Raw genomic sequence first — 71,518 nt, 5'->3', positions numbered from 1 at the left:
TCTTTATTTATTTTGTATTGAATTGTTTATAGAATGTATTATTTTGATTAAATGATCAACTTTACAATGAAAATCGCAATGTTATTTAAAAATGAAACAATCCTCTGCTACTCCTGATCTGTGTGAGAAATGGATAGTGTTATACAGTAGCAGTTTTTTTTTATATTTAAATGCTTACCATAGTTCATAATTGATGATGTATGCAGTTTAAATTGCTTTATAACGCTTGATTATATAAGAACAGCTCTGAGATTCCGATCTTTGTAATTATTTTATAAATCATGCTTAAAAAAAAAAAAAATAGGCGACTTTTCCACATTCCTGGATGATTTACTCACAATTGGGATGTAATTACCATCTACTTCACTATGACCCGTGACAAACTCTTAAAAACTAAACTGTCTCTGTCTATAAACCTACAGAATTTACTATATAAACAAGTGGCTACTACTCCTGCTATAAATTGTGAAGACCTGCTCTGCTCAGAAACAACATCCTGGATGCATATTTCTGATACCCGTAACTACAGAAGCTCTGAACTGATCCACACCTCTGTTTTTATCCTTACTATACACAGTGTAGTGTCTGTTAGGGCACACTGTTTAAAGTATTTACAATAGTACTGTATAGTAGTTTTGTGCACAGGGTAAGTCTCCAAACCACCTACGTACGATCTGACGTTCAAATAACTTACAAAGGTTTTTTGTTTTTGTTTGTTTTTTTAGTCTGTGGTTACATTTATGATTATTCCAAACCTGAACTCTTATGCTGTGTTCACATTACAAGCTTCTTCATAAGCAGATCCTTGTGTTTAGACAGGCTTAAAAAAACTGGTCCGGGTCACATTAGGGTAAAAACTGTCACGTCAATCTGATCAATTTAAATGTAGCTGAATAAACGTCCTGACAAAGACCATTTCAATATTTTACAATCTCACAATCACATCAGGATCGAATTCAGGAATGTGGGAAAGGGCCCTAATTCACATGGAGAATGATAAAAATGCAAACGTATTAACATGCTAATGCTAATCCATGCTCGTTTACCGCTTTTGCAACTTCCCAACATGCAATTCGATGCATATAAAAAAAAAAAGGAAATTTTTTTATTTTGTTTGTTTTAGCCAACTAACTTCACGAATCCAGTCTACTCCTCGCTGTACATGGGAGCCCAAACCAGCCGTAATTCTCTGGCGAGTACAGACGAAAAGAAGGAGCTGCTATCACGAGGAGACGAGGAACCGCTAGTGGAAGTGTTAACATAGACTCGTTAATGATTTTTATTGTCTGCATCATCCTAAAACTCACCCATTCTGCCTTTTATGAAAAGAGAATAGAAAAAGAAAAGCCCCCAGGAGGAGTCAGCTGATCGGCGTGAACACTATAAAATATACAAGATGAAGGACTACTTTTGTATGTGATGCAGTATTATATTTTGTTACTATACGATTTTTTTTTAGATCAGAACGAATGGAGAGAAAAAAACCAATTTTCTACATTTTGTTTTTATTCTCATTCCCACCTTTTACCTTAATAGCCACTACCTCTGTGCAAAAAAAAAAATAATATTACAAAAGAAGACACAGTATGAAATAAATTGGAACATTTTTTATTTTTATTTTTGTATGAAATGTACAGAGAAAGAATATTGTTGAATCTCGGTATTGCTGAGTTTCTATATCAGTAGTGTGTGTGTTCAAGGTCCGAGGCAAGCGTCACATTAAAGAAATGTTGATTGTTCATACAAACGGAATATAACGCGTGCTACATCAGTTACATATTTTTACTGGTTCTCTATTTTATTCTGTGCATCTAAACATTAAGAACCTTGGGAATGGTGTGTATGTTGCGTAAATGTTGCAGAAGCTTTTATGCTACCTACGTTATGGAAATATATATTTGCAGGACACTGAGTATTTTTGTTCCAGCCAATTGCTTACATTTTAAAGGTAAATTTATAAAACAACAGGCTTGAAAATGGAAAGTTTGTGACATGTCTATATCGATTTATTACAGCAAGAACTCAGAATTCTTTGAAGTGCTTTTGAAGTGTGCCTTTCTCTTTTTTCCTTTTTTGTTTGCTTTTGTTCAGAATCATGTTACATGACCAGAAAAAATAATCAGCTTCTCCCGATTTTAAGCCCAGAACATAATCACGTCACTCTCAGAAGTGTTGCTAACTGTAATTCTTGTATTTTTTATTTTTAATGTGTTTTATTTAAAAAAAAATAATAATAAAAATGACTGCTTTTATAGTGCAGAATGCTTGAAGGCCCAAACATAGTTCTGAAATAAAGTCATGTATTTGCTGGAGTTCTTTACAAACTAAATAACATTTGATACAAATAAAACATCTTAAACCCTATTGTTCCAGCATTTTATTTTTTTATTTTTTTCATCAATATTTTTATTGATTTTAAACAGGGATATAACAGGGTAAGCATGTAAGGTTTCAATACACATTTTATAACTCTCTTATGAACGAACCCCTATACCTTTAAAGCTAAAATAAGTAAAATGATGGAGCTGAAGTCATTCGACAAGGAACAACTGTGACACGATCACAAGTATGACATCATAGTCACAGGTACTAACTCAACAGACAAGCACCATGTGTGACAGAGAATCAACACCTTACAGTCTCTACTATAATGTAACAGTATAGGGTCTGTGTATAAAAACTGCAAAAAACTCTAAAAAGACTAAAAAAAAAAAGACTGCAGTCAGCAACGTGACTGTCGGAAGCGCATCATCGGCTGCTGGTCATCTCAGGGTCACTGATGGTATGATAACACCGCTATTTACTCATACGAAGGACTGATCACTTGAATCTGAGTTACTTGATATTTGATTTAATTGCTTATATTTAAAAAGATTTAAAAGCTGTCAGATACAAGAATTAAAAAGTGATTCCAGAGTTGATCCTCATGTCCCCTGTAGTTGGCTAATGGCCTTTTTTGAGTTTGAAGCAGAAACTGATGTGCAAATTCGTAGATGACTCGACAGTCGATAACCAGGTGTAGCAGTGTGGACAGAGATCAACAGATCAGTAAAGTCCAGAGACAAAGTGCTGCTGACACAGGTTAAGAGGATAATATCCAAGCGGAATGGCAGAAGAAACCTTTGGAAAAACAGTTGAGCAACTGAAAAGGAAGAGAACTTCTGCAAAAAGTAGCTTCACCAAGCAAGCTACAGTAAGTTTCTCAGCAGAGAAGCACGTAATTTTAAAAGCTCTCCACTGGAGCAAGGAAACTTTTTGAAACCAATGATGATTACAAGGCTGGGTTACTGGCAGAGATTAAAGCTCACAGAGAAGACGGTGGAGAGGTAACGCTTTCAGCACAGCAAGAAGTTGATTTTGAAGAAACAGAGGAAGAATGTAATGCAAGGCTCAAGGAAATTGACGTGCTAGTACAAACTAACCTCTGGAAAAGATATGAACAAGCCGAGATGTCAGATCTCCGCCGCTGAGACAGCTTGTAAATGTGCTATCACCAGGCCTGTAGATACCGTCGACTATAGTATGTAACTGGAACTCTTAATGAGATCGGTAAAAGAGGCAACCAAGGCTCTGGTAAACTGGGAAAGGTGGACCCCAACAACCATAGGAGCAGAGTTAGAGGGTTGGATATGCAAGCTGAAAGAGTTTAGCAATGAGTGTGAAGCAAGAAAAAATTAATTTGCATGTTAAGTGAAACCACGGATTGTGAGTAAGGCGGTTTGCGAGTGTACTGCAAGACAAGCGAGGAATTTTAATAAATTTTGACTTGGAAAACAAACAAGTCTTGGTTTACGAGTACCAAGTATCATGTATCACGCACGCACTTCTTGTTTTGACGCCGAGCGTCACGTGATTACAACTGAGCAACAACGAGTGAGCAACAACGAGTGAACAACAATGGTGTTTCTCTCTCTCCCCAGTCCCTGCTGGGTCTTAGTGCGTTTCTTACTGGTATAATCAACATCTATGTACTGTTTACTATAATACTGTGACCACGTGTCCCACATGAGGCCGCACCCAGAGAGAGCTGGGAGGGGCCGGTCTTGACTCGTGACAGTGGGAGAGCGCCGTCATGGGAGCGTGCAGGAGCGCTACCTCTGCGTGCTCCGTTCTGCCACTCCACCCACTGCCACCTTTCGCCAGCTGTGTGCCCGCATGCCAGCTGGGCACTGCCCTCTAACCTGCACGTGCACAATCCTTCTCTTTCTTTCCATCCTCCCTCCTTTAACCCTTTCCTTCCCATTTTTCCCGTAAGACCTCTGTGTCTCGTGTCTGTGCTTCATGGTGCTGCCGTGCACATGGGGTCAAACGCGTTACAATGGATGTGATAGCATCTGCAGCTCAGATTATGCCAGTAGTAAAAATAAAACCTACAAGCTTACCTATGTTCAGTGGTAATAAGAGGGACTTCTACTGCTGGGAGAGGGACGGGGAAAACCTTTAGAGAAAGGAGAGCCCACAGGGTCACTGAGGTTAAAAAGATTCAACTGGTGGACAGAATCGACAAGGTTGCCAAAGAGCTCAGGCTCTTACCTCTTACAACACAACTGCCGACGACTTTAGAGTGTTGGAGAACCACTATGGAAACAGAACCACAATCGCCATGGAAATTGTCGAGAACTGGAAAGGATTGCTGCTGTGAGAGAGAATCTGCCAAAGAGGGCTATAGAGTTAATCCAAATGATAGAAAAAGCCCTGGCAGATCTCACAGCCTTGGAAATATCAGCGCAATAAAGAAACCACTTGTGATAAAGTCCATTGAGAGCAAGTTACCTGAGTTTGTAAAAAGACAATGGTTGGTCTACTGTACATGACAGATCCTGCAAATGGCATCACACCAGAGATCACACCAACACTTTGATGCATTACTAAAGTTCCTAAAGAGAGAAGAAGAAATTCTTGAAAGGCTTGAGCAGCTCAAAATCTCAGAAAAGGCAGAATGGCCAGAAAAGAAGTCTGAGAAGTATACCTTCACCAGAACGACAAAGAAAGTTTCTACAGAAAGTGAATGCATTATGTGTGGAAAAGCGAAGCATATTGTAGAGACAAAATCTTTTTCTGCAAAAAGTTGAAAGAACTAAAACTAACAGAGAAGAAATCCATTGTAACGGAACTGGGTGCGTGTAAAAAGTGCTTGGGATGTCACAAGGATGGTGACCGGTGCAATGACAACTATCTTTGCAGAAACAAAGACTGTAAAGGGGAACCTTTATGTTTCTACTTTGTTCTTCTCCCTGCCTCCAAATCCCAGATATACAGTATCCCTGCAACTACGAAATGCTATTGCTAGTGGCTCAATGGCAAGGGAAACTCATGGCCATGGGTGGGGGAAAAGCCACCACCAGAGACCCCAGGAAAGGAAGCTAATTTACAGATGAGCAGGAGGAGCTTTTGTCTGAACTCTCATCAGAACTAGCAAAAAAGTTCAAGAGAGAATTAAAAAGTGATTCCAGAGTTGATCCTCATGTCCCCTGTAGTTGGCTAATAGCTTTTTTCAAGTTTGAAGCAAAGGCTGATGTGCAAATTCCCAGATAACTCGACAAAGCCACCCACCCTTCCCTGACTGCAAGCCAGCTTTACATGTGTAAGAAAGGCTAGACGCCAGGCATATTTAATAAAGGAACGGAGCAAGACAAAAGAGGAAAGGGAAAAAAACAAGCAAACAATTAAATAGGAAGGTAATCAAACTATAAATGTATATGAATAAAAAAAGGAAGGGCCCCACACCTGTTGAAATTTCAAGTCTGAATAACAGATTGAGTAGTGGATCTTCTCCAGGCACAAACAGGACATAATATCTCTAAGCCACTGGGCGTGAGTGGATGATGTGGCATCCCTCCACTTTAATGAAAGAGAGCGCCTGGCCAGGAGTGTCGTAAAAGACAATAAACACTTTATCTTCCTCTCCAGTGATACCAAAAAGAGCAATCAGTGGGTCTGGTTCAAGGTTGCATTTCAATATGTATGGCAAGGTTTTAAAGACGTCCCTCCAGAATTTTTTCCAAATTCGGGCATGTCTAGTACATAGGAATAAGAGACACCTCTCCACTTTTACATTTATCACTACAAGGATGGACATCTGGGTAGAAACGGGAAAGCTTATTAAGTTTAAAGAAATGAGCCCTGTGTACAACCTTAAACTGTAATAAAGAGAAGCGGGGACATAAGGAGGCTGAGTTGACAAGCTTAAGAATTTAATTCCAAGCAACATCTGACAGTGACAAATTTAGGTCTTTCTCCCAAGTTTAATTTTACTCAAAGAGGTTTGACTTAAACCCATCAATCCACCATAAATAGTAGATTTTAGGCCTTCACGCAACGGGGACAAACAGAGGAGATTATCTATAATATTTGCATTAACCCTAGGATGCACAAGTGGGTCAAAAATGACCCGGAGAGGTCATTTTCTTGCAATATCTTTGTAATGAAAAGTTATCTTTTCATATTCCAGGTATTCCTCAAATAACATGTTTTTGATATCATTCCATTAAAATGCTTAAGTTACCTCTTATACTTTTTAAGAAATTATAATATTTGTATTACTACCCCAAGTTTCCATAAGTGGGTCAAAAATGACCCACATGCATTTTCCATACAATTCCATGGGAACCTCAAGTCAAGTCAAAGTTTATTGTCACATACATAGTTATACATGTACAACATGTAGTGAAATGTATTGCATACAACCATCAGCCTCATCTAACAATCTGACAATAACAATTATTACATTCTAAATGTAACAATGGCACACATGAAATTAGTAATAGCGCGTACACTTGAATTGTCTACACACCCCTAACCCTAAATTTAAGTCTGCTCTACAATTTTTAGGCTCCCTAAGATGGTTGTATAGATGGTTTACACAGGGAGACAACCAGGGGAAGAAGTTCAGAAGAATCTGGGGGAGAACATTGTCCGGCAGTAGATTTAGAAACACAGGTCGCAACATCACCACAGATAATTTTTTCACCAGTGTGCCTCTTGCGCAGCATCTCCTGGAAATTGATCTCACTATTGTGGGGACTCTACGGCAGAACAAGCCAGATATCCCTCCTCTGATGAAGGCTTCCAAGTCCAGGGAGGTTCACAGCACAGAGTTTAGATTCAATTGGCAGCCAGCTACGTCAGAAAGAAAGGAATGGCTGTTGTCCTCCTGAGCACGATGCAGATCCAGAAAGAAAAAAACAGAAGTGATCACATTTTATAACAAGACCAAAGGAGGTGTTGACACCATGGACCGGATGGTTGGCACCTACACCTGCAAGCGACAAACACAGAGGTGGCCCATGGTGCTGTGGTACACCATCCTTGACATCGCCACCCTAAATGCCTATACCTTTTTCACGACTCAGCACCCTGAATTCAACAGAGGTATCACCAATGCACGACGGCTCTTCCTCAAAGAGCTCTCAAAGGAGCTTGTCACACCACACATGAGGAGTCGACTGGAAGGCTGCCCACAACTGCAAACCCCAATCATTGAAGCAATGGGAAGGTGTGGAGTGACAAAACCCACAACCCAGCCAAAGGACAGAAGCAGACAGGGCCAACTGAAGAGAAAGAGGTGTCAGATCTGCCCAAGTAACAAAGATCGCAAAGTCAGCAATAGGTGTGGGAAGTGCAATGTGCCTGTGTGCAATGATCACAGCCAGAAACAGGTAGTCTGTCACAACTGCATGCAGTTAGGAGACAAGAAGGCAAAACAGGGACTATCACATCAAACGCTTTAGCAAACACAGAGACTTACCTGCAAGAGAATAGAAAAGAGTGAGGAACTGTCATTGACCAGACATTTACACACATACACATAATGAATGTTGACATTGTTCTATTGCTGTTCTGTATAATATTCGTTTTTTAATTATCAAAATGTTCAAAATCTGTAATAAAGTGAAAAATAATACAATTTCAAACATGAAATCATTTTTGTGTGGTCTAAAATGTAATACAGACTATGTTACAATTCATTATTCACAACCAAAATGACAAAAATAGCATAAAACACATTGACTTTTATAGGTGGGTCAAAAATGACCCATTTATGGAAGAGTGTAGGGTCATATCACTCGTGCATCATAGGGTTAAGTGTCTCAAATGCAGATATAAAAAAAAATCAACCTGTTAAACCTCAACCTGTCAGAAAGCTGTTCAAACAATGCTAATGCCCTTATTGAACCATTCCTGAAACACTAAATCATGTAAAGAAGGTTGGAAAAGATGGTTAGAGTGGATGGGACGGGAAAGAAAAAAGCCCAGAAGACCGCAGTGCTTCCTGAACTGAGCCTATACTCCCTAGGTATGCCTAATAACTAAATTATTGATTGATTTAATTGAGGGAATGGGGAGCACAGATTCAAGAAGTGCAGTGACAGTGAGGTTTTTGACGCAGTTCATCTCCATTTCCACCCAGGCAGGCCGTTTAGGTTGGTTATGAAAATATGCCCCAAAGGTAACACATCGCATGTTTGCTGCCCAGTAGTAAAAATTAAAATAAGGTAGAGCCATGCTGCCGTCTTTTTTAGATCTTTGAAGTAGGGACTTATTCAATCGAGGACGGTTACCTTTCCAAAAGTAAGAGGATATAATTGATTCTAAAGCAGCAAAGTAAGATTTGGAAATAAAAACAGGTATAGACTGAAAAAGATATAAAAATTTAGGAAGGATACTCATTTTAATGGCAATAATGCGACTGGATTTGATATAAAAAGTAGAAGATCATCTGCATAAAGGGAAACTTTATGTTCTTCTTCCTGCCTCCAAATCCCAGAACTACAACTACAGAATGCTATTGATAGTGGCTCAATGGCAAGGTTAAAGAGTAATGGGCTAAGAGGACACCCCTGATGAGTTCCCCGCTGAAGAGAGTGCTGAGCACTCATTTGTCAGAACTGAGGCAATAGGGCTTGAATATAATCATTTAAACGTCAAAAGCCTTTTCAGCATCCAAAGAAAGGACACACTCAGGAATCCCTTCTGTACAAGATATCCATAAGGTGTCAAATGTTGATGTAAGAATTGCGATATTTGACAAAACCGGTCTGGGTCCTCAGATATAATTGAGAGTAGAACATTCTCTCATCTACCAGCTAGGACTTTAGCAAGGATTTTAACATCCACATTAAAAAGAGAAATTGGTCTATATGAAGAGCACTTTGTTGAGTCTTTATCCCTCTTTGCTACAACAGTAATACGAGCCTCATTAAATGAAGCGGACAGCTTGCCTTGCTTAAAAGATTCAGATACAGTAGAACCAAAGCTAATTGTGGTGCAAGGTATAAGGAGAATGATTTAAAAAAACTCGGAAACCAGGACAAACGCAGGAAACCCGTCAGGACCGGGGGACTTACCAGATTGCAATGATGAGATAGCTGAAATTATTTCCTCTTGTGTGATGGGCTTTTCTAATCTTAATCTAGAATCAGAGGAAAGTGTTGGGATATCTAGTTGAGTCAAGAAATGCTCAACTAAACTATGGTCCTTTTGGAACTCAGAAGTATATACAGTGGTGTGAAAAACTATTTGCCCCTTCCTGATTTCTTATTCTTTTGCATGTTTGTCACACTTAAATGTTTTTGATCAAACACATTTAACTATTAGTCAAAGATAACACAAGTAAACACAAAATGAAGTTTTTAAATCATGGTTTTTATTATTTAGGGAGAAAAATTATTCAAACCTACATGGCGCTGTGTGAAAAAGTAATTGCCCCCTGAACCTAATAACTGGTTGGGCCACCCTTAGCAGCAATAAGTGCAATAAAGCGTTTGCGATAACTTGCAAAGAGTCTTTTACAGCGCTCTGGAGGAATTTTGGCCCACTCATCTTTGCAGAATTGTTGTAATTCAGCTTTATTTGAGGGTTTTCTAGCATGAACCGCCTTTTTAAGGTCATGCCACAACATCTCAATAGAATTTATATTTTACTGTTGGTATGATGATCTTTTTCTGAAATGCTGTGTTACTTTTACGCCAGATGTAACGGGACATGCACCTTCCAAAAAGTTAAACTTTTGTCTTGTCCCCCCACATCTCGATACAGTCATTATCCGCGCTTGGATTCATATCGTTCTGCCTTTCACTCGTGACAGAATAATCCAGCCAGCTATGGATCCAGCGGCTTCTGACCGTATGAAAGCGGCATTTGGAGAGTCAAGGTGCTCTGCTTGGAACTCATCAACAGGAACTGCTCAGCACAAAGCAGTCTCTCGCTGACGTCACGTCCCAGCTCCAGAGGCTCCAACTCTCCCTATCGCAAGGAGCAAACCCCCACGTGCAGCAGGACCCATGCCTCCCCGCCCCTCCCACCTATGAGGGAGATCCAGGCATCTGCCGCTCCTTCCTATCTCAGTGTTCCCTGATCTTCGAGCTCCAAGCCTCCGCCTTTTCAACCGAACGATCTAAGGTGGCCTACGTCATCACGCTCCTGTCAGGACCCCTGCTGTTCCAAATGCGAGGACTTTGCCAGAGAAATTAAGAGGGTGTTTGACCACTCATGCCACGGCAGAGAGGCAGGCCGAAGACTGCGGAAACTTCGCCAAGGCTCGCGCTCGGCCTATGATCATGCCATTAAGTTCCAGACCCTGGCCCTCTCCAGCGGCTGGAACAACCGAGCGCTATGCGACGTATTTATGGAGGGTCTGACAGAGAAGCTCCAAGATGAGCTAATATCACGAGAGCTGGATCTATGGATCTGGCCGGGAGAGTAGATGCACGCCTCCGTCTTCGTAGGCCGGCCCGGTTTTCTCCACCCAGGACTCTGCCGCGACCTCCACCTCTACGAGTTGAACCCCAGGAGGAACCCATGCAACTGGGCAGAACCCGCATCACCCAAGAAGAGCGTCTCCGCCGCCGAGTGGAAGGGGCCTGCTTTTACTGTGGAAAACCAGGACACCTGCTCAAGAACTGTCCAGCAAAAGGGGGCGCCCTCTAGTTCAGCTGGGAGCACTAGAGGGCGGGACTCCAAGGAGGCTCCCAGAGCAACGTCACCTGCTTCCCATCCTTCTCATCCATGAGCAACAGACCCACCTTGTGCAGGCCCTGGTTGACTCAGGTTCGGATCGTAACCTGCTGAATGCGGCCTCAGCCAAAACCCTGGGTATTCCTGCGCTGCCCTTGGAGAACCATCTCAAGGTCCAGGCCCTCGACGGGAGTCCGCTCCCATCTATCACCCACAGAACCCCTCTCATTGGTCTAAGGGTCTCCGGCAACCACTTGGAACAGACGTCGTTGTTCATCATGGAGGGGTCACATGCCACGGTCGTCCTAGGCCTCCCTTGGTTAACCCATTACAACCCGCACATTGATTGGGTCAGGAACTCGATCGTAGCCTGGAACCCATCTTGTTCCACGTCATGTTTACGCGCCGCCACCACGCCATGCCTCGACCCAGTTCCCACAGAGGAGACACCGGACCTCACTCGTGTCCCCCCAGAATACCATGACCTCAGGATTGTGTTTAGCAAATCTCGTGCTGTCTCTCTTTCCCCCCCACCGACCATACGACTTCGCCATTGACCTTCTCCCAGGCACCACCCCCCCCAAGGGCCGTCTTTACTCTCTGTCACCCAAGGAACGGCAGGCCATGGATCAGTACATCACGGAATCCCTCGCTGCAGGAATCATCCGCCCTTCTTTTTCTCCGGCAGGAGCTGGATTCTTCTTCGTAGGCAAGAAAGATGGTTCCCTTCGCCGTGCATTGATTATAGGGGTTTCAACGACATCACAATTAAGAACCGGTACCCCCTTCCTCTAATGTCTACTGCCTTTGAACTCCTTCAGGGGGCCAGCATCTTCACCAAGCTCAATCTGCGCAACGCCTATCACCTCGTCCGCATTCGGGAAGGGGATAAATGGAAAACAGCCTTTAATACGCCAACTGGACATTATGAATATCTGGTGGTCCCCTTTGGACTTACTAATGCCCCAGGAGTCTTTCAGGCCTTAATTAATGACGTTCTCAGAGATTTCCTCAATTCTTTTGTATTCGTCTATCTGGATGATATCCTGATCTTCTCTCAGAACCCAGAAGAACACCAACATCACGTCAGGCAGGTGCTGCAGAGGCTGCTGGAGAACAACTTGTTCATCAAGGCTGAGAAGTGCGAGTTTCACACCACGTCTACCACGTTCCTCGGGTTCACCATCAGCCCCAAAGGCATCGAGATGGAACCTGCTAAGCTCCAAGCTGTCACTAGGTGGCCCACCCCTACCTCACGGCAAGAACTTCAGAGGTGCTTAGGCTTTGCTAACTTCTATCGACGGTTTATCCGAGGCTACAGCTCCATCATTGCCCCTCCAACAGCCCTCACGTCTACTAAGACCCATTTCTGCTGAAACCCGGAATCTGAGAAAGCCTTCAGCGAGCTTAAGAAGGGGTTCACCTCCGCTCCTATCCTCACCATCCCAGACCCGTCACGTCAGTTCATCGTGGAGATCGACGCCTCCAGCACTGGAGTAGGAGGCATCCTCTCACAAAGGTCCAACCTGGATAATAAACTGCACCCCTGCTCCTTCTTCTCCCACCGCCTAACTCCTGCTGAAAGTAATTACGGCATCGGAGACCGTGAACTCTTAGCCATCAAGTTAGCCCTGGAGGAATGGAGACACTGGCTAGAGGGAACGGAGGTCCCATTCCTAGTTTGGACCGACCACAGGAACCTCGAGTACCTACGGAGCACCAAAAGGCTCAATTCTCGCCAGGCCCGTTGGTCCCTCTTCTTCGCAAGTTTCAACTTTTCCCTCTCCTACCGACCAGGGTCTAAGAACACCAAGCCGGATGCCCTTTCGAGACTATTTACGACCACCCAAGACCCTGCCGCAGGTGAAACTATTTTGCCACCCCCCTGCCTACTCGCCGTGGCCGAGCTCGACATCGAAACCAGTGTCAAGCAAGCCCTATCTCATGAACCAAGCCCAAGCAACGTGCCTCCTAACCGTCCCTTCGTTCCCCTTGCTCTGCACTCTTAAGTCCTAGAGTGGGCCCACAGCTCTAAACTCTCGTGTCGCCCACAGCTCTAAACTCTTGTGCCACCCAAGCTCCGCCAGAACCCTGGCACTAGCCCAGCAGCGGTTTTGATGGCCCACCCTCAAGGAGGATGTCTCTAGCTTTGTTTCAGCGTGCAATATCTGCATAAGATCCAAGTATGTCAACACGGCCCCAGCTGGCCTCCTCAGACCTCTGCCCATCCCTCATCCCTCTGCCCATCCCCCTGGTCCAACATTGCCCTGGACTTCGTCACTGGGCTACCCCCCTCCGCCGGCCACACCTGCATCATGACCATGGTTGATCGGTTCTCTAAAGCTGCTCACTTTATCCCCCTACCAAAACTTCCGTCCGCCAAGGTGACTGCTGAGCTCATGATTAACCACGTGTTTAAGCTCCATGGCCTGCCTATGGACATTGTCTCAGATCGGGGCCCACAGTTCACCTCTCGGTTTTGGAAAGCATTCTGTAAGCTGATTGGGGCCACTCCCAGCTTGTCCTCTGGTTTCCACCCCCAATCTAACGGCCAGACAGAGAGAAAGAACCAGTCCCTCGAAATTGCCCTGAGGTGTATAGCTGCTGGAGATGTTACCTCCTGGAGCCAGTTCCTACCTTGGGTTGAGTACGCCCACAACTCCCAAACCTTATCATCTACCGGTCTGTCTCCCTTCCAGTGCTACCTGGGCTATCAACCGCCCTTATTCCCGTCTCAGGAGGAGGAGGTCAGTGTCCCATCTGCCCAAGCTTTTGTCAGGCACTGCAGAAAGACCTGCTGCAAGCGAGGAGAACGCTGTAAGTACAGGGTGGGGCAGAGAGTCATGCTCGCCGCCAGAGATATCCCCCTAAAGACCACCTGCCGCAAGCTCTCCCCTCGTTACCTCTGCCCCTTCACCATCACCAAGATAGTCAACCCCTGCGCTGTTAAACTCTTGCTCCCCTCAACTATGCGGCGAATTAATCCTACATTCCACGTGTCCCAGCTGCGCTGTCTCGCCTCATGCCCATTCTCGTTATTGATTTTTTGCCTGCCGATTTTGATTGTTCGCCTGCCTATTGATCTCCCGGTTTCGACTCACGCTTCCCCCTTTGATTTACGGCTCCTGTCTCTCGTCCTTTTGGTTTCGCTTTGCCTCGCTGCTTGTCTTCCCGGTTTTGACCTCGCGCTTTTCTTTTCACTACGGCTCTCGCTTCGTGTTTTGTTTTTGACGCTTCGCTGACGGACTCACGGCATTCAACCCTCGCTCACGCCTCCGACCACGCCCCCCACATCTCGATACAGTCATTATCCGCGCTTGGATTCATATCGTTCTGCCTTTCACTCGTGACAGTCACACGTTCGTAAGGTTGGTCTGGACCAACCTTAACTCACTCTTTGTGTAGTTTCAGCTCAAGATGCTAGTCGCCCCTACTGAGCCGTGTGGTTCATGTAAATTTTTCCTTTAGGCAAAACATGAGCCCTTTCCATATTTTGCCTGAGGTGGCTATTTTAAAAAAGTTTCACTTTTCAACGCAACAGATTATGGAGCTCTTCTTCCTTATACATCTCTGAAAACATCTTCAATGAGACACTGGAAGACAAAAGGAGTGCAGGAGAGCCTGTACAGCATGCGCAATACTTCACGTAGTCTTCCACTTGTCACCTTCTCTGATGCACAGAAGATTGTAAGCACTGCAAAGGGTAAGTTTGGTAAATATATGTGACATTGTAAAAGAGATAAGCTAAAAGGGGCAATAAATATGGAAATTTTGATTTTATTAAGTCCTTGATAAACAATAAAAGGCAAAAAGTTTTTTCTCCTGCACCATAGAGAATAAACTGGTTTGGAATCAGCACCATGCAGAAAGATGGTGTAATCAGTTAAGTGTGTGCTAATTTCTAATTGCTAATTTGGGAACATGACCTTGACCTTTGTCAGCTGTTCAACTATAGGCCAATATGAAACCTCCCCCTTACACAGTACTGTAACTTTGGATTCTGTTTCATCATGTGCATTATAAAAAAATTTAAAAAAAAGTAATGGTGATTATAGATTCCAACTTTTCATTTATAGTTCATATAGATAATATCACCAGGATAGCATTCTTTTTTAAAATCATATAGTTCATAAAATCATACATAGTTAAATATAATATTCATTTTCGTATACATCTTGACCCCAAAAAGTCTTGTTTGAAGTCCTGTTCTTTTTATTTTATTTTATAGTATTTAAGCTAAAGTGTGAACGTAAAGGTATGTATTTTTAATCGTTACTCTATGCCTTTGGCCTTCAGCTCTTCTTTCACTCTTTTTAAGTAGTTTGGGTCAGGATAGCCAAAACTGGGGAAAGAAAAAATACTTCTTAGGAAAAAAAATCATGCATTTTTTTTTACAGTACAAGAGCTTAAGTTTGTTTAAAGTAGCTACAACTTACCACTCAGGTCCACCATATGTACTTGTTTTGTGATGAATGCCATTCCAGGTAATTGCATCTTTTTCTCCAGTTTTCATGACGGATCCAACAGTAAAGATGAGTTTCTGATCAAAAGCCCTCATCAGCAGTTTGGACACATGGTTTCCTTCAGCATTGTCCGGTAAGTACGCAGTGCAATGAGTCCCACTGTAAGGCTTTCCAGGGTTTGGATGTTCACGCTGAATAATAAAAAAAAACACAAAATGGGATTAGCAGTGTATGAAAGACAGTGTTTAACATCATAACATGAAATAAACATAAACTCAATAATGCTTTGTAATGTGTTTTAGTTAAATTGTGTTTCCTCCAGAACATTTTTCTGATATGGTGGTAAAGGGGTGATATAGGTGTTGCATGCAAGCGCTAAAAGTTAAAAGCACTAAAAGAGGCCATGCCCGTTGTTGTATTTTCAACAGCACTTATAAAACAGTTACTGACAGTAAATATTTTTGCGCTGTAATAACAAACAAATTCAACAGTTTTAAATGACTTATGTGTAATATAAACCAAGCAAAGTTCCCAAGGACAAAATGTTTTTAGCTTATACAGTAATTAATTTAGCAAAAATATTGAAGACATTGCCCTATAGTTTGACATGCTGATGAGCTGCAGGTCGCTACACTTCTCTTATACAAGACTGCATATGTTTTAACAAAACAAGGATTTGTTTATTACTCTGTCCTCTTTTTAAAACATGTTTGGTTTTTACGTTATACAGTATACTGTATATAAATTGTAAATGAGGATCGTCAGGTCATTATTAACTCTAATAGAAGAATCTTTGAATATCAAGCAAATGTTTATAAGTTAGTATTAGTTTCAACTTTGACAAGTTAGCTTAGAGAGCTGAAAAACACATCTGGATGGCGAATTCCAGACTGTAGCTGTACAGCGGTTTTAAATATCGACTGTACAAGCCAGTTCTCCACAACACTTCATTACTGTAGGTATACATGAACGGTAGTATATACAGTAGCAATCACACCCTGGACGGCTTGCTACTGAGAAAAAAATAAAATGCGAGGTAGCTAATTAGAGAGGCATCATAGCTAAACGTCTGTAGTTACTTCAGAACAAAAAGGCCCAACTTTGTGGCATTATTTGGTTTTACTGTGTAGCCTCTTTACTAAACCTCTCACTGTTACAGTACAGTATATTGGACGTTATTACTGTTGCATTTTTCACCGCTAAGAAGGAACTTGGAGAGACGAGTGAGCTTTCTTGCTGCCCAATGCAAATGGCTGGGAGTACTTTATTAAGCACAGCACTAGATAGCATAAACAGCACATTCAATTTAGCCTCAGCACGAAATCAACAGTCAATAGAACACACACACCTAACACACACACACACACACACACACAACCTGGCCGAAGCCACTAACCCAAACACCTTTCCCCAACAGGGTGAACACACAACAAGCCCCTCCCACAAAGCATGATGGTTGCCAGTCGAAAACCCCGCCCACGCCACACTGCCCCCACCCGAGCTGTGACCGTCCCCACCCGAGCTGTGACCGTCCCCGGTCACCATGGCGAACTTCAATCTTGGAGGCGTGACGTGGTCGGCGCTGGCGTTGTGAACGCCAAAGTCTTTTTGCAGGAAAAGGAGGGGCGCAACCCTCTCCCTGAGGTGGACCGGCCTCCACAGAGTCCGATGTTTCGCTGGCGTTGGGCTGATAGGTAGCGAGACGGGCCCGGTGGAGCACGACCACTCGCGACCGCCCCGTCAACCGCACCCGGTAGACTACATCGGAGAGCTGGGCAATTACCGTGCAGGGGCCCACCCAGTGGGACATAAGCTTAGGCGAGAGCCCCCTTTTCCTTCCGGAGGAATACACCCAAACCTGCTCCCCAGTAGCTAAGTCTCGCCCCCGGCTGTGAGTATCATACACACGGCGCTGCTTAAAACCGGCCAAGTGTTTACGCCCAACTCGTGAACACAGAACAGTTTGTCTTTTAGAGAACAATTTGTCTTTTAATCCAACCCAGGCTTTGTGGGTAAATCCAATTGTGGAGGTGGCCCGAACACAAGGTCCACGGGTGTGCGCAACTCGCGGCCGAACATTAACGCAGCTAGCGTGAGCTGTGAGGACTCCTGCAATGCTGTGCGATATGCCCAAAGCACGAGAGGCAAATGTTTGTCCCAATCCTTCTGCCGGTCGCTGGTAAGCACGGCGAGTTGGGTGATGAGCGTCCGATTGAAACGTTCCACGAGGCCGTCACTTTGTGGATGAAGGGGCGTGGTGCGGGTCTCTTTTACCCCGAGGCGCTCACACACCGCCGCAAACACCTCCGCCTCGAAGTTACGCCCCTAATCGCTGTGTAACTGCTCCGAGGTGCCGAATCGGCTGAACACCTCATCCACCAGCACTCGAGCTGTGGTGGAAGCGCTCTGGTCAGGAACAGCAAAAGCCTCCGTCCACTTGGTGAAATAGTCCATGGCCACCAGCACATACCAGTTCCCGCGATCGGAAATGGGAAACGGCCTGAGAATGTCCATGCCCATACACTCCATAGGTGCCCCCACCTGAAAGTCCTGCAGGGGTGCTCGTGAGCGCTGGGTAGGGCCCTTCTTTGCCGTGCAGACGTCGCATCTGTGAACGCAGTAATTCCTCTCCGGTCCAGACAATGCGCGGCTGAAGTAGGTGATAGCACGCTCTTTGCCCTCGGAAACCTGAGACAGGACAGCCCCCAGCCCTACATTGCTTGCGTCCGTGTCGAGGATAAACATACGAGATGCGTTAGAATATTCCAGAATGGGCGACGTGACCGGATTTTCCTGTAACTGAGTGAAAGCACGCGCGTGCACCCTGTCCCAGCGAAACGGCTGGTTCTTTTTCGTGAGCCCATGCAGTGGGCTGGCGATCGTGGCAAAATCCTCCACGAACCGGCGATAGTAAGAGGCAGGTGCGGAAGGTGCGGAGCTGCGACACGTTTATCGGTTCAGGCCAATTATTTACCGCAGCAATTTTGGCTGGATTGGTAGCGGTCCCTTTTGCACTAATTACATGGCCCAGAAACACGGTCTCTTGCCGCAACAGCTGGCACTTTTTAGGGTTAAGCTGCAAGTTTGCTCGCCGGATAGCCAGAAAAACTTTCCGTAGATTAGCTAACGCGCCCTCAAACTCTTTCCCGTGCACCAATAGATCGTCCAAGTAGACCACACAATGGCTGCGAGGAATGTCGGCCAGCACTTTCTCTATCAGCCGTTCAAAAGTAGCTGGAGCGTTACAGAGGCCGAACGGCATGCGCCGAAATTGCCATAGCCCTTCGAAAACGCGGTTTTAGGTCGTGCTGCCGGGGCGAGCTCTACTTGCCAGTACCCGCTACGCAGATCCAACGAGCTAAACCAAGCCGAGCCCGCAACGTGTTCCAGCGCATCATCTATTCGCGGTCATGGATAAGAATCCTTGTGTGTCACCTCGTTTAACCGCCGGTAGTTAACACAAAACCACCACGACTCGTCCTTTTTACGCATGAGCACAACCGGTGAAGACCACGGTCCGGACGCTGGCTCTATGACGCCCGAGTCGGCCATCTCACACAGCTTCTGTTTGACGATAGTACGTTTAGCTAATGGGAGGCGTCTCGGATGTAGCCGAACAGGAGCTGTGTCTGACTCAACCCCACACTGCTACGCTGCATTAGCTCGGCACGGTGCAAATGTTTAAGGCTGGGTCTGGCAGTGTACAACCGCGCTTGCCTTATAAAAAAATATAAGTCCCAATAATCCCCAGCGCAACAGCGAAACTGTAAAGCCGGTGTCTACGGACACCCGTAGTGAAACGTCGGAAGGTAAATCCAGCAGTTGGGAAAACAAAGACGGCTGTGGGAGGCGACTTCCCCTCGGCGGCCCCCGGAGCTAGTTTAACGGCTGCTGGGGTACGTGTCCTCAGGCCTGAGAACGTTGCAGCAGTAGTCCGGCGGTCCCTGGCCTTGCCGTTGTCGCGAAATCTCGGAGGCTTGTTCGAGCGTGACGCCCTCCAGCGAGAGGGCCACCCGGACGGCTATTTCCGTCAGGGACCAGACCGTGGCGAACTCCACTATGGCGAGGAACGCGTGGGGTTCGACGGCGCCGTTGTAGGAAGGCAGGTGCAGCTGCAGGTCGCCTCACCGGCTGACGGCGCACGGAGCTGTAGCTTGCTCCAGCACCTGCGCTGCGTCACCGTAGGAATCCCCCCCGAGGTCCAGTGCCGGGATCTTCAACACGCCGCTCCGCTCCGGTCGCCGCTCCGCTCCGGTCGCCGCTCTTTTCTCGCGCTGGCCCCGTCAGGGAGGATTTTCCTCCACCTCAACTGTTCTGCTACTCGGCGGCCTGCTTGAATTCTCCGGATGTCCGGCTGGGAGTACTTTATTAAGCACAGCGCTAGATAGCATGAACAGCACATTCAATTTAGCCTCAGCACGAAATCAACAGTTAATAGAACACACACACCTAACACACACACACACAACCTGGCCGAAGCCACTAACCCAAACACCTTTTCCCAACAGGGTGAACACACAACAACCCCTGTAATGTGGCCCATGCATTTAAATAAAGAGGCCTGTTATGGCGGGGGTCTCATCGCCCGTGCGGCCTTCCACACTTGTACTATTATAGGGGGAAACACTGCAGTATCACCTCAAGCACAGAATTAAATTAAATTAAATTAAATTAAACCAGGATATTACTGTCTGACACAATTTCTTAAGGAATGTACATTCCGCCTTTTATTTCAATAATTTTTTTTCAAAAAAATTATTTATTAAGATCAATAAGGCAGTCATTTTGAACAGAGAAATGGCCAAGAAAACTATTTTAACTCATTCTGAAAACTTTACAATCCTTTAGACAGTGCAGTGATGTTAGAAAATAATAATAAAAAAGAAATAAAGATGTTCTCTTACCGTCTGAATGCCAGTAGGTATTTTGTACAAAATTAAAATTGTACCACATTCAGGAAAGCCAGGAAGGTCTATGTCTTTGAGGTGTTGTATATACATTGTTCCATTCGGTTGGTTTCCTTTTAATATCCCAAAACATTTCCCACATACAGGGCAAACTTCTCCACTGCTTTTTATAGACTGTTTCAGACACTCACTGCAGAACTCATGTCCACATTTTATCTTTGTCTTTTGAATTAACATATCCAGGCAAATTGAACATTTATCTCCTTTACTCTTTGTCTCTTTATGTTTTATTACTTTACTTTGCTCCTGGACAAAATAAAGGTTTTGCAGCATGGCTCCACTTCTCAGGTCAGTGCCATGTGTTCCTCTCATCTCCTCCATTTCCATTTGCCCCTTCTGCCCCTGTAAAAAATCCCATGGATATCCCAGCGATAGTTTTGTCTCCTCATTAAATACAGTACGTCCAATAATCTTTTCAATATCAGCTATAGCGGGAATGACATACTTTGGCAGTCCAAAAAGTTTCCAGCTTCCATTGCTTTCTCCTCCACCCACACATGGGTGTTGAGAGCTAAGTATCTGTTGAGCTATTTTAATGTAGGAAGGGTCTTTAAGATCACAGGTGACTGCTGAGGTGACAGCTTTTTGGTAGAGATGAGTTAAAGCTCTGAGGGCGTAAGCTTCGAGATTGACCTGATGAGTTCCTCGGGATCGCGCTGACACCTTCACCGAGCCTTTGACAGGTTCAGCATCAAACTGAACTCCAAATTTATTTTGGATCTCTTGTAACTGTTTCACAAAAACAATATTTAATAATTTCCAGTGTGTCCCATCCATCTCAACTGGAGCTTGTGCGTTTTTGATGTGCATGTCCAAGTTATTTGGTGTCTGCCTTAAATAAGAACTTTCTGATGATCTCCACTGCTTAGTGTCCATCTCAGTGTTGTAGGGATTATTGTAGCTAGGTGATTTAGCAGGTTCCAAATTTAACCGCTTCTTAACCATCGATGTAATATGTTCTGGTGCAAACAGCAGGTTGTTATTTGCTGACATGTTTAGCAGGATCTTGTTCTCTTCATCTGGAATATGTTGCAGCACCTGTTTCATTACATCAGACTCCATGTGTGATTGAGGGACAGGGACAGATTTGATATTATTTGCTTTAGCCAGGTAAAGATCAGTAAAGGCCTGAGTAGCTTTGATTACAGAATCACTCTCACTCTTCTCATCAGCTTTCTTAGCAGAGATTGAAACACATGTTTCTGCATTTATTTTAACTCCAAACTTATTCTCAATCTGTTCCAGTTCCTTTCTGTAAGTTTGACTGAGATAACAGTATAGAAAGGGAGGGACAGTGAGAGCTCCTGGGATGTCAGCGGGTCCTGGAAGATTAGACGCAGCTCCTACATCCTTCATGTGCTCAGGTCGAATTATTTCTTTCACAGTCATGTTCCCCTAATAAATATAGAAATACAAATGTATACAGTTTAATTAAAAGTCAAATTATAGAACTCTCATTATAATGTATAAACCTCTAGGATTATGGGTAAAATGGTTTGTGTGGACTGATGCTCTTCTTATCATCTCAAACAGTTTTATGAATGACACAATAAAAATGACCTACAAATTAAGTGAAAGTACAGTATTGTGGACCCATTTCAGACCCTTTGCCTTGAGAAGAAGCTCTGTTCTTGGGTCTTTTTGTTCACAATGTCAGTGGGATTTAACTTTTTTTAGGGTTTGTGTTTAACCGCAGCTCTGTTCACCAGTTATCCTGATGAACTCTCATTTTGTCTGTAATTGTTATTACTTTTAAAATAAGGTTTATGTGTTTATACTTAACATACTTAGTGTTAATGTACAGTTAAGTGTAATATTATGATAATTTAAGATCATAACTCATATGATTTGATAGAATAACAGACTTTTCCTTTTTGATGTAGTCAGTTTATTATGATCCAACTGCCAAAATAATAATTAATCTAAATCAATTGAAGTAATACATCTGAGCACAGCCCCCTACAATTAACACATTTTAGTTCCTTAAAAATTAAATACTCAAGTACCTTAGAAACAAATATTTTTTAAATAAAATATCTAAAGAAAATGATACAGTACAGCAAGCAGCTGAAACACTCTTAACCCAAATTTTAAATATTACGCAGCAAACAAAAACATAAAATGTTCTAATTGTTAATGTTAGTATTTAAATAAAATATTTTGTGTTGAAATGTTCAAAATTTTAGATAAATTAATTTAATAATAAAAGAAAATTAATATTTACCTTTGGCCTGGATCCTTTATTCAGAGACTTTGGTTTATCTTTCTGAAAGTGCACTGTGGCGCTTTTATCAAGCTGCTTAAACATTAAAGTTGCAGTTTTTATATAATTTAAAGCTGTCGAGAATTGTGAAGAAATAGACTGATTGTAAAACCATAAATATAAAACAAAGTGACAAATTTGCTGATTTATTTGTTTAATAATTTAAAATAATGCACATTCTCACCAGTAGATGGCGTGATCTCCACCTCTGCAGTGTGTCCATCACCTAAAAGTTGAACTTCATGAACAATGCATTTCTGTTCATTAAAAGGCTGCTGAGAACACCAGGTCTGTAGAGCTGTCTGTAGATGATATTTCCATCTCGGAGGTATTTCTTCTGGCCAGTCCACTGTCATATAAACCTTTGCAACGTCCCGAGGTGCTGAGGGGTTTCGATCATCATCTGCTGTATCCTAATGTATTAAAGGAAGCAGGAATAAATATTTAATACAGTTCACAGAATACTTATGATCTATTTACGCTAAACACTGTCTCAATATGCTTTTACTAATCAGGCTGTCGACATTTCACAGAAGGGGGTGTTACACCTCTGTATCTTTATAACAGCTACTTCAGTGCTGATAATGTGATAAACTCACTCAGTGAACAGCATCAGTGAGAAACATTTTTTAATATAAGCATTTAGATCCTGCATTACCAGGTAGATCTAGGTCTGCTTACTTAATACAAACTAAACATCCCTTTCTTTATTTCATTAAGAATGATGTCTTATCTTCTTATCTGCTGATAAATCTCTACATCATGGCTCATCATTTGCTTTTTTCTAATTAACAGCTGTATTAGAATTAGTAAAACCTAATGAGCACATTTGGTCAAAAAGACACACCATGATGAATTTTAAAACACAGTATTATTATATTAATCATAGTTTCATTCTCTTTCCTTCCTTACCATTAGTCTGAAAGCAAAGTGTAAAGTCTTAAAGTCTTAAAATGTCTCTAATAACTTTAGGAGGTTCTCTTACTGTCATTATGATCGCTGAATATTTACTGAAAACATCCCGGAACAGATGTAGTTTGCCATAAAGCTGCCTCGTGATTTATTCTTATATTTTTAACTATAGTATCTGAAACCTCTTTTTTGTCTTGATCAGATTTATACAAACATACAGTATACTGTACTAGATGTGCCCACGACTTTGTTTGCGATTTTGTAAGCATGTTCTAAAAAATGTACAATGCAACCTGTTGAATTTTGGAATAACCTAAAATATTTGTGTGTTAACTTTTACACGTTAACTTTTAAGTGCATGGAATGAAGGTGTGAGATGGCATTTATTAAGTAAATTTTTTTATTGCATACTCATAAGCAATTATTATGTACAGCGCCATCTGTTGAATTTTTAAAGGTCGACTTTTTATGATATAAGGGTTGTTGTTGGTCTTTCGGCTGGCAAGGGGTCGCCCCAGCGGAATACCCAGTCTGCACTACAACTTGGCACAGGTTTTACGCCGGATGCCCGTCCTGACGCAACCCTGCCATTTTATCCAGCCTTGGGTCCGGCACTGCATCCAGTGGCTGGGGTTTGGTGCCCCTCATGATATAAAGGTGTTCTTCCATAAAAATTTTAAAGAAGCATATCTTCTCTTCTTGTAGGCTGATTGCGATTAAACAAAACCTCCATGTTACCTCAAGATCAGTCAAATACAGCTGTGAAAAACCCATTAAAATAAATTCATAGTTCATAGGTTTTTGATGTGTGTACTAATAAACAGACAAAATTCCAAAAACCATCTTGATGCAAAGCAAGATAGTTCAAGCTGTGAATTGTCATAACTGAGATGATTATGGCTTAATTCGATTCAATTCAATTTTATTTGTACAGCGCTTTTAACAATTGTAATTGTCACAAAGCAGCTTTACACAATCAAATGAGCTTCCAGCTTATGAAAACCCCAAATCCACAAGAAAATTAGAATATTGTGAAAAGGTTGAATATTCTAGGTTCAATGTGTCCAACTCTAATCAGCTAATTAAACCATAACACCTGCAAAGGGTTTAAATGGTCTCTCAGTCTGGTTCAGTAGGGAAATCTCAGTCTGGTTCAGCACAATCATGGGAAAGACTGCTGACCTGACAGTTGTGCAGAAAACCATAATTAACATCCTCTATGAGGAGGGAAAGCCTCAAAAGGTAATTGCAAAAGAAGAAATTACCTTTGATATAGCACTTTGGCAACAAAAAGCACATTTATAGAAAGTTATGTGGAAGGGAAAAGTGTGGAAGAAAAAAGGTGCACAAGCAGCAGGGATGACCACAGCCTGGAGATGATTGTCAGAAAAGTTTGTCAGCCATTCAAATGTGTTGGGGACTTTCACAAGGAGTGGACTGAGGCTGGAGTCAGTGCATCAAGAGCCACCACACACAGATGGAATTGGGCTACAAATGTCATATTTCTCCTGTCAAGCCACCCCTGAACAACAAACAACGTCAAAAGCGTCTTACCTGGGTTAAAGATAAAAAGATCAGAAAACTTTGGAGCACTTCATGCTTCCTTCTGCAGACGAGCTTTATGGGGATGCTGACATTTTCCAGAACGCTTTGGCACCTGCCCACACTGCCAAAAGAACCAAAACCTGGTTCAATGATCATGTGATTACTGTGCTTGATTGGCCAGCAAATTTGCTTGACCTGAAGCCCATAAAGAATCTATAGGGCATTGCCAGGAGAAAGATGAGAGACATGAGACCGAACTATCCAATCTAGAAGAGCTGAATGCCACTATTGAAGCATCCTGGTCTTCCCTAACACCTCAGCAGTGCCACAGGCTGATAGCTTCCATGTCACGCCGCGTTGAGGCATTAATTGCTGCAAATGGGGCTCAAACCAAGTACTGAGTACATATGCATACTTATACTTTTCAGAGGTCCGATATGTTCTATGTACAATCCTTGTTTTATTGATTGCGTGTAATATTCTAATTTTCTGAGATTGTGAATTTGGGGTTTTCATGAGCTGTAAGCCATAATCATCTCAATTATGACAAATTATGGCTTGAACTATCTTGCTTTGCATGTAACAAGTCTATCTTATATATTTGTTTTACCTTTTAAGTTGCATTACTGAAATAAATGAACTTATGCACAATATTCAAATTTGTGAGTTTGTGTGTCCCTTAACCTAGCCTCTGTGTGTCCCTTCGCCTAGCCTCTGTGTGTCCCTTAACCTAGCCTCTGTGTGTCCCTTAGCCGAGCCTCTGTGTGTCCCTTGGCCTAGCCTCTGTGTGTCTCTTAGCCTAGCCTCTGTGTGTCTCTTAGCCTAGCCTCTGTGTGTCTCTTAGCCTAGCCTCTGTGTGTCCCTTCGCCTAGCCTCTGTGTGTCCCTTAGCCTAGCCTCAGTGTGTCCCGAGTCCCTAATGTTGTGGTAGCTATTTGGTAAGTGTAGCTAGTTGTATGTTTAGCTCTAAGGTATGTGTAGCTATGTGCATGTTAGGCTAAAAACATGCTTAGCTAGATGTATGTGTAGCTGACTGCCATGGTTAGCTAATGACCATGTTTGGCTAATAGCCATGTTTAGCTGATTGCCATGTCTTTAGCCTTAGTCCTGTCTCTAGTCTCGTTGTGTCTCTAGTCTCTCGTCATATTTTGTCCTGTTTTAGCTCCATGCTTAGTTTGTGGGTAATGTCATGTATGTCGTCATGTCGTCATGTAATGTCATGTATGGACAAGGAGACTTGGTGGTGGGATAAGGAAGTCAAGGAGTGTATACAGGAAAAGAGGCTAGCTAAGAAGAAGTGGGACTCTGAGAGGACTGAAGAGAGTAGACAGGAGTACAGGGAGATGCAGAGTAAGGTGAAGGTAAAGGGGGCAAAGGCCAAACAAAGAGCATATGAGGACTTGTATGCTGGGCTAGACAGTAAGGAGGGAGAGGTGGATCTGTACAGGTTGGCAAGGCAGAGAGATAGAGATGGGAAGGATGTGCAGCAGGTTAGAGTGATTAAAGATAGAGATGGAAATGTACTGACAGATGCCAGGAGGGTGATGGGAAGATGGAAGGAGTACTTTAAGGAGTTGATGAATGAGGAACACGAAAGAGAACAAAGAGTAGAAGAGATGACTGTTGTGGAACAGGAAGTAGCAAATATTAGTAGAAGTGAGGTGAGAAGGGCGTTGAAGAGGATGAAGAGTGGAAAGACTGTTGGTCCTGATGACATGTGGAGGTATGGAAGTGCTTAGGAGAGGTGGCAGTAGAGTTTCTGACAAGTGTGTTTAACAAGATCTTGGAGAGTAAGAGGATCCCAGAGGAATGGGGGAGAAGTATATTGATGCCAATTTTTAAGAACAAGGGAGATGTGCAAAGCTGTGGCAATTATAGAGGTATAAAGTTAATGAGCCAGACAATGAAGCTGTGGGAAAGAGTAGTGGAAGCTAGGTTAAGGGCAGAGGTGAGCATTTGTGAGCAGCAATATGGTTTTATGCCTAGAAAGAGTACATCAGATGCAGCATTTGCTTTGAGGATGCTGGCGGAGAAGTACAGAGAATGTAACAGTCTTGGGGTAACCGTGGACAATCATCTGTCATTTTCCCCACACATCACTAACCTTACTTGCTCTTGTAGATTTCTTCTTTACAATATCAGAAGAATTCGCCCATTTCTTTCTTCACAGGCTACTCAGGTGCTTGTTCAGTCCCTTGTTATTTCAAGACTGGACTACTGCAACTCACTCCTGGCAGGCCTGCCTCTGTCCACGATTCGTCCTCTGCAACTTATCCAGAATGCAGCAGCACGTCTCGTTTTTAACCTTCCCAAGTTGTCCCACACCACACCACTTTTCTGTTCTGGCACCTAGGTGGTGAAATGAACTTCCTCTAGATGTCCGTACAGCTGAGACTTTGACTATCTTTAAACGACGACGACAACGCATCTGTTTCCCCAGTACTTGAATTAACCCCCTTGAAAAAAACTCTTCCCTGTTGTGTTGGACTAATGGCACTTAGTTATTAATCTAGTTAACCCAGTGTAAGTGTCTTTGTAGATTTAGAGAAAGCATATGACAGGGTGCCAAGAGAGGAGCTGTGGTATTGTATGAGAAGGTCTGGAGTGGCAGATAAGTATGTTAGAGTGGTGCAGGACATGTATAAGAGCTGTAAGACAGTGGTGAGATGTGCTGTAGGTGTGACAGAAGAGTTCAAGGTGGAGGTGGGTCTGCATCAAGGATCGGCTCTAAGCCCCTTTTTGTTTGCTCTGGTGATGGACAGAATGACAGATGAGGTAAGACAGAAGTCCCCATGGACTATGATGTTTGCAGATGACATTGTGTTCTGTAGCGAGAGCAGGGAACAGGTGGAGGAAAATTTGGAGAGGTGGAGGTATGCTCTGGAAAGCAGAGGAATGAAGGTTAGCCGCAGCAAGACAGAATACATGTGTGTAAATGAGAGGGACCCAAGAGGATCGGTGAGGCTACAGGAAGCAGAGGTAAAGAAGGTGCAGGATTTTAAGTACTTAGGGTCAAAGGTCCAGAGCGTGTTCAAAGGAGGTGAAGAGGCGGGTACAGGCAGGTTGAAATGGGTGGAGAAAAGTGTCAGGTGTGTTGTGCGATAAAAGAGTATCAGCGAGAATGAAAGGAAAGGTGTACAGGACAGTGGTGAGACCAGCGATGCTCTACGGTTTAGAGACAGTGGCGCTGAAGAAAAGACAGGAGGCAGAGTTGGAGGTAGCAGAGCTGAAGATGTTGAGGTTCTCTTTGGGAGTGACAAGGATGGATAGGATCAAGAATGAGTTTATCAGAGGGACAACCCACGTTAGATGTTTTGGAGATAAAGTCAGAGAGGCCAGATTGAGGTGGTTTGGACATGTTCAGAGGAGAGATGGTGAATATATCGGTAGAAGGATGCTGAGGTTGGAACTGCCAGGCAGGAGGTCTAGAGGAAGACCAAAGAGGAGATTTATGGATGCAGTGAGAGAGGACATGAAGTTAGTTGGTGTGAGAGAAGAGGATGCAGAGGATAGGGTTAGATGGAGGCAGATGATTCGCTGTGGCGACCCCTGAAAGGGAACAGCCCAAAGACAAAGAAAAAAGAAGAAGAAGTCATGTATGTCGTCAGGAAGCCTGTGTCACAACATTGGGCTTGTTATACGTAAAAGGTATTAGTGCCTGTGTTTCACCATCACGCCGAAGCCTTGTATGGACCGCCATCGCGCCAGTGGCTCCCCATACTGTAGCACCCGTGTCATAATATGCCTTTGTGGTAGTTAAAGTTTGTTGTTTGTTTTTGGTTTTGTCTCTTCCTTGTTATTGTAAAGAACCCTCTACGCCTATGCCTGCACCTTTTTGCCCACGGCAACACCATCAGCCGTAACACCCACTTCATGACAGACGGGATTCCAATCACCCGACGCTTACTTTCACACCTCTTTCACATACAGCTGTGTATTGACACAGCAACTCTAGTTGCAGTCTGCCCCAGAGCTTCCTCGAGATTTATTTTCTTGTAACCTTTACATATTTTATATTCTGACTATAGTGTCTGAATATGTTTTTGTATCTGTTTTCTTTTTATATCTTGGTTTATGTTTATAAATGCACAAGTCAAAAGACATTGTGTGTAAATTTCATTTAAATACATGAAATCGTATTGTCTTAATCAATGATCAATGTGTTTGAATACTTATTTCCTCTTACTGTATCTTCAGTAACAGGAAATGTGGGATTTGTCATTTGGGATTAATAATTTATTCCCATTTGCACTGTCAAATTAAAAATAAATTAAAAATGCAATATTAGATTTTATTCATGATGTGTATGTATGGAGAACTTTTATTAGCAAATGAGCAGGACATTGCAGGACCTGAAAAAATTTCTGTCTGTTTGTATTTGTATTTTTTTCTGTCCAGTCGATTTTGTCACAACACCACACAAAACTGGCCAGACAGAATTTAATTGAACTTATCAGGGCCTTCAGTATTTTTGCCTAAAAGTAAACCTGCGCCATAAATGAAGGCAAAATGTTGAGTAGAAGAGACGTTATGAGCAGTTATGTGCCAGATTATGTCACAGCAGCTAGCGCTTTTTTTGGATAACTATAGCGATTATTCTTCATGGTGGGCTTGGCTATATGCGTCAATTAATGGAGCCAATCAACACGATAGTTTAAAGTAAATACACAGAAATGACCATAACACACCTACTGTACTGTATGAGGTGCCTAAATACTCACAAAACAGAAACGAATTTGTCACCTACTCTAAAAAAGTCAAGTAGACTATTAAAACCGTGGTGGGAATAAAAGGCAGGAATGTGAAACGCCGCTATTAGACAAAATAATGGTCGTTAGAGCAAACATATCTGCAGCACTCCAAGGTGAGTGTGTGTAAAATACCCGGACTGAGAGCGCTTTATTTTCTGCTAAAATGTTGAGTGAAAGTGATGTTATGAACAGTCATCTGCCGGATGTAATAATTTATTTAAATGGGAAGTGTGTTTGCCTGATGACGGAAGCATAAACTGGCGTTAAAACAGTTTAGGCTACTCACCCTTAGAAATGTTATTCATTTGTAGTAATAAATTAGGGTTCTAATTACATTAAAGATAATTTACCTTTAGCTTTAAGCTTTTAACTATTTCTAAAAATGCTTTACCTGTCAACGACGGGTACTAACCTAGTTTTTAATATGTAGATATGCATGTCATTTTCCCTCCTCATTTGCTAATAAATGTTGACTCTTTCATGTACATCATGACCAACATCTGATCATCAAACTGATTATTAAATGTGATATTTACCTTCTTTTGATTCAACAGATTTATTTCACGTTTCTTGGGTCTTGTATCAGAACTCTTGGGCGCTGATAGAGACATCTAGACAAATAGACACACCGTAAGTCTACACGCATGATATATTTTTAAATAACACATATTTTCCATGTATCTAAAATACCATTATGAAAAACAGTGAAAGTTAGCACTCACTAAATGCAGTGTTAATCCTGATAATACTGATAATGCTTTAAGAAACCTGATATTAACCTGAGATATGTCTGAGGGTTCAGGGACAAGATTCCAACCACCTGATGTATACAGATCCTGTAATATAAAACAGAGTACAGAATTATATATGGAAAATACTGCATAGTGGATTTATACTTCTGATTTATTTATTATATCTTTATGTAATATCACACATAATATCAGATAATAGTTTTTTCATCCTCATCTGGGTGAATTAGAAAGCAGTAAATGATCTGCATTTATACAGTGTGTAGGGTGGCAGGCAGTTCAGCTATAATAGCTGATGTTAATTGATGTTAATATGGAGTCATTTCTCCAAATTCATCACAAATGACCCCTTTTTATGATTACTGCAGTTTCAGAATTAATCAACCTGCTGAATAAAATCCCTCATTAGAACACAAAGAAATCCACAGAAAACTCAGGGGAAAATCATTAGAAATTCTGCGAGTTCTCATAATGCTAATGTGTCAGGTTGTGTAACAATGACAGAGGTATTGGGTGGCAGATCTAAAAGCTATTATAAATAATAAACACTTATGTAAGTCTTTGAAATGATTAATCACTTATTGTTATATAAATGTGTATAAACGTGTATATGTCGGGCTGTAAACAGTCACTCACTTGTTGATGTTGTAATCTGGAGGCTGTCTTTTCTTTGGTCCTGATACCTTACGATCACACGAAGTGCCGAGGTATCAGGACCCTAATATAGACACGCTAACCGGTTCAGCGCATTCACACTGATAGTGGCGTTGCCTGGCAACCGGAAAGTTTCTTGTCTGCTTCCTCAGCTTTGTGTATTGACACAATTCTTAGGCCTACAAATAATTCTGTCAACCTCATGGATTTGTTTTCATTCTGACACACACCATCTGTGAGACTTCATATAGACATGTCCATAAGTTTGAATCTGCTCGGGACAGGTTTATTTCATGTAAACAGGATTTAGCCTGCGCTCCTGGTGGGTTATGATTGATTGAAATGGCGAGGTCACACCTGATTGGTTAAAGAGCACGACTGACGCGGACTGACTCATGTGGGAAAAATAAAGTATCTTGCATATAATCGCTATCAAATATTATATTAGAAGATAAATTTATAGGTTAATTAATATCAACTATGATATTACTATTATAATAAACCTTAGGCACGAGACAGCCGTCAAGACCATTAATACAAACTCTTGTATATTGTTTATTTTGTAACACATTTATTTTTCAGGGGTTTGTCATGCAAATATATATATATATATATATATATATATATATATATATATATATACAGTGGTGTGAAAAACTATTTGCCCCCTTCCTGATTTCTTATTCTTTTGCATGTTTGTCACACAAAATGTTTCTGATCATCAAACACATTTAACTATTAGTCAAAGATAACACAAGTAAACACAAAATGCAGTTTTTAAATGATAGTTTTCATTATTTAGGCAGAAAAAAAATCCAAACCTACATGGCCCTGTGTGAAAAAGTGATTGCCCCCCTTGTTAAAAAATAACTTAACTGTGGTTTATCACACCTCAGTTCAATTTCTGTAGTCACCCCCAGGCCTGATTACTGCCACACCTGTTTCAATCAAGAAATCACTTAAATAGGAGCTACCTGACACAGAGAAGTAGACCAAAAGCACCTTAAAAGCTAGACATCATGCCAAAATCCAAAGAAATTCAGGAACAAATGAGAACAAAAATAATTGAGATCGATCAGTCTGGTAAAGGTTATAAAGACATTTCTAAAGCTTTGGGACTCCAGCGAACGACAGTGAGAGCCATTATCCACGAATGGCAAAAACATGGAACAGTGGTGAACCTTCCCAGGAGTGGCCGACCGACCAAAATTACCCCAAGAGCGCAGAGACAACTCATCTGAGAGGCCACAAAAGACCCCAGGACAACATCTAAAGAACTGCAGGCCTCACTTGCCTCAATTAAGGTCAGTGTTCATGACTCCACCATAGGAAAGAGACTGGGCAAAAACGGCCTGCATGGCAGATTTCCAGAGCGCAAACCACTTAAGCAAAAAGAACATTAAGGCTCGTCTCAATTTTGCTAAAAAACATCTCAATGATTGCCAAGACTTTTGGGAAAATACCTTGTGGACCGACGAGACAAAAGTTGAACTTTTTGGAAGGTGCGTGTCCCGTTACATTTGGCGTAAAAGTAACACAGCATTTCAGAAAAAGAACATCATACCAATAGTAAAATATGGTGGTGGTAGTGTGATGGTCTGGGGTTGTTTTGCTGCTTCAGGACCTGGAAGACTTGCTGTGATAGATGGAACCATGAATTCTACTGTCTACCAAAAAATCCTGAAGGAGAATGTCCAGCCATCTGTTCGTCAACTCAAGCTGAAGCGATCTTGGGTGCTGCATCAGGACAATGACCCAAAACACACCAGCAAATCCACCTCTGAATGGCTGAAGAAAAACAAAATGAAGACTTTGGAGTGGCCTAGTCAAAGTCCTGACCTGAATCCTATTGACCTTGACCTTGGCATGACCTTAAAAAGGCGGTTTATGCTAGAAAACCCTCAAATAAAGCTGAATTACAACAATTCTGCAAAGATGAGTGGGCCAAAATTCCTCCAGAGCGCTGTAAAAGACTAGTTGCAAGTTATTGCAAACGCTTGATTGCAGTTATTGCTGCTAAGGGTGGCCCAACCAGTTATTAGGTTCAGGGGGCAATTACTTTTTCACACAGGGCCATGTAGGTTTGGATTTTTTTTCTCCCTAAATAATAAAAAGCATCATTTAAAAACTGCATTTTGTGTTCAATTATGTTATCTTTGACTAATAGTTAAATGTGTTTGATGATCAGAAACATTTTGTGTGACAAACATGCAAAAGAATAAGAAATCAGGAAGGGGGCAAATAGTTTTTCACACCACTGTATATATATATATATATATATATATATATATATATATATATATATATATATATAATTTTTTTTATAATGAAAAATTGGACGAAACTAATTTTAATATAAAATAAACAATATATTAAAGGATACATGTTGTATTAGAAAAAAATATTACTATTTCTATTTTTCCATATAAAACATTTATTTTCATATTGTTAATTTTATTTTATTGTCTCATGTAATTTGTAAACCATTAATCCATGAATTTATGTTCTAATATAATATTTGATTATGTAGGGGGGCAATCCATGGCAGGGGGGCATTTCACTGCATAACACGTGTTACGAAAGAAATTGAGCCGCTCTTTTGCCATTTCGTCAACCAATTAAAGGGCTCATGATCAGTGTTTCTACTGTCAATGCATATCACCTTTTAAACCAACGCACGAACACGCAATAATCCTAGACAACTCAATCCAGCTATACTAATCATCAACAACAGGTGAGCTTGAAGAACCGACTTAGCCAGATGTTAATAAGCACGATGATCTCATTTTAGATGTGTCAGTTCGTCTCGGATGTGTCAAGCGACGTACGAAGAACGGACCCCTGATCTAGGAATATTTTCAGTCCTGTTTACTGTTTACCCCAGTAACTGTTTTCCCTCACTGCAGCCTAGTTTATTTACCCACTATACTTTCACTTTAGCTAGTGATCCTAATGTCATCTTAAATCCACCAAATGTCATTGAAGTTTCAGGGTTGAGATCAGACGAATGTGAGTGAAGTTACTTACAGAAAGCGAGTGCTGATTGAAGCTGTGTCTCTCAGTGTGTCCGCTTTGCTTCATTCTCACTTCTCTCCTCAGACAAAACAAAACTGAAACTATTTTACTGTAGATTGAGATCCAGGATGGGTGGAGCCTTTTTTTTCTTCTTCCAGGCTGTTGAATTCTATTATTGGCCACAAGGTCTCAGATAGCACACTGCTAAAGGGCCAACGCTGGGCCAACGGCAGTGCATACGTTGGGCCAATGTCATTTTGTCTATCGGCCAAACGTTGGCTCATTGGTGGGGCCAAATATAGGTTGGCACAATGTTGGTTTAGTAAATAATTACAAATTTGGTAATGTAATGGCAGTAATGGCAAGGTTGGAAAGTGGAAATTACATTCAACCTAAATAACACACTGCTGGAGGGCCAATGTTGGGCCAACAGCAGTGCATCCTGTACGTTGGGCCAATGTTGGCATCAATGGTTGGCCCAATGTCATTTTGTCCATTGGTCCAACATTGCATCATCAATTAAATTAGACTCCAGAAATTTATTTATTAACTTTATTTTGTGTGATAAAATGACTACAAACTAAGAAAATATATGTAACCCATATGATAATAAGCTACAAAATAAACACCTAGTACAACCACTTTTTCTCCCAGCAAGGTGGATAAAAATAAATGTATACAACCAAAGTACCCATTGCCTCAGACTATTTTCTATTTAAGGTGGCTCTGCATCTTCCTCATCTACATTCACCTTCATACTTCCAGCATCAGCTGTATCACTGTAGCTCAGCTGTTCTTTATCATCATTACCTTCATCATCATCAACATTACAGCATCTTTGGAGAACTGTGACTCTAGTCTGTGTAAATACATCAGTAATTTGAGCACATTATTGAGCAATTTTGTACATTATAATAATGAGTAAAACAAACATTTTCCATATTTAGCGATGGCATTATAGAGAGAGCCTGCTGCACCAAGCTAAAGAATAATAATTTAATTTCCATTTTTTTTATATTTACTGTTTATTTACTGTACCAACTTTGGGCCAACTAACAGACGAACAGTGGGGCAACCATTCATGCCAATTTGGAGCCAACGTATGCTTTGCTGTTGGGCTGACATTGGACCACTGACATAAGGTTACCAAAATTTGGCAGACGTTGGGCCGATAAAGTAGTGCTATTTGGGTCACAGAAAACAAAGTATAACGGTGCAAAAATTCCTTAAAGCAAAATATGTTCAATTACATGAAATCATGTTCATATAAAAAATGTTAGATTATTTTCAGCAGTGCTCCGTGCATCCTTACGGGATATAATGCTTAAAATTATTATGTAGTTTCATAGTATTTCAAAGCATTTACAAACCACATAATTTGAACAATTCTATTCAAATGTACAGGCCTTACTGAATTGCTAAAAAATATTTCCATTTGTTAAAAATACCTTATTAAATATCTACATTATTTTTTTTAATTCACAAATTTAGTCTGGCAAATTTTAGATATTAAAATTCAGGTTTACAAAATTTGCGTAGAAAAAATCCAAGTCTGTCACGAGCCAGCTCGATCAGCCAAGCAAAGCACATCGAGGTCATGATTTCACCTAAGAGAGTTCCGGTGTTAGAGTGTTCCGGTGTTCCCTACATAATCGCTATCAAATATTATATTAGAAGATAAATATAGGTTTATTATCAACTATGATATTACTATTATAATAAACCCTAGGCAAAACTATTAGGCAAAACTAATTTTATTATTAAATAAAAAATATAAAAGTATACATGTTGTATATGAAAAAAATTATATATATAGGCCTCCATAATACATATATACATTTATACATAATATAAATACATATACAACATATTTATTTTTCATGTTGCTTATTTTATTTTATTGTCTCATGTAATTTGTAAAACATTAACCTATGAATTTATGTTCTAATACAATGTTTGATAGTGATTGTGTTGGGGGGGGCAATCCATGGCAGGGGGGCATTTTAGCGCATAACACCGGACTCAAAAGGAAATGCATTCCTCATTTGTGTGATTCCTAATTGTACCATGAATGAAGTTTATCATAGCAACTGCAGTCATAAGCTATTATGACAAACGGTTTTTACCAGATGGAGTCCAAAGTCATCTTAATGGTTTTGAAAGTAGAACAACTAGAAGTTTTAGGTCCTTCCATAAGTTTCTATAGGATTAAGGTCTAGAGACTGACAAGACTTTAATGTGCTTCTTCTTGAGCCACTCCTTTGTTGCCTTGGTGGTATGTTTTGGGTCATTGTCATGCTGAAAGACACATCACCAACCCATCTTCAGGAGGTTCTCATATAAAATTTTACAATGTGTTGGCGCCTCAATACAGTAAAGTTGGCCTGTACCTTTAGCAGAGAAACAGCCCCAAATCATGATGTTTTCATCTGTGTGCTTAATTGTAGGAATTTTTGTAGGGCTTAATTGTATGTTACCAATGGTTTGTTTAGTGCCGGTGGTCCCAACTGTCTTAAGATCATTTACAAGCTCCTCCCATGTAGTTGCGCGCTGATCTCTCACTTTTCTCATGATTATCCTTACTCTATGAGGTGAAATGTTACATGGAGTGTTTTTTTTTTTTGTATTTCTTCCATTTACAAACAATCACTCTAACGGCTGTCTCCTTCTCACCAAGCTTCTTCCTGATAGTCCTACAGTAAAGCCCAACCCAGCGATGTGCAAGTCTTCAATCTTGTACCTGATGTCCTTTGACAGCTCTTTGGTCTTTGGGCCTTGGTGGTGAGGTTTGAATGGAAGATTCAATGGTAGTAGAAGATAGAATGTGGTAGGCTTTTACAAGATTACAAGATACCCATAAGTTGTTGTAAGACAAAATAAAATTAAAGGGTTAGGGTTAGTTAATAATTAAAATAAAATTCTTAAATTAATTTGTGTAACCAGTCTGTGGGAGCCAGATTTATTGTTGGTTAGTAGGCTTCCCCCGCACTCACTCTTACCTCTCTGCCCCTTTCATTTGCACAGAATCTCTAAAACACCCCTATTTGTATAGCGCTTAGGGAAACAAAAACAGTGTTTAGGTAGAGTAATACTCCCTGAGCAGTCAGAAACCTTGAGAGGAAGCAGACAAATGAAAAGTTTTAATTGTTATTAAAAAGTTTCTAAAAAAAAAGAAAAAGTTTTAAAAATGCATTTAAATTTCTATTAATTGTTATTTATTTGGCATCAAGTAGGTTTGAAACGATTGTCTATTTCCTTTTTCATTGCCTTGGAAACAAATTCATTAACCATCATTTGAGACATGTCTTATTGTTCATGTTTTGTATAATCTACTTGTATTTTGTTTATCAATCCCCCATTCCAGCATATAACATCAAACAGACATTTAAACCTGCTAAGCAAAAGCAAATTATTCATATAAACATTAATTACCATTTGTCATACAGCAAAAATACCAAACAAATAATTTAAATGAAAACAAGAAATCCATCTAATTTATCAAAAAACAATTCAAGACAACACATAATCTGCATTAGTCATGTAACATACTGTTTATTTAAAGATGTTTAAAAAAGATTTATATTTATTACCCCAGAAAGTCTTTGTTTGGGGGGTTTTGGTGTTCGCTTTTAAAACATTTTAGGGTATTAAAGCTATACATAAAATATTCAATCAAACATCTGTACTTAATCTTTACTCAATGCCTTTGGCCTTTAGCTCTTCTTTTACCCTTTTAAAGTAACCTGGGTCTGGATAGCCATAACTGTGGAAAGAAGAAATTCCTTTTACCTTCAATATTATGATTTATGCTTAAGTATGTTTAATATAAGAACAAAATGTTAAATTTTTTTGGATTATGTTTAACATTCGCTGTATTTACCGTTCTGGCCCCCCATGTGTATTTGTTTTGTGATGAATATCATTCCAGATAACCACATCATCTGCTCCAGTCGTTCTGGAAAATCCAACAGTAAAGATGAGTTTCTGATCAAAAGCCCTTCTCAGCAGCTGGAGCACATGGTTTCCTTCAGCGTTGTCCGGTAAGTACGCAGTGCGATGAGCCCCACTGTAAGGCTTTCCAGGGTTTGGATGTTCACTCTAAATAATAAAGTTGTGCAAAATTGGCATTAGAGACAAATATGCTAAAATATAATGTCAGTGTAAACCGTGTAATGCAATTAACACCTGTAAGGCTATCATTCTATAACTAGTATTACAAAGGACACACAGGTTTCATTGTCATTCATGCTGTCTCTGACTTCCCCTTTTTATTTCTTCTTGAGGAAATTCTGCCATTGATATAAAGTCTGTTCTGTTCTGTTACTTTATCACCCCAAAGTGATTTTTTTGTTTTTGCATATAGGCTGTGTCACATTTATTTTAAGAGATAAAGACAGAAAAAAACACACATATCACAATTAGTGCAGTTGAATAGCATGTAATTGTTCACTTTGTATAAAAGCACAACAATTTGTTGTTCCAGTGTTAGTAAACTGTGTTACTCCTCTTGGGAAGAGATTTTTCTCTTTTTTTTGTTGACAAACCAACAACTTAAAATTGTTAGATGGTCTTTATTTTTCCTCTTTTTATCTTGTATATGCTTACTATCGCTTGTGCATGCAGAGGATGTGATGGGCACAACCAAGTCTCACACAGATACACTAAATCTAGAAAGCCAACCACTTTATCATGTGTCATAATAGTTAGTTATTTTTATTCATCATATGAGATCACTGGGGAACATAAAGACTGGCCTTCAGGGCAATAGATAAAGGTCATGTGGTCTGATGAGTCCAGACTGACCCTTATCCATCATGCACAGTGTCCACTGTCCACTGTGTTATGATCTGGGGTTGCTTTAGTTGCTCAGGTCTAGTCTCAGCAACATTATGTGGCAATAAAATGATGTCAGTTTACAACCTGAATCTATGGAGTTTTTCTTTACTGATGGCACGACCATGTTCCAGGACTCCAGATTTTAAATTGTGTGCCACAACTTAAGCTCACGTCAGTCAAATGTAATCTGAGTTTTTGACTTTTATTTTGGATGGGTAGTTTGTGTCTTTATCCTGCTAGTTAACAGTTAATTGGAATATATGACCAAGAAAACTTTGTGAGCTTCACCATGCATGCAGCCAAACAAAAAAATCCACTTTACAGTCATTTCCCACTTCATTTAATGTGGATGTTACATATCAGATCATTTGGGGTTAAATGATTTTAAGCAAGAAATGAGAATGTTCTCTTACTGTCTGAATGCCACTGGGTATGTCGTAAGTAATTTCGATTGAGCCACAATCAGGAAAGCCAGAGAGGTGTTGGTATTGTCTCTGTTTGATAGACATTTCTCCACGAGGCTGGTTCCCCTTCAATATCCCAAAGATTTTCTTACACAAAGGGCAAATTTCTCCAGTGCTCTTTATTGACTGTTCCAGACATCCTTTGCAGAATTCATGACCACAGCCCAGTTTTTTCTTTTTAATAAACGTATCCAGGCAGATAGAACAGTTATCTTCAGTTTCTTTCTTTTTATCATCCTCTTTTGCTCTATTAATGAAGTCTTGGTTGAAACCAGAGTCCTTTGTTTCACCTCTCAGGTCAGTGCCATGTGTTCCTCTCATCTCCCCAATTTCCATTTGCCCCTTCTGAAATCCACTTGCCTGTGAAAAATCCCATGGATATCCCAGCGATAGTTTTATCTCCTCATTAAATACAGGACGTCCAATAATCTTTTCAATATCAGCTATAGCAGGAATGACATACTTTGGCAGTCCAAAAAGTTTCCAGCTTCCATTTCTTTCTCCTCCACCCACACAGCTGTGTTGAGAGCTAAGTATCTGTTGAGCTATTTCAGTGCAGGAAGGGTCTTTAAGACCACAGGTGACTGCTGAGGTGACGGCCTTTTGGTAGAGATGAGTTAAAGCTCTGATGGCGTAAGCTTCGAGATTGACCTGATGAGTTCCTCGGGATCGTGCTGACACCTTCACCGAGCCTTTGACAGGTTCTGAGCCTTTGACAGGTTCTGTGACAAACTGAACTCCATATTTATTTTGGATCTCTTGTAACTGTTTCACAAAAACAGTGTCTAATAATTTCCAGTGTGTCTCATCCATCTCAACTGGAGCTTGTGCGTTTTTGATGTCCATGTCCAAGTTATTTGGTGTCTGCCTTAAATAAGAACTTTCTGATGATCTCCACTGCTTAGTGTCCATCTCAGTGTTGTAGGGATTATTGTAGCTAGGTGATTTTTCAGGTTCCAAATTTAACCGCTTCTCAACCATCGATGTAATATGTTCTGGTGCAAACAGCAGGTTGTTATTTGCTGACATGTTTAGCAGGATCTTGTTCTCTTCATCTGGAATATGTTGCAGCACCTGTTTCATTACATCAGACTCCATGTGTGATTGAGGGACAGGGACAGATTTGATATTATTTGCTTTAGCCAGGTAAAGATCAGTAAAGGCCTGAGTAGCTTTGATTACAGAATCACTCTCACTCTTCTCATCAGCTTTCTTAGCAGAGATTGAAACACATGTTTCTGCATTTATTTTAACTCCAAACTTATTCTCAATCTGTTCCAGTTCCTTTCTGTACGTTTGACTGAGATAACAGTATAGAAAGGGAGGGACAGTGAGAGCTCCTGGGATGTCAGCGTGTCCTGGAAGATTAGACGCAGCTTCTGCATCCTTCATGTGCTCAGGTTGAATTATTTCTTTCACAGTCATGTTCCCCTAATAAATATAGAAATACAAATTTATACAGTTTAATTAAAAGTCAAATGATAGAACTCTCATTATAATGTATAAACCTCTAGGATTCTGGGTAAAAATGGTTTGTGTGGACTGATGCTCTTCTTATCATCTCATAAACAGTTTTATGAATGACACAATAAAAATGACCTACAAATTAAGTGGAAGTATTGTTCTGTTCTTGGGTCTTTTTCACCAAAAGTGGATTGTTCTCAATATCAGTGGGATTTAACTTTTTTTAGGGTTTGTGTTTATCCGCAGCTCTGTTCACCAGTTATCCTGATGAACCCTCATTTTGTCTGTAATTGTTATTACATTTAAAACAACGTTTATGTGTTTTAAAATTTAGAACATACTTAGTGTTAATGTACAGAAATATGATGATAATCTAAGATTATAACTTATATGATTTGATAGAATAACGGACGTTTGATGTAGTAATTCTGATCCAACTGCCAAAATAATAATTCATCTAAATTAATTGAAGTAATACATCTGAGCACAGCCCTCTACAATTAACACATTTTAGTTCCTTAAAAATTAAATACTCAAGTACTTTAGAAACAAATATTAAATAAATATCTAAAAAAAAATTATACAGCAAGCAGCTGAAAATACTCTTAAGCAAAATTAAAATATTACGCAGCAAACAAAAACATACAGTAAAATGTTCTAATTGTTAATGTTAGTATTTAAATAAAATATTTTTTTGTCTAATAAGTTTTATTGAGAAACCAAGATTTTGAAGATTAATTTACAATCTCACATCTAAATAAAATATTTTGTGTTGAAATGTTAAGAATTTTTGATAAATACATTTATTAATAAAAGAAAATTAATACTTACCTTCGGGCAGAAATCTTTATTCAGAGACTTTGGTTTATCTTTCTGAAAGTGCACTGTGGCGCTTGTATCAAGCTGCTTAAACATTAAAGTTGCAGTTTTCAAATAATTTAAAGCTGTTGAGAATTGTAAAGAAATAGACTGATTGTAAAACCAAAAATATAAAACAAAGTGACAAATTTGCTGATTTATTTGTTTAATATGGTTGTGGTTAAAATAAATTCTATTTGTTTTTCTGAACTGCAACAAAAATAATGCACATTCTCACCAGTAGATGGCGTGATCTCCACCTCTGCAGTGCGTCCATCACCTAAAAGTTGAACTACATGAACAGTGCATTTCTGTTCATTAAAAGGCTGCTGAGAACACCAGGTCTGTAGAGCTGTCTGTAGATGATATTTCCATCTCGGAGGTATTTCTTCTGGCCAGTCCACTGTCATATAAACCATTGCAACGTCCCGAGGTGCTGAGGGGTTTAAATCATCATCTGCTGTATCCTAATGTATTAAAGGAAGCAGATATGAGAAACAAAGAAACACTGCTTCAACAGTCTTTTACTGATTAGCCTGTAGGTGCTTTCACAACATGGCGGTGTTACGCCTCTGTATCTCTAGCATTATTACTCCTGTGGTGTTAATATCCTTTAGAAATGGGACAATATATAGATTTCTTTCAAAAACCTTTCATAGCATTTGATATTAATACACACAGATAAAAATGATGAAATTTTGTTTTTAAACAAAGAAAATATAAACATTGACAGTAAATATGTAATAAACAATATAAACATCCTTAGTATTATGGTCTAAAGTCAGCAGCATCAAACCTTTTCTCACAGAAAAGTAACACATGTTTTGCTATACACATGTCTCTTTGTGTGTATTGGAACAAAACAAAGGGAGAAAAAAAGCTAATTTAACAATGTCACACACACAAAAAAAAATTATATATATATATATATATATATATATATATATATATATATATATATATCTTATATTCTTATATTTATAATATCTATATTATTAGATATTTATTGGCACTTTTGATGCAGTGTTACATTACTTTCATTGTATCTCAAATATTGCACAACACATAATGTCTGGAATTTTATGTTTTTTTTGTTTGTTTGTTTTTTGTGATCAGTCAGTACCAGGAACATGTTGAAGTGGTTTTGTTAAATGTCCTGAGCTCATGTGCATTGATGAATGAATATACACAAAAAAAATCAAGAACAAATTTGTTGCCATACACTCAAAAAAATGAACCTGGCTACCTGTTACATGTACTAAAATGTAATATGTGTTTTACATAATAATTTCATGTTTTCAAGATGAACATGAATGAATTATGTTGTATTGACATGAAATTCAACAACTTAACATGTATTAGATTAAATCATGTTGAGATAAACCAAAGAGATCTTGTCACTATGAAAACCGGAAATAGCAAAACCGGAAATATCGCGAGAAGACATCGCGAGAAGAGAACACAGCGTGTTGAGAAGACAAACGTTTGGCGGGCGTGTGGAAAAGGTAAGCAGGAATTAATTCCCATCTTTCTAAATAGAAACAAAATATTGAACATAAATGTCACCTGCTGTTTAGCGATGTTTAGTCACGTTATTTTGGTTTAAGCTATTTCTTGTATTTTTAATCACACTTAAAATACCGACGGTTATATGCGCGTGCTTAATCTGCGGTTCGGTTCTGGTTTCGGTCTGTTCTCATGAGTTGTGAAGCAAAAGAAAGAAAGTATAAATATTGTTCATTTGATAAATTAAGTATCATGAATTTTAATTGAATCTATCTCTGTATTTTTTCACAGGGGTTTGTGAGTGAAAGTGTCCCGTCTGCATCTGACTTTAGGAGTTTCCTGACCAACCGTCTCTAACGGTCATATTTAAAAGTCATAACGAACAGTTATAAAGTACAAAACGGTTCTGTTGGTGGATAATTTTTTTTTCTATGATTAATACTTATTTGTGGTGTTTTATTTTTTGTACATCTTTTCACATTGAGACCTCATTTGTAAGTTGCTGCTGGTGTAAAATAAAAATCTCTGTTTTATCCCGTTTGTCTTATGCTTCCTTCCTTCACAGAATTCTGTTGATCAGGGCTTGAAATTTAAATTTACTTGAGTTGGATCAACTTAATTTACAACTGAAAAATGTGTTGTACCAACGCTATTCATTTATGTTAACAGTATTAAATTATGTTGGACGCAGCTGTAGTTAATAAGGTAAATGAACCTAATAAAATGAATTTGACTGAACCTAAGAACATTAAGTTGGGCCAACAAAATTACTTAATGCTGAAAGAAAGCCATTAAATCAGGTGGAAATTCTTTCCAAAAAACAAATTCTTTCCGTTGTTTTTCCAAAACAACGTCTGATCATCAAACTGATTATTAAATGTAATATTTACCTTCGTCTGATTCAACAGATTTATTTCACGTTTCTTGGGTTTTGTATCAGAACTCTTAGACGCTGATGGAGACATCTAGACAAAAAGACACACCGTAAGTCTACACGCATGAAATATTTTTAAATAACACATATTTTCCATGTATCTAAAATACCATTATGAAAAACAGTAAAAGTTAGCACTTACTAAATGCAGTGTTAATACTGATAATGCTTTAAGAAACCTGATATTAACCTGAGACATGTCTGAGGGTTCAGGGACAGGATTCCAACCACCTGATGTATACAGATCCTGTAATATAAAACAGAATATGGAAAATATTGCAAAGTGGATTTTTACCTCTGATTTATTTATTATATCTTCATGTTATATTACACATAATATCAGATAATAGTTTTTTTTTACATGAAAAATGTTAACTTTCTAATATTTATTATTTGTTGAATCTGATCTAGCAGTACAGGGTCTTGTTTAGCTCCTGTGATGGGATGGGGCCATCCTGTGATGGCAACTTGAAATCCAGGATCTGATCCTCTCTGTCCTGCTCGACCTGAGTCCTGTAATTGATTGATTAATTAATTAATTATACAACAAAGGTTGTCATGTAAAACTCATCATCTTTTACATGGTGATTTGTTTTATAGCTATTTAAATAAAGTACACAAAAGTAAGAACTACAGTACATGAACATGACTGTAGATTAAAATCATAAGGAAAGTAATTATTGAATTAAATTAGAAATAATGTTAATATAATAAAAATAATAATAACACGAATAAGAATCTTTAAATAACTATTTTTATTATTTATTATTTATGTTTATATTTTTGTTATTTTTACTCATTCTAAATTAAATTTAATGTTATTATGGTAAATTCAATTAGACATGATGTACATTAGACACATACTGTAGTATTTTAAAATAGAGATGTACTGTATGCATCATTTCATCATGGTTACTTTAATTTTTACACCATTTACATTGTAACAGAACAAACAATGGAAAGACCTGATCATTGTTATGTCCAGAAGGGGTTTGCTCAAGATTTGGAGTTTGAGTACTGCCAGGTTGTGTAGTAATGACGGAATCAGATGACTGATGCATTTTCTATTATAAATAATAAAGAATTGTGTAAGTTTAATAATAATAATTATGTGGGTCTAATAAGAAACAATTGTGTTAATTATTAATCTCTTATTTTAATGTAAATAAGTCTGAAATATCAGCCTGTAACAGTCACTCACGTGTTGATTTCCATGGCTGGATGTTGTTGATGTTGTAGTATCAGAATTGTCCACGTCCATGGGTTCAATTCCCTGTGAAAGATACTGCATTACTCTCCATGCAGGACTTATTATTAATATTATTATTATTATTAGCCCAGTCCATACATTAATCAGCAACTTAAGTCCCAAAGTTAAATCAGTTTTAATGTGAAAATAGTTCTTGCTGTTTAAAGTCAGTTTAGAGCTGACTTTAAGCCTTGTACTCATTTAGTGTCAAATTTAACACTAATAGTAACATTAAAAAGAAGACAATCAAATAATGATCGTATACAGTGTATAGGCCGGGTTGTATACAGGGTGCGCCATGTAAAGCTCATTTTATTCATACAAATTCACTGCTCAAGATAAGTGATATGTCTAGTCCTTTTAGTTTTGGAAATCTGAAAGGATATTATTATTAAGTAATGAACAGTGTAATTTACACTTATGGACCACTTTATAACGAACATAAGTACACCAACTTAATCACTCAATTATTTACTTAATCAATTGTGTAATCAATCAAACATGATTCCAGTATATATGTGGTGGAAGCAGAAATTCACAGCGTGATGATGAACCTGAAAATCCTGCAGGAATCACAGACTGCAGTCATAACCACATCGACCGGAATCTTAAACGAACGTTTCCAACATTCAGTAGGATTCAGACCATTATGACCTGAGCAAAGGGCGGCCCAATCCAGTGTTACGCCTTTTAGAATGATACATGTTTATTTTATATCTCATAATGTGTTTGAGTGTATTTACAGACAAAGCATACATTTCAGAGTGACACACTGTGTTTAACTTTAAAGCTTTAATGCTTTCATGTGGTAGGTGAACAGCCGAGTTATTACCCGAACACAACTCAATATGATAAGTATTAGGGAGATTTCATTTGCATTGATTAGTATTGATTAGATGGAATTAGTAAAGATTAGTGTTGTTTAGATGTGATTTGTATTGATTAGAAGAGGTATATTTTGATTTGCCGTGATAGGTGATTGATTAGGCAGAAATATGTGCTGTTAATTACAGTAACTCTTTTAAACAACCTGTGCGTCTTCAGCAGTGCTGAATTTCATCAGTGGTTGGTCTTGGTTTGTGACCTGATTCAGACCAGGCATCTGATCCTTTTTCTGAAAAATTGCATTGATTATGTGATCTTTATCATAAAATGCAAATATGTTCAAAATGTATGTATGTAAAATCATACAGTATAATATTTAATAACATTTACAGACTTCTGTCTTTATGCAAATATTTCTTATCAATTCCACAAACACCATATATTTTTAATAGATTATGATTTGTTTCATTATTTTACCAGCTATTTGTAAATAGCCACGTCTGGTGGAACTAACTAATCACAACTGGCGGAGCTGATGCTGCAGTGTAATTAACAATCCTGAGAAATGTACGAGATTTATTTCATATTTACACTTAAATTTAGCTTTAGAATATCAGCTACTGTATGTTAAATTCTCTGTTCTGCGGTCGAATCCCAAACAATGCTAAATGGAAAGCTAGCGCGGAATGTAGGGTGTACAATCCCTTGTCCCACACAATAAAATGTGCCCTTGCATTGTATTGCCCCTAAGCTGGACCGATAAGGTAGTCACCAGACAGCCATCATTCCGTATAACTCTGCATTAAAAAAGTGATACTTACAGCTGAATCTTCATCTGTCTGAATCTCCATTTGCTGGTGTATGACTAGTATGACTTTCTTTATTTACACTTCTAGCTTCAGATCTGGAATCAAAAACATGAAGGAAATGAATCCATGTTCTCGTGTGACCTCTTCGCTTTATGACAGAGAGCGTGTCACTGATTAAACCCTCGGAACACTCTGCAGTGGGGGTGGAGGAGAACTTTACACACATTATCAAGCAATAAACCTGATCGCATCTGCATGTAGGAGCAAGAATGTGTGTGTGTGTGTGTGTGTGTGTTTTTAAACAAGGTAAATAAACCGCAAAATGTTTTTACTGCATGAAAGAGATTAAAACAGTTTTCCTATTCTGTGTTCCAGTGAGTGTAATAAGTCCCACCCAGTGCGAGAACTTTCTCCTGGATTATTTTTAGTGGTGTTACAGATCAGGTTGATAACGTCTCCATATGATCCAGCGTAAACAGAAATCCAGACTGTAAACACTTAAGCTTTGTAAAGCTTTGAATTTCTTGTAATTTATTTGGAAAAGAAAGTTGCATTAGGTTGTGTTTTTACTAACATCAGCAGTTACTTTCATTTTCTCTTTGCTGCCTCTACTGTACATAGAGAGATTTCATTCGAGGAAATCTGTGTATTTAAAAGCTGCAGATTGAGAATAACGAGCTGTTTGACTACAGTGTGGTGAGTAAATGATCTTTAGGATAAGTGTTAGACAGATAAACGGTTTAAATCCCCTCAGCGTCCCTCAGTGTCTCCTGCAGCCAGGTCAGTCTCCCTCTTCACTATAACTATAACTTTATAAACAGCTAATAACAGGTGAATAATGCGGTCTAATCACAGGGTTTAGATCAGACGAGTGTAAGTGAAGTTACTTACAGAGCTGATTAAAGTTGTGTGTATCTCAGGGTTTCCTCTCTGCTTCACACTCAGCTCAGTTTTCCGAGAAAATGAAACTGAAATCACTTCCTTGTTGTAATCTGGAGTGGGCGTGGCCTAATGTCAATGTCGTCATAGCCAGGTGGAGCTCTGGTTTCACCAGGTGAGTTCAGTGATATCAAGTAAAAACTGCTCAAGATCAAGGAGGCCTGGTGAACAGGTGCTGTTTGTTTCTATGTTTGATTAATTGATTGATTGATTGATTACTTATTCAAGATTCAATTCAAGATTTAAAGAACTTTATTTATCCCAGAGGGAAATTGCTTTGACTTGGTCATACATTTTATCATACAATTGCATTGATTAATTTAATTAATCAATTTAAAAAAAAAATTTTTAACTTGAGACAAGGAAAAGTAAAAATACAAGAAAAAAAAAATTAAAAGAAAAGTGCAATAAATAGAAGCAAAAATAGAATTAAATATAGCACACTTTTTACATATTGCACTAAAAATATAATCTGTATACTGATATTGCACTTGAAATGTAGTACAGTATAAGTGAATAGAAAATAATATTGCACAAATGTACTGATAAGACTGATAAGTATTGGCAATTGCATTAATTTCATATGTATTTACATGAACAAATGCAGAAAATACTTTAATTATTTCAGTTGTTGCAGTTTTATTTGAGGTTGTTTTATTTTTAATTAAAAATGAATTAGATTATATTATATATCTAAAATCTCAAAGTTTAATGAATAACTAACTCACTGCTAGATTACTCTTATGCTTTTTTATTTCAGAATAACTGTTGCTGAGTTAGTGCTTCGATAGTCCATCTCATAATCATAAATCTCATAAAAATAGAATAAATTAACAAGGGAAATTTGACCGAATTTAAGTTTGGCATTACAGTAACGTTGGCTGACCACTAGGTGGCACAATTTCATCACAAATGAATGTTTCCTAATACTGTTTAAGAAAGCTAAAATAGTTTTCTTTATAACATATAACCATAGGGATCTTTTTACAACATTGTATAATGGATGTACTGGCTTATACATCTTGTACAGATATTGCAAAAAATAAATATTTTAAACTTGTTAGGTAGATTCATCATATTTATCGTTTTATTTCATCATATACCAAAACCTTTTGTACAAAAAAAATAAAATAAATCAATAAAAGAAAAGAAAACCCAATTTCTTTTTAACACGTTTTTGTTCTCAGGGTGAAAAAGAAACATTTAAATATTTTATTTGTATTTGTATTGCCAAATACTGTATAAAAGTTCTTATTTACAAGTCACATTTACTCAACTTTATTTTCATATTTGCAATGCTTTCCGTTCTAAAAGTGAAATTAATGAAACTCTGATGAGAGTTTATCATGAATTGTAACCTTTATAGGCAAAAAAGAAAATGAACATATTGACTAAAGCCCGAGTGATTAGAAATAGTCAGATAGTAGACCAACTGCTACATTAAAAGTGCTGATCATATACACTGCAGTTTCCCAAACTTCCCTGTTAAGTTTTGGTTGTCAAGAAGAGATCCTGTCATGTCTAACTTACTTCTAACCCGCTGATTCCTAAACCTCCTCATCAGATCAGAATGAATTTCTGGGTAAAAGATTTCTATATTAATAGTGGCAGTCAAAGTTAAGTTCATCTAAAAACAAAACAAAATAAAAGAACAATTTTAACATCTGCAACACCATTCTTCAGATGGTCTATGAATCTGTTTTGGTGAGTGTACCTGTAGATGCTGTGGTTCGTTGGGGCTGCAATATAAACGCGTCTGACGGAATTAGACTGGACAATTATGATTCTAATTCATTTCTTTTTTGTCACATACACAACCATACACAGTGTAAGATGCCGTGAAATGTTTATATGATTGTCCGTGGCTTAAAATGGAAAGATAGTATAGAATACAAAGATTTCATTTCTCTGCTCTAAAGTATTACAATTAAATTAAAAAGAGAATTTTCAATAAAAAAAATAAAATACAAATTTTAAATGTAAATTTGCAATAGGATTTTTTTTATTTTTTTTTTATTATCTATAAAGCCTGTGAGTAATGAGATAAAAAGATAAAGCCAATGGCACATTTTAATTAAACTGGATATGTCAGGAAGAAATAAGGAATTATATTTAAATATTTACTTCCATGCTAACAGAAACACAATCTGGGAAAAAGTATGTGCACCCCTGACTATCTTACCTACATGTGGTTCTTCTCCAGACTAAAAACTTATTTCATTAAATCTCTAATGTGCTGTTTGTGTTTCTTCTTGTTTGTATTTACATAATGAATGTGATATTTACAGTACCTTCTTCTGATTGATAGAATTTCCTCTCGGGAGGATTATTGGACATTTCTTGTATGCTGTGTCAGAACTCTTCAGTACTGACTTGGACGTCTGGACACAAAACAAAGACGCTGTCTAAACAGGTCGTACCCTTTAAATTAATTTCTACATTAAGACAAAGAGAGACTTTATTGTCATTGTAATGATACAACGAAATCTGTTTGGTAGCTCTCAGAGACCAGCAGCAATAAGAAACATAAGAACAAACGAATATTACAACACACTTCGATATTAACCTGTTTAATAGCAGCAGTGACACTCTCTATTTCCTCAGCTGATCTGTACAGGTCCTGCAAATAAAAATATATCTCATATAACACACTCACACTGTACTTTTACTACATTTATGTACAAGTGATAACATACTGTATGTCTGTACATGGAGTCTCTTCTTCCCTAAAACTGCAGTTACAATCTCATATATATATATTTTTTTTTGGTTGTAACGCACGCACACACACACACACACACACACACACACACACACACACACACACACACACACAAACAAATAGTAAATTCAGTCTTAAAACTAACAATGTCATTTTTAAGGCACTGATATTAACCTGCCAGACTTTCTAAAATTTTAAACTATAATATATTATCAGGAATAATATAAGAAATAAACAGGAATTGTAAGGTCTAGAAGTGCTTTACATTACCCTAATACTGTACGTGGGCTCTCACAGCATCTCTTTGTTTTTTCAGATGAGGTTATACTCCATCTGAAGAACGCTCAATTCCATAGCCTGATTTATTGCTTCATCAGGTCACAAAGTCAATCTAATAAAATATGTTGCTCTACCCTTTAACATTCCCCAGAACATGTCCATACTGTACAATCCCCCGTTCAAATGTCTGAGACACGACTCAAATAATAAGGTATTTTTCTTTCCCCTAAATAAAAAAATGTACTTGATACCAATTTCCGCCTGAAAAAAAAAAAACCTGAAGAGTGTCTTGAAAATGTGGACAACATTGCCAAACTCCTTTCCTGGAAGGATCAATGCTATTAAAATGAATGTACTTCCTTAATTAAATAATTTATTACAAATCCTTCCTTCTTCCTTGACATTATTGACCCAATTTAAAACGTTATTACTGCTCAGCCCAACTTAAAATAATGATGAGTTGGTTCACATGTGAGATTCTTCATGGATTGGACTTGAATCCTTTGTCTTTCATCCCAGAAGACTCAAATCCCTTCCCTTTATTACCAACATAGACCAGAATCTCTCATAAATTCTTAAAGATTTTCAAAATGTTTACTGATGCTTTAAAATCTTTCATGCAAATGATAAATTATTTCAGTTTTCCACATATTTTTTTTAAATAAATATCTTCAAATTTGGCATTTTACAGAAACTATTTAAAACTTTGCTCTGTTAAACCATATCCCAGACACTTCTTTTCATACAGACACCCATTAGATAATCACAAGTCAAACAACCTCTGGAGACAGTGGAATTCTGTACACTCCTTCCTACGGAAGCCAGTGCACTGGTTAATTATGAAAAGACTACAGTATGTAGGATCAGTTTGTGCGTGCCATGTGTTCATTTACATCTTTCTTTTCTACAGTGCAGTATTTGTGAGGTTATTAAATTTCATTTGTACGGCGCTTATAATAATAGTCCTTGTCACGAAGCAGCAATGAGTTTTTTGTTGTGTGAGTGTGTGTTTTTGTGTTAATTGTTGTAAAAAAAAAATATTCAGAAACTAATAATATACTAACACGTGGAATAAACCAGAAGCGTATAGGGTTCTTATTTGTAGTAACCTAATTTGACCCCTGGATGACACAATTAGACAAAAATCAGTGTGTGTCACGCTAACAGTGCTACATGGTTCCCAGTTGTTCGTTTTTAGTGTTTATTCATCTAATCAATGTCAAATATTGTATTAACTAGATATTTTACAGCTGTTTTTTTTTCTGCACTCTGCACTTCATATTTTTATTCTATTTGTTAGAAGTTATTTTAAACAATTTATATTTATTCACATTCACTGCACACATTCATTTTGTTCCAAAGTTTTTGTAAAATATATAAAAAAAAGAACCTCACAAAAGTTTGCATAATATAAAATAAAAAAAATTTGATCTAGAATGATTTCTGTTGTTTCAAATTTTACAATTGTATTTCCATTTTTATTTGTATAGCGCCTTTGCACAACACAGCTTTACAGAACTTTACAAAAGGACCTTTTATATACAGTATGTTTCACTTCACAGGATAAAATAAAAATGCTGAAACCTCTGAAGCAGTTTTCTTTTAGTATTTATCAAAGAGGGAGAAACTGGATGATTACTCATTAGAAACCTGGGCATTTTTTGTTGCTGTTTTGTTTTTACTGTATGTAACTGTGTTCTGTTACGAACATTGAGGAAGTTTGCTTGTGGTTAATTTTCAGATAGAATAGAAACTTTGATTCTTTTTTTGATCTCTATATGTCTTTGTTTGTCAAAGCTTAAGATGTTGTACTCGTTGTTCTGTCATTGAGCTAAATGTGTTTAACATTAACATCATCAGGACTGAATGTGTGATGTGTGATCAGGAGTGGCTCAGTGTGAGCTCAGCTATTAGTTACTGATCAGAGGGTTGACCGAGAAGATCGAGCTCCATCAAATCGTTGCTGTGGGCCCTTGAGCAAGTCCGCCCTCAAAACCAGGCTGCTCCAGGGGACACAGTATGATGGCTGACCCTGCACTTTGATCTCAGCCACCTAATAAAAACTGAGATACATGAAGAAAAAAGAATTTCACTGTATACAGTATGTGACAAATAAAGACTTCTTCTTTAACATTCATAAATAAAAGGGTAAAAGGAACAAGTCCAAAAGAACACAAGTGCTTAAAGTGTTACAGGCTGCAACACTTTATAGTTTATAGCACTTTATAACACTTCATAAATCCCTATTATACTAATAATAATAACAATAATACTAAGAATTATTATTATTATTATTATTATTATTATTATTAATAAATAATTTAATTTATGTATGAGCAGAACTAAAACTGATCCAGACAAAAACACTGAGTGGGAACACCCTGCTCCACCCCTCAATACTGAAGTCTCGCGAGAGTTGTAATGCACGGCTGGGTCTCGTGTGATGTGTACGTGAGAATCAGCTGTTTTTTTTAAAGAAGGAATTTCTAGGAATGTGTGTGTGTGGGGGGAAGGGGAGGGGGGCTGTCTGTGTGTGTGTGTGTGTGTGTGTGTGTGTGTGTGTGTGCGTGTGCGTGTGTGTGTGTCCCGAAAGTCTCAATGTTAAGTTCTAGTGCACATTTTTTTATCTGGTATGTTTTGTTTCAAGACAAAGAATAAAAAATATTCAAGCATACAACTGATTATAGACTCTAACAAGTGAACATAAATCCCCATATTACTTGATTCCACACACAGTTATATGGCACTCCTGCATTAATCAAGCCACTCTTTATCATCATAGTTATCTCCAACATCCCCTAATACTGTAGTTGTCTGTCCCAGATGGTCAAGGAGAGCTGAAACAGTATGCGTCTGAAAGGAACTGATAACGAGTGTTTGCACATTCTTGGCTGTTGGCCATTTCACTCAGAAACAGTTAGAAAGAGAACAAGGATTTAAACAGAACCCGTTTAATTAGAGACAGAAACAAGTGGTCGTATGTCACAGTAAAATCTAAACCTAAGCATAAAAATTATAATCCACCAGCAAATTACTATAATTACCATTTTGCTCTTAATAACACAAAACAGGTCAGTATGTCATTTATTAAAATAAATAATAAATAAGTAAATAAGAATATAAGGGCTGAACTTGTCTGAAATGCAAAAGTTGGCATCTGCTTGAACTGCACATTCTGGTAGAGTAACTCTTCTTCTGCACAAGGGTACGACTCAACAAAATCTCCATCACAAGCCATGCATCTGTGTTATGTTACGAACATTGAGGAAGTTTGCTTGTTGTTAATTCTCAGATAGAATAGAAACATTGATTCTTTTTTTTTTATCTCTATCTATATGTCTTTGTTTGTCAAAGCTTAAGATGTTATACTCGTTGTTCTGTGTTTGAGCTAAATGTGTTTAACATTAACATCATGTCCCCTTTGTCTACCGTCATGTGACTTCAATGCTGGTTTCACCTTCTTTAAAAAAATTTTATCCATCTGTACGTATTGATGGTCAATGGTGTCGTCTCTGTAAACATCCTTTAGCGCAGTGGAATGTCATCAGTCACTCAATGTTTAATAGAAGAAAACCACAAGAGTTTGGAGCACCAGATTACTAAAATCAACACAGGGTCAAAATTATATACACCCACTTACATTATTAACTCAGTGATGCTGAAAGTCCTGAAATGTCTTTTAATTTGCAGAGCCAAACTTCTTTCAAGTTCACGTTAGTAATGATGAGGGACTTCATCTGGTAACTTCTCAGTGCGACATTAAAAATATGTGTTAGATCTTATTGGATTGAGCAACACACTTGGATTTAGACATGTCTGGAATGTCCTTTAGAATCATTTCTAAACTACTTCAGATTCGAAGATCAATTCTAACTAGTGTATGTTGAAACACATTATTGAGAGGTGGAGTCCCTTTGGAAGAAAATCCAAGTTGTCCTTCTCAGCTGAGAGGAAAAAAAAAAACAGGAACCACCGAGGTACAGGCCTCCCACGAACTGAACCTTTTCAACAGGACAAGCCTGCCTGAAGCTTGTTGATGGGGCTTGTTGGCGGTGTGTGTGTGTGTGTGTGTGTGTGTGTGCAATCAATCTGATCCAGAAAATGTCAGTTCAAAGAAAATCACTGAAAACACAATACTGCCCTGACCTTCACCTTCACCTTTATCATGAGTGTGTGTGTCAGTATTTGTTCATGGTTTACTCAGGTGTTGATATCCAAACACTTAATTTTTTTTTAACTTACTCTTCTAATAAACATTTTTTTAAATTATTATTTACAGATAATTCTCATACGCTGTTCCTCTAGCCAATTTAGACCAGCGCCCACGAGACGCCCAGGAACTCTCGCGAGATTTGCTCCGCTCCGCGCAGTCGCGAGACTGTATAAAAGACCGCGGTGGCGCTCGTGCCCTACCGTTCGTCCTCAGTGCAGGATAACGATAAGAGCGCTTCACCTTCAGCACGGCTTTTTCCGCTCTCTAACTTCGAACTAATCGACCACTAACCTGTCACCGGTTTTACTCCACACAGGACACAGCAGGACATCCTCAGGTGAGTAATGTACCCGCGCGCGTGGGATTAAAACGCTGATTTCGTACTGAGCATCATGCTAATCTGTCCTGCCCTCAGACACACTGAGCTAGCATGCTAATGATTTATTTACTTCTGTTTTAAACATCTCAATTTTTTAAAATCCCTTTTACACACCATTGACTAACTGCTGTGACTCGGCGTTAATCATTTTTAAAATTGTCAGTAACGAATTTAACAGGTTTAACGTGTCCTTGTGGATGTCTGAGGTTAACAGGGCATTTAACAGCAACAGTAATAATAATAATAATATTAATAATAATATTAATAATAATAGTAAAAATAATAATAAAATTTAAAAAAATGAGTATAGATGTAATTAGACAGGTTGTTAGAGCGGTATATACAATGTAAATGTGTGTATACTGTGTATATACACACTCATTATATAATATTTACATTTTGTAAATCAACACTTTTTATGGAAAACAAGTTTATATGATTGAAATGGTTTAGTAGCCTAGTTAAAGACCAAATTTAAAATTTAAGGAGGGTAGAAAATATCCAAAATGTGTTGATTTTAATAATAAACAGCAGTAATGAAGGAATTGGAATTAAACTTGATTTTAAAAGTTTTGAATTTATTTACATAATTTTTACTTTTTATGGTTATGTTTTTTTTTTGTCACATGTAGATCCCATTTAAGTATTTTCTTTTAATTATTTAGTTTTTGTTGCTGTTCCTGTAAACCCTGTTGTGTGCGAGTGTGTTAAAGACCCGCAGCACAAAAACAGGCCCATCTTGATATTTGACACCTTTTTATGCCTTAAACTTTTTGCTGCTTCAGCTCCAAGTTAAATAATAAACCATTAGTCATGGTGAATTTAGTTTGTTTACTGCTTTTTTTTTTTTTCAGATTAACTGGAGCATAATCAACTTTACCTTTTGAGTTTATCAGATTAAATGGTAATCACGTTTGAGTGATTAACCCATGTCCCGTAAGACACGGCCGTACTGTAAAACTGAAACCAGCTGGATCTCATTAAAGCTTCAGTGCTGAATACTGAACACTAATCAGCTTGTGTGGTTTTGCCATCTCTCAGCAACTCGTCTGTCTGTTCCACATCCTGCATTGTTTCTAAAAATTAAATCAACCCAGCGTGTATAAATGAATCATTTCATTCATTCGAGTTGTTTGAGTCCGCTAAATGATTCACTCAGTTTTCATGCATTCGCTGGCACGCTAACTGAGTCAGTTCGGACAGGATTCACTGACCCACCTGGTCAGGACTGAAATAATTCTCTGATTTTAATTATAATAAAAAAATTAAAATTAAATCCTGCGGCAGGGCATCCCTCTATCTCTCTAAAGTGGTAAGGAATTATAATAAATCGTGTTCACGGATCAGAGCAAGTGCGTGTTTACTGTGACCCAGACGACTTATTGATTAGAGATGTGGTTAAGGTCATGATCTTCTGCACTAACTGATTAGTCTGTTTGGCTTTAACTCTCACTTGTTTGGTGTGAGTTCTGCAAAGGACTCGATCCATTTGTGACTGGTTGATTTGGACAAGCAGGAATGCTTTAGTGTGTGTGAGACTTTTAATCACATTCTTGTAAAAATATTTTTCACAGCCTGGAAAAAAAAAAATAAAAATAAAAAATAAACTTCATTAAAAAGCAGGATTTTTTTTTTTATTGCACTGAAACTAAACATGCTCCTGCGAATGTTTAGACCTGATTGCTAAGAAATACACTGTACTGAACCCTAGATCTTCATAGAGGTTGTCTGTTTGTCTCGCATATCGGAGCAGAACACGCCCGTGTCCCTGAAGCCTGGGTAGATAACGATGTTAATTTCCCCCTCTGAGGCCTCGGTGTTTTAATCCAATTTTTGTGCCAGGAACCACATGACTCAGCACACAGGCACAAACCAGCCCATTTATACCTTAAGTGTTTTTTTTTTTTTTCTTTTTTTTTTATACGCAAGAAAAGTGCAGAAGAAAAAGATGTCCAAATACAGGGTTTAACGTGTGGTTTAAGTCATGCAACTTCAGGTTTCTTCATGTCCTGTTTCACCAGAATCATCCTTCATGCTGAAATTACCGAAACACAGCAAAGGAACTGAACATAAACACCAAACCTCAGTGTACAAGTATAAAAAAACTATAAACTTTTACACGTTTGTCTTTGCATAATTACAAACATTACGAAATTTAGATTAAAGCTAATTCTCATCATCAGTGTTAAACTTCTCATTGTAATGTCCATAAATGGTCACAGCTTCCTGTTCTTGTTCATCTGTTCCCTTGTTTCCCTCTTCAAACTCTGTTCTTGCCATCTCACTTTCTCCAGATCAGTTCCTCTTGATGATGCTTCCTGTTTAAAGCTCTCCTTCTTAAATTCCACCTGTCTTTCTAATCCACGTTTCCTAATCTTGCTATTTATTATTTTTTGTGATTTTTGGATTTCTGTATGTTTACTTACTGTAAGCAGTCTGTCACTTGAAACTAGACAGGGGAAATCCAGAAATAAGTGAGGTAAGAACAGGAAGTAGTAGACTGATATTTAAGAAATGGGGAAATAAGGAAGCTTTGTTTAACCAGGGTGTGATTACTATATATGGAAAGTTAGGACTCCTGTGATGTGCAGCGTGTGACGTCTTGTCTAGGTTTGAGATCTAATTTAATTTACCAAACTTTAAAAATTATCTTGTTAGTTTTCCTGATCTCTCCATCGTTGCATCATAACTATATTGATCCACATGTACGCTTTTGTCGCGTCAGTAGCTAGTGTTAGTGGGCATGGTTTAAACTCTGAAAGTTTTTCACTTCATTCTTCCATCGTGTGTCCACCTTATAAACGCTTCCTTCTCCACATCCAGACGGCCTGTCTCTGTCTGATCTGTCTCATTGTCTGGTTTATAAACTATACAATCAGCAGGTTCTTCATATCCTTCTCCACCTGCTGTCTTTTAAACACGCTTGAACAGTAGTGAGTGCAAAAACTTGTTTCTTGCTAAAGTCACAAGATCAAATGCCTAACTGTTCCATTGATGTAAAATGATCTCAGGCTGCAGAGGTTAACGCTTATAACTATTCACTCTTTTCTGAAACCAGATCATTTCTGTTCCTCGACTTGTCTGGTCAGCATGTGCTGCTCCTTCTTCTACTGTACAAAACAACAAGCGAGAAACGCTTTCAGAAATATTTTTTTTTTTGTGTGTGGCTTTGCTTTAATAAACCCTTTTTTTTTTTTTTTTTTTTTTTTCTTCCACCACAAATAAATCTCTTAATTTTTATTTTTTTATTTTTTTAGATTTGGACAATCATGGACGCCATCATCCGCTGTCCTTTCCTGTCCCGCGTCCCCCAGGCCTTCTTCCAGCAGGCGAGAAAGACTCTGGTTAGCTACGCTGTGAGATGCCCCGTGATGATGGACCTGGCGTCCAGACCACTCGCCCGCTCCATCTGCTCTTCTCCCTCCAGCTTCCAGAAGAGTGATGATATCGTTAATACGGGTAAGTGGGTCACATGGAAAATGTTATCTCACAGGGCCCAGTGTACAGTAAGAACAATTTTTAGCTTTAAGATAAAAAGTTTATAATTTAGTTAGAATAAAAAGCTTTTAAGGTTTTGTTGTACTCGTTTGACATCAAGGTTTTACAGGTTTAGCATGATTTTAGCCTGTGTTTAAAAACTGATCATCTTTTGTGGTCAGAGCAATTTAACTGTTATTCTATCCCCCCAACCCATTATCCCCCACCCCGATAGAGGCTAAAACTGTCGCTGAAATGCCAGCGGGTCACCTCAAGGTTCCAGCAGGAACGACGGCATCCAAATGCCCCTTCCTAGCAGCTGAAATGAGGCAGAATAACAGCAGCGTTGTGCGTGAGGCCAGCATTGATCTGCAGGAGGATGTCTCCGAAATCCGCACCATGCAGCCAGGTTTATAACGCTTTATATATCAGTATATACGTTAGAGTGAAGGTGTGTTCTGAATGGCTAAGAGAGTTAAACATGTTACAGAGGAACTTGTGAGTCTGTGATTAATATCTGATTCTGAAAAATATTAGTTTAGGTCTGCGTTTTATTCCATAAGGTTTACCGTGCTGTATGTGTTGATGCAGATGTGTCGGCAGCAGAGCTGATTAAGAGCATGAAACCTGATGCAAGTCTGATGAAGAAACTGATGAAGCAACGTCCACCCATGGTTTCACATCTACTACAGGAGAACATGCCAAAATGTACTTCACCTCCACACTCTATACTACAGTCAGCTCTATTGAACTGTATTCCGCTCCATTCTACTCGACTTACTTTACTTGATTCTACTGAAGTCTATTCTGTACACAACTTTCCTAAATATTCTACTCTACTTGACTACTCTATTGCACTGTATTTCTCTGCGCTCTACTGTACTTAACTCCACTTTAATCTCCAGTATGTGTCACCTAAATGTAGTGTAAAAATATTTTCTGTGTTTCTTTGTACTCCGTTTGACTCCACTGTACTATACTTTTCTCCTCTAAAGTATTCACTCTACTGCACTGCACTCGACACAGCATCACTTTTACATTACACTTTCAGATTGAGACAGAAACAGTGCTTTAATCTCTCATTTCCTCTTTTGAGCTATAAATGCACACTTATTTCTACACACATGCGTGCAGACACTGCTGTGAAATTTCAGGGTTTTCTAAATTTTCATTTTTTTTTGTTAATATATTTTATTTTCCTTCCCAAGCTGTCTCCAACTTCCGTTATGATGATTTCTTCGAGAAGAAGATTGAGGATAAGAAGAATGACCACACATACCGTGTGTTTAAAACGGTGAACCGGCGTGCCACAGAGTTCCCCATGGCTGACGATTACACGGAGTCTCTGAGTTACAAGCGAGACGTATCGGTGTGGTGCAGTAACGATTACCTGGGGATGAGTCGCCACCCGCGTGTCGTCCAGACTGTGATGTGAGTCACTGTGGCGGCTAGCTATTGCTCTCTCTGTCTCTGGTTTTAACTCTCTCTGTACAATCAGTTCAGGTTTAATCAGGAACTGTCATTTCGTGCAGGGATACATTACAGAAGCATGGCTCGGGTGCTGGAGGGACTCGGAACATATCAGGGACGAGCAAGTATCACGTGGATCTGGAGCACGAGCTCGCAGACCTTCACGGGAAAGACGCGGCACTGCTGTTCACTTCCTGTTTCGTGGCCAACGATTCCACGCTGTTTACTTTGGCCAAAATGCTGCCAGGTAATTCATGCTTTAAAATAAGAGTGCAAAAATTTAATCTAATAAATACACTGGGAAAGTGAGTGTGTATGAATCAAAATGATGGTAGCAGGGAAAAACCCTCCTGAGATGTGAATAGGAAGAAACCTTTAGAGGACAACCATAGTCAACCGGGGACCCATCCCCATTTTGGTGATGACGTATAGCAGGGATTGTTATGCAGTCATATTGTCAGAGGGCAGCATTGTGGTCCAGGTTCGAGCCCTATGATCAGTGCAGTTTATTCTCCCTCCTCAGGGTGTGAGATTTACTCGGATGCCGGAAACCACGCTTCCATGATCCAGGGTATACGAAACAGCGGTGCCAAAAAGTTCATCTTTCGCCACAACGACGTGGAACACCTGCGCGAGCTCCTGGAAAAGTCTGATCGATCCACACCCAAGATTGTGGCCTTCGAGACGGTGCACTCCATGGATGGTAAGCACGTAGGGTCGGTGGTGACCTCGCTGGGAAAGCAGCAGAAACAGTAATCGGGACCTCTGACCTTCTTTCCTCCCTCCGTAGGTGCTGTTTGTCCCCTGGAGGAGATGTGCGATGTCGCTCACGAGTTCGGTGCGATCACGTTCGTGGACGAAGTTCACGCTGTCGGTTTGTATGGAGCGAGAGGGGGTGGGATCGGCGACCGCGATGGAGTCATGCACAAGATGGACATAATCTCTGGAACACTTGGTGAGAACCTTGCTAAAAATTCTCATTTGAATATGGGGGGCATAGAACAGCAGGACCTTTAACGATATAATGATTTATAGAAAAGGATTTAGTTTATGAAAGATTAATTGTAGCCTAAATAAACTTTTTTTTTTTTTTTTGCACATTTATGGCAAAAAAACATTTATTACATATTAATTTCATCTGAACATGTTTCTTAGTGTGCACTATTACAATGTTTAGTATTTATAAAAACTTTCCTTGAGTTATGAGTGCAGTGAGAGCTGCCTCAGATGCAGGCAGCTCTTTAGTGTGTGTGTGTAAAGCACACACACAACTTTGGGTGGGGGGGTCTGGAGCCATTAGATTGGCCGAATTTATTACTCTCCCTCAGACACTGGTAAACACACTTGTCACTCCCAGCTGTGCCTTCATTATTCTTATTCTGTGCATGTGACAGCACAGCTCTGGGTTCGACATCTCACCCCTCCTGGGAATTATTTACTCGAGCTGCTAACCTGTTGCCCAGAAACTGTGTGCGTGCATCTCTCTCTTTGTGTGTCTTTATGTCGCTTTCCCAAAAGACTCTAGCTCTTTGACCAGATGACTGGAGATAATGGCTTGCTTACATGCACACAAACACGTGCACACACTCCAGACATTTTGGCTCCAGCTGTGGTACATGAAAATCAGGGCTGCTCTTTTTATCAACCCTGAGACTGTCCCTCCTGCACAAACACATTCCTCAGAAACAACACCAAAGACCTTCTGAATCCTCTCATACAGTACTGACTGTGTCCTTCACTCACGCACATGCAGACACAGCCCATTTTCTAACTTTATAACCAGCCTTTTTTTTTTTTTTTTTCAGAATGCCTCCATTTAGTTAATTTATTAATTTTATTTCCAAAATCAGCAACAATGATTGTTTTTCTTAAAAAAAAAAAAAAAAAAAAAAAAAAATATATATATATATATATATATATATATATATATATATATATATATATAATTTTTTTATTTATTTTTTTTTTATTTCATGAATTAAAACTGGAATTTAGTGAGTCTGAGTGCCGCTTTTTTTTTTTCCATGTGTGCGCGCAGGTAAAGCGTTTGGGTGTGTAGGAGGCTACATCGCCAGTACTAGCACGCTGGTGGACACGGTGCGTTCGTACGCCGCAGGCTTCATCTTTACAACGTCTCTGCCACCCATGCTGCTCGCTGGCGCTCGCGAGTCCGTCCGTGTCCTTAAGGGCGAGGACGGCCGGATGTTACGCCGCAAACACCAGCGCAACGTCAAGCTGCTGCGGCAGATGCTGATGGACTCGGGGCTGCCAGTAGTCCACTGCCCCAGCCACATCATTCCCATCCGGGTAACGTGCATGCGTGCACACTACATAAAAAAAAAATTATAACCTGGATTCAGACAGTAAGACTGATCTTTCATCGTTTATATTTTATAATCAGGTGTCAAACGCGGAGAAGAACACAGCAGTGTGTGACATCATGATGAACCGCTACAACATCTACGTCCAGGCCATCAATTATCCCACTGTTGCCCGCGGGGACGAGCTTCTCCGCATCGCCCCTACGCCGCATCACGCACCGCAGATGATGAAATACTTTGTCGGTGAGTCACATTAAACACACCTTGCACACTGCCTTTTTGGTTAGGCTGTGCCAAGCTAGCTAAACAATGTGTGTGTTTGCAGATAAGCTGCTAAAGGCATGGCAGGAGGTGGGTCTGCAGCTGAAGCCTCACTCCTCGGGTGAGTGTAACTTCTGCCAGCAGCCGCTTCACTTCGAGCTGATGAGCGAGAGAGAGCGTTCGTACTTCAGTGGTCTGAGTCATCCCGTGTCCGCCTGCGCCTGACGACGCACAAAAACACATGAACATACCAGGCTGCAGCGGCGTTCCCTAACCACTGCAGAAATAGAAATTTTTACACGTTTAGAGAAATGTCTAATTGTGTGCACAAAAAAAAATAAACCTTCCTGAGCACTATTCTTTTGTGATTTATTTATTTTCGGATTATTAATTTTAATAAACTATTAATGAGGCTGTCTGGGTTATACAGTCTTTCAGTAGTCAGACATCCTGGGGTATGAAAGCAAGTTCTAGCATCAGAACCCTCAGTGTGAGAACCACAGAACTAAATTATACCATGTTACTTTACCAAGTTACTACACTTTTTTTTTTTTTTTTTTTTAATGCCCCTCTTAAAGGTGTTGTGTAGGACCCTGTACCCTTCGCCATCTTTACTTTTGGAAACCTCAGAAAATAAGTGATTAGTTTAACATGTAGCTTTTTGGGTTCAAGGGTACTTGGTTTTAAATATCCACTGACACATCAAATAACCCATGTGTTTAGTAGCTGAAAGTTAAGATCCTGACAGTTTCTAGATTTTAAGAATAAAATGGTAAGTGTCTATACATGCTCTTCAGGTTCTAAAATGACATCACCTGTGATGATCTAATAAAAGGGTTCTGCTTGGTTCTGATGTCCTTTCTGATAGACTGCAGGGGTTGTGTAGAATTCTATTGAACTCTAGTCCTGGTATCTGATGCAAAGGGTTCTTTCAGTAGTAAGGTGTTTTTGGGTATCAGAGTGCATAAGATTCATTCCTCCTTCTTACATGAGAACACTGAGGTGTAAGGCACATACAGAACTTTTATGAAGAAGAAAAAAGGATCCATTAAAGCTCAAGCAGCACCGATACCTGCTAGCAAAACTGTATTGGTCAATGATAAAAGAAATAAAAATACGTGCCTGTATGGAAGCCTTGGTGGTGTGTGGTAATGGGAAAGCTTCAGACATCAAACTGTATTCTTTGGATGCGTCAGCTAGAACAAAAGTTAGCATTACTTTCAGAAAGGATAAATTTCTACTAACGATGTCGCATAAATGTAGAACTTTTTTTAATCATAGAAACAACCAAAAACGCGTGTATCTGTGCTATTTCTTTGCCTGTGTGACCCATTTTTTAATGTTTTGCTCAGTCAAGTTTGGTGAGTTGGTTAAAATGACATAATTTTAAGTTTATCGTATTGCCCATTTAGTGCTGAAAAAAGGATGTCACTCCACTGCACAATCCTGTACACTGTATATATTAACTTTTTTTTTTTTTTAAGCCAAACAAATCGTGGCTTAAATGCTCTGAGCTTTAGTAGCTAAAGGTTCTGATTTTTCTAAAGCCTGTACACAGTGTTCCATGTTGTAGAAAAGTTGAGTCTAGAACCTGAAGTCTAATATCAGGCTCAGGCAGCACTGTGTTGTGGCCTTTTAGAATAAAGTGGTATAGACAATGAGTAAGTAATATTAGCCTTGGATCATTTTAACTTCATCACAGGAGCTGAACAGTCTAGGCACAGAACCTGGTAATGGTCAAGTCATCCATCACACCAATCTCATATGAACCTGTCTTAATTGACATCTCCCTTTAATCAGCACACACACGTACACCTCATTATCTCTGTGAATACACTTGTGTGCAACGTGTCCAAGCTCTAACAATGACTCAGTCAGGACCGGGTGGTTTCTTCCTCTTCCTCGTACGAAACAATAAAGAGATCTCCGTCTTTAAATCCTTCACTGTGCAGCTGAGAGGTGTGTCCTCAGCGTGAGGTTTTGTTAATGTGCTTTACCTATGTGCAGGGGTTTTGAAATTTTCCACCCCTGAGTGACACAAACTGGTACAGAGAGAAAGCTAGACAGACTATGGCATAAACAGGCAGACAGACGTTGGGTGTGTGTTAATTCTCCATCTGAAATACCCCTGTAGGTGATCTTTTGTCATTTTTCAGCCTCATTTTGTTTCACTCCTCCTTCAAACACACCAATTCTGTGCTTATGTAAATGAGCTACTGCTGAAACTGCAAAACAAACACACACATTAGGGGAAAATATAATCAGCCACAGAATGTTAAAAATGGGAAAAGAACACAAAGCCAGGGAATTTTTTTTCTGGTCTTTAAGGTCTCATGTGATGTTTTTGGTTTAATCCTTCATTGAGAACTCTAATGGTTCCATGTATAATCCTACGGCACAGAGTTCCTTTTTAGAACATCACAACTCCTTCATATAGCTAAGAACCTTCAGCTACACACACAGAATCACAGAGGAACCGGTTGTTCAGCAGCATAAACGTGTGTGTGTAACGTGTGACGCGCATCAATGAGTGAAGACAGGATCATGCGCGTCTTTCCTCCGTTCCCACGTGTCTCATGTTCCACTACATGTGATGGGCTTGTATTTTCCCTCTTTGTATGACTCATTTTAAACATTAGTTCTGCTTTTAAACACACAAATAACCCTTTTTTTTTCAGTTTTTAGCAGTTTTAATGTAAGTGAGAAGAGGACTGTACATGGTGAATGTAAGATATTTGTTTTGAATTGATTGTGGTTTAAAAATAATCCATATTAAGGCCATTTTGATCTCCCTTAAGAAAAAAGTGGCCTTCTGAACTAACTCTCCTAGACGGGTAGAAAGCAATCAGGTCTTTCTATCTATACATTTCATTTGGCTAGGAATAATATTAATGGAGTTCCTGAAATTCCTGTTTCTCCGATTTTGGACTAGAAGGCTGGGTAAAAGAAATTCTAATATCGCCTGGTCACCAGGGTGATACAGAATAATAAGTCTTAACCTTGGTGCAAAATGCATCGTTTTGGAGTTATGAGGATCCGTTTCGTTCCCGTACTCCTAGCTCACTTGTTTTTGGTCTGATGGCATTTTGAAGGGCTTAAAAAACGCCACTAGTTTGATAAAAACCATGTTGATCGTGGATTTATGTTGATCAATAAATCCATAGATTTTAATTGTGTTTTATGGACTGATTGAGTAGAAAACTATTCCCTGATGCACATGAAATTTTTCACAGACCTTATACTAACTTATACCAAGCTGGAGAACCAGGTCTCCTGCCTTTTGCACATTTTAAATGGGGAAAAACAGTCAAACCCTTCGGGAGCTATCAAGCATTGTTTAGGACCTATTAAAAGAACTGATTTTATCATAGGAATACATTTATTTTACACGCTGACTTGTTTAGAAAAAAAGAGAAAAAAAACATGCTTTTGGACTACTTTGGAAAAAGTCCTTCACACAATTTTTGAAATATACACATGAAACCTGACATCACACAAGCTTCAAGTTTTCTCCCTCAGACAAGTTAAAGCTTGTTACATTCTGGGTGGCATAAGCCACGCTCCTTAAACTCTAACACACTTCCTGATATCTCAGGCGGTATACAAACTCCTTTATTTTTAGATTGGATTAGATTCAACTTTATTGTCATTGTGCAAAGTCACCTGTAGTGCCTGCCTGGTGAGAGAAGGAGGAATAGTGGGGTTGGGGTTGGGAGGTATCTTTAAAAATGTCTCTTCCCCTTTGCGGACAGCATTATTTCATAAATGACCTCCCAGGGTGGGGAGTGCCGATGACTCTCTTTGGGTGGTTTTCACCACCATCGGATGGGTTTATGGTCTGGCACCGTGCAGTTGCCTTACCAAACTGAGATGCAGTTTGTGGAGATGGTCTCAATGATTATCCAGGAGCACATACGGGACTTAAGTCTGATGCTTAATATTGAGGTGTTATCAGTGAACTTGATAATGCTGTTGGAGGCATAGATCGGTACGCAGTCATGGGTGAAAAGGGAGTATAGGAGAGCGGACAATACGCACCCCTAAGGAACTGGAGAAGGTGAGGTAGCCTGTTTGTACAGAAGTCCAGGATCCAGTTATAGAGTTGTGTGCTGATGCCAAGCTGTTTCAGATTCAGGTCTAGCTTGGAAGGGCTGACTGTATTGAAATCTGAGCTGTAAAATTGACAAATTCCTGGCACAAGTGTCGGGGTTGTTCGGGTGAGTCAGAGAAGAATGGAGCACCATGGAGACGTCATCCCCTGTTGACATGTTGGAATGATAGGCAAACTGTTACGGGTCCAGAGTGTGTGGCAGACAGGCCTTAAGGTCAAAGTTGAAAATGTAGCAAATAGTGAAAATTCAGGAAATAATACAGCAAAAAAATACAGCAAATCCGGAGAGATTTGTGTGCTGCCATCTTGGCCTACCATATATTTTATATACCATACAGTATAACTGCATTGGCTGGAACTGAGCCATTTTCACTATTGTGCTCAGGAAAACCGATGCACCTTTACGTTCCCTACTTCACAATTTCCTTAGGATCTGAAATCCCTGTTTCACCAAAGTGAACCTGGTTCTAGTCCATGTCAGGTGCTAGTATCAGTTCAATAGTGAACATCCTAAGAACTGGCTTTGTTTTTCCCTGGGCTACAGAGTGACGTCATTACATCCCTATACATGTCCCTGTACATTTCTACTTTTCAAGCAATGCAAGCGCAATGCTAGTGGGAATGCTAGCACTAACGGCAATTATTATGCCATTGCTAACGGCAAAAAGAAATGCTCCTGGCAAGCACAACAACGATGATAAAATTGAATATGGTTTTGCGAGCAATTTTCCTGGCTTTATCATTATTGAAAAGTATTTGAGCTGCATATTGCATATTTAGTCGATTTTTTTTAAAAGATGGCGGTCACAAACTTTTATTTGGTTGTGATAACCACGTCTCCAGTTTTTTGATGTAAGTGGTTCTTTGTTCTAGCCCAGCAAAGTGTTGGTGCCACCATAGAACCAGTTTTTTTTTTTTCTTTTATCTGGTGTTTTGGCTGTCTGAAAACAAAGAACTGATTGGAAATTTGGCACTGGCTCCGAACTAGCTCCGGAAAGGCCTTGGTGGAAAAGGGGCTTGAGTGACCTTGACCATGGCCAAATTGTAATGTCTAGTCAGGGTCTCGCCTGGTGTGACTGATGTTCCTGGTCTGCAGTGTTTAGGACATACCAAAAGTGCTTCAAACAAGGAAAAACAGTGAACCAGCATCAGGGTCATGGATGGACAAGACTTACATGTTGTGCACGAGGAGTAAAAGCACAAGAGAGCTGCTGTAGCACAAACTCCTGAAAAAGTGAATGCTGGCTCTGATAGAAAGGTGAAATGGTTTGAGGAACATGAGAAAGAGCTCGAGGTGTTTTACTCCGCTTCCAAATACTACAGGTCTCGATCCGATTCAGTGTGTGGGGGATGTGCTGAAAAAATAAAAATCTGATCTGAACCTTCAGTAATGCGCATACACACACAATCACACACACTCACACACACTGAGATCATGCAGTAACATGCAGTAATGGAACACACTGGAAGCTGCTGTGGTTTGCGTGACTGGATCCGTGCACAAAAAAAATCTCTTCCTTCCATTGGGTCACTGGCCAAGTGTGTGTGTGTGTGTGTGTGTGTGTGTGTGTGTAAGAGAGAGAGAGAGAGTGGGAGGGAGAGAAAGACAAATAAACGGGTTTATTAAAGGTTTGCAATGCCTTAACTTGAGGGAAATGATTATAAATAATTACAATACTTTGATGTTAGTACAAAATAAAGCTGTGAATTTTCTCTGGGCATGTATCTTGACACGTTTCTCTGCATGTCTCTCCACGTATCTCTGCGTGTCTGTGTTCTTCACTAATGCAGTTTAACAGGTCTAACATTAACCTCAGTGCAGTTACTGAATTATCAGCTTTAAGTTAACGACTGAACATGATGTCCTGAGTGTATAGCGTTAACACAGGACAGGATGTCCACACACACACACACACACACACACACACACACACACACACACACACACTTTGCACTACAAAGTCCCACAAAGTAAAATTAAATCTTTTTTTTTTTTTTTTTTTGCTCGGGTAAAAATTTTATAACTTAATTTAATCACAAATAACTCACTTTCTTTTATACACTCAGTTATCGTCTATACTGCTTTATCCTGTATTCAGTGTCATGGGGGGCCTGAAGTCTATCCCAGGAGACTTAGGGCACAAAGCGGGGTACACCCTGGACAGGGTGCCAATCTACCGCAGGGCACACACATACACACACACACTCACACACTATGAGCAATTTGGGAACGCCAATAAGCCTAATCTAATACATTTAAATTTATTAAAACCTTTGCTCGTCTTGCAAAACGTTTGCAGACCAAGTTACTCACAATCCAAGGTTCCACTGTAGTCTGTCTTTATAGCGTGTGTTTGGGTTGGTTTCTGTTGTGGTTACAGAAGATGTGATGTGTGGTTACAGTCTCAAAAAACATTCTCAGACAGAAGAGTGTCTTCATAAGTTTAGACAGAAAAATTACTTCCCCACGTAGCACTTTTGCTCCTCGTGCACAGTGTGTGAGACTAGTGCATGAATGTGTAACACAGGACACTCAGAGAGGTTTGTGATTAATGGTGTGATTTTTAATCTCAATAGGTTTCTCTCTCTCTCTCTCTCTCTCTCTCTCTCTCTCTCTCACACACACACACACACACACACACACCATGTCCACACTGTTAGTGTTGTTTCTAAACAGACAATTTCCTGTTGTGCAAATCAAACACACGTTCATATAACAAGTAATTTTCTTCCCTCCAGAAGCCTGGTACTGTACTTTGGTACTTTTTCAATACCGGTACCCAGTCTTACAGTACTTTACACAAACTCTGGGAGTTTACAGAACTGTGTGTGTGTGTGTGTGTGTGTGTGTGTGTCACAAGGAATGTGTTACACCCATCTGGCATTAAAAATAATTTATGTAAATTATGTAAATAAATATACTTACAATTACTATTCTTATTGTTATTAATATTTTTTTATATCGAGTAAAATTGCATTGATTGGTTACTATTTTGTTTGTTTGTTATTGTTTGCTTGTTTTTGTTTGTTTTAGAATTCCACATCTGGTCATTGCAGCAGTTTTATCTTACACTGCTCTGTAAGTAATATTCCTGACTTTATCAGAAGAGCATAAATATTTGCAGACGGGAGCTCCTCGAGGCATTTCCTCATTAACAACAATGCAAATTCTTCGAAATCTTAAACACATCTTTATTTCCTTTTTCAGTCTTGTGAGAAGAAGGAACTAAGTTCTTATCTTTTCTTTTTGGTCAGATAATTATAATAAATTTGTAAAAATAAAAACAGAAAACAATCTCTACTTTGATCTTCTGTTTTGTACTTTAAAATGTATTCTGATTATTAATGTCCTAATGCTAGATGAGCAGTGTAATGTAGTTGTAATGATGTTGCAATGTGTTGACCATCAGGACAATGTGTGATGTGCTTTTAAAAGTTCTCTTAAAGTTTCTTTTAAATACAAATTGGGTCTTAAATGGTTATTTTATGACTTGTATACGATTGTAGTCAATAAAAAAATCCAAACATTAGGTGTGTTTTTTTTATTTTGATTATAAATAAATAAATAAATAAAGGGAGGAAGCAAAATCCAGCAAAAGTCTTGGTTTTGAATGTGATGCAGGCAGCTACACTAAGCCAGTGCAGAGAGTGGAGAAGTGGGGTGGTGTGGAAGAACTTGGGAAGATTGAAAACGAGACATGCAGCTGCATTCTGGATCAGCTGCATAGGACTAATGGTGTTCAGAGGCAGACCTGCCAGGAGTGAGTTCCAGTACTCCAGTCATGAAATAACAAAGGAGTGAACAAGCACCTGAGTACACTGTAAAGGAAGAAATGGACAATTCCTCTGTTGTTATAAAGAAGAAATCGACAGGAGTGATTAAGGTTAGCGATGTGTGGAGAAAATGACAGTTGATCATCTAGAGTTACTCCAAGATTGTGGGCAGTTGATGAAGAAGTTATTTGATTGTTGTCCAGGGAGATCACATGGTCTTGATTGGCAGGTGAATCACCAGGGATGAACAGCAGTTCAGTTTTACTGAGATTGTTTTACTTCAGCTAATGAACTGCCATCTACAGTAGGATGAGACCGGATATAAAGGCAGAACAGAAAATGACCAAGTACTG

At 39.3% G+C, this 71,518-nt stretch overlaps 4 protein-coding genes and 2 long non-coding RNA genes across 9 annotated transcripts in view; 2 read left to right on the top strand and 4 right to left on the bottom strand.

Annotated features, from left to right (window-relative positions):
* lrp1aa (low density lipoprotein receptor-related protein 1Aa) overlaps window positions 1-2,364 on the top strand; it is a 128,325-nt gene extending 125,961 nt beyond the window's left edge. For 2 of the 3 annotated variants that reach the window (XM_053484044.1, XM_053484046.1), the window contains one exon: window positions 1,124-2,364. In XM_053484044.1, the coding sequence (XP_053340019.1) occupies window positions 1,124-1,264 (141 nt within the window). In that variant the 3' untranslated portion in view covers window positions 1,265-2,364. Of the gene's footprint in view, window positions 314-1,123 lie in introns of those variants that run through there. The other variant, XM_053484045.1, reaches the window with a different exon arrangement.
* A 12,410-nt stretch (window positions 2,365-14,774) lies between these two features.
* Window positions 14,775-23,402, bottom strand: LOC128510988 (E3 ubiquitin-protein ligase DTX3L-like). The gene is made up of 5 exons (XM_053483574.1): window positions 22,834-23,402; window positions 22,611-22,723; window positions 20,324-21,781; window positions 15,393-15,610; window positions 14,775-15,298 (listed from the first exon to the last, which is right to left on the bottom strand). The coding sequence occupies exons 1-5, from the start codon at window positions 23,003-23,005 to the stop codon at window positions 15,229-15,231; spliced, it is 2,031 nt and encodes a 676-aa protein (XP_053339549.1). The 5' UTR covers window positions 23,006-23,402; the 3' UTR covers window positions 14,775-15,228.
* A 14,400-nt stretch (window positions 23,403-37,802) lies between these two features.
* On the bottom strand, window positions 37,803-41,026 carry LOC128510992 (E3 ubiquitin-protein ligase DTX3L-like). The gene is made up of 3 exons (XM_053483581.1): window positions 39,524-41,026; window positions 38,155-38,372; window positions 37,803-38,037 (listed from the first exon to the last, which is right to left on the bottom strand). Exons 1-3 carry the CDS (start codon window positions 40,997-40,999, stop codon window positions 37,968-37,970), a joined length of 1,764 nt encoding a protein of 587 aa, XP_053339556.1. The 5' UTR covers window positions 41,000-41,026; the 3' UTR covers window positions 37,803-37,967.
* A 3,773-nt stretch (window positions 41,027-44,799) lies between these two features.
* Window positions 44,800-45,570, bottom strand: LOC128511601 (uncharacterized). The gene is made up of 3 exons (XR_008356185.1): window positions 45,538-45,570; window positions 45,302-45,400; window positions 44,800-44,849 (listed from the first exon to the last, which is right to left on the bottom strand). It is a non-coding gene; the product is annotated as an uncharacterized LOC128511601 (long non-coding RNA).
* Window positions 45,571-45,682: 112 nt separating this feature from the next.
* On the bottom strand, window positions 45,683-48,192 carry LOC128511548 (uncharacterized). The gene is made up of 3 exons (XR_008356180.1): window positions 48,111-48,192; window positions 47,232-47,314; window positions 45,683-46,699 (listed from the first exon to the last, which is right to left on the bottom strand). It is a non-coding gene; the product is annotated as an uncharacterized LOC128511548 (long non-coding RNA).
* Window positions 48,193-55,678: 7,486 nt separating this feature from the next.
* alas1 (aminolevulinate, delta-, synthase 1) lies at window positions 55,679-63,637 on the top strand. 2 transcript variants are annotated; one of them, XM_053484324.1, is made up of 11 exons: window positions 55,679-55,709; window positions 59,009-59,210; window positions 59,464-59,637; window positions 59,820-59,936; window positions 60,437-60,659; window positions 60,761-60,945; window positions 61,222-61,401; window positions 61,489-61,653; window positions 62,737-63,005; window positions 63,100-63,262; window positions 63,345-63,637. In XM_053484324.1, exons 2-11 carry the CDS (start codon window positions 59,021-59,023, stop codon window positions 63,503-63,505), a joined length of 1,827 nt encoding a protein of 608 aa, XP_053340299.1. In that variant the 5' UTR covers window positions 55,679-55,709; window positions 59,009-59,020; the 3' UTR covers window positions 63,506-63,637. The 2 variants fall into 2 exon arrangements, with proteins under 2 accessions (XP_053340299.1, XP_053340298.1); XM_053484323.1 differs by lacking the exon at window positions 55,679-55,709 and adding an exon at window positions 57,823-57,845.
* The last annotated feature ends 7,881 nt before the right edge of the window (window positions 63,638-71,518 follow it).

Source organism: Clarias gariepinus, chromosome 23 (assembly GCF_024256425.1).
Source record: "Clarias gariepinus isolate MV-2021 ecotype Netherlands chromosome 23, CGAR_prim_01v2, whole genome shotgun sequence".
In the NCBI taxonomy this organism is placed as follows: Eukaryota; Metazoa; Chordata; class Actinopteri; order Siluriformes; family Clariidae; genus Clarias; species Clarias gariepinus.
This window is presented reverse-complemented; position numbering and strand designations above follow the sequence as displayed.

Excerpts from the sequence above, each read along its gene's own strand:
- alas1 (XM_053484324.1), top strand. The coding sequence starts at position 59,021 with ATGGACGCCATCATCCGCTGTCCTTTCCTGTCCCGCGTCCCCCAGGCC. Across the intron at positions 59,211-59,463 it reads TGATGATATCGTTAATACGG|AGGCTAAAACTGTCGCTGAA; the intron begins GTAAGTGGGTCA and ends CCACCCCGATAG. Across the intron at positions 60,660-60,760 it reads CGTGTCGTCCAGACTGTGAT|GGATACATTACAGAAGCATG; the intron begins GTGAGTCACTGT and ends CATTTCGTGCAG.
- LOC128510992 (XM_053483581.1), bottom strand. The coding sequence starts at position 40,999 with ATGACTGTGAAAGAAATAATTCAACCTGAGCACATGAAGGATGCAGAA. Across the intron at positions 38,373-39,523 it reads TACCCAGTGGCATTCAGACA|AGTGAACATCCAAACCCTGG; the intron begins GTAAGAGAACAT and ends TTTATTATTTAG. Across the intron at positions 38,038-38,154 it reads ACACATGGGGGGCCAGAACG|TTATGGCTATCCAGACCCAG; the intron begins GTAAATACAGCG and ends TTCTTTCCACAG.
- LOC128510988 (XM_053483574.1), bottom strand. The coding sequence starts at position 23,005 with ATGACAGTGGACTGGCCAGAAGAAATACCTCCGAGATGGAAATATCAT. Across the intron at positions 15,611-20,323 it reads TACCTACTGGCATTCAGACG|CGTGAACATCCAAACCCTGG; the intron begins GTAAGAGAACAT and ends TTTATTATTCAG. Across the intron at positions 15,299-15,392 it reads ACATATGGTGGACCTGAGTG|TTTTGGCTATCCTGACCCAA; the intron begins GTAAGTTGTAGC and ends TTCTTTCCCCAG.